We start from the raw sequence: 70365 nt of genomic DNA, 5'->3' as shown, positions 1-70365 counted from the left end.
AAATGTACTGTACTTTATTACGTTGGCAATCACAGATCATTATTCCTGTCCACTTTTACGTTTTCTTGTAAACTTAAAAAAACGTGTATTGTGTTATTTAAGTAACATTTAAAGAACATTTTGATCTTTCAACGGTAAAAGTCTTAAGGGTGAATTTATTGGATTTCTATCTCCTGGTCGGAAAACGTAAGCGACACGTAGGAGGAGTTGGATTAGATGCAGCTCCGCCCCCTGGACTTTTGCTTCTGCAGCGACGGGTACTTGGACAACCCCAAGACACCCCAGAGGTGTCACGGTGGTGAACTCGAGCTGGGCGGTAACCGTTGAGGCTCGTCTCACCTGTGTCTTCGGAGGTAAGGCCCTGAGGCTCCTGGACGCGTGCTCTCTGCCCACCGCCACACTTGGCTTCTTCATCTCGGTTGGCACAGGGGCCGGTGGTGACTCCTCCTCTTCCTCGGACTGCGAGGACTGGGTGTCTGCAGGGCCCACACCCTGTGGATGGCAGGAACAGGACGACGTGTGACTCAGGGAAGGAGCGACACTACCGGAGTTTGACTAGAATGTACGACGTGTTGTAACGGATACTCAAACACTTTGGGGCAGGACCCTAAAATATGAGGGGGGGGGGGGGGGGGGGGGTCATTTAACCTTTGTTTAGTTGTGAACTTTAACCTTTGTTTAGCCCAGCGTTGGTGTGTGTTGTGTACTCACTCCACTGCTTCTTAACAGCGGGGGTGTCCTTGTCCCCCTCCTGCGCACACAGCGTGTCGGATGCTCTTTTCGGTCTCCATCTGAAGTGCGCACACACACACACACACACACACACTTTATTCATTATAGCAGCCGGAATGAGAAACATACTGCACTCACTTTAACATGTCCAAACAATAACGCACTGGATAACCATCAGGATTCATTGCCTGTGTCATTATGTCTCTGGCCTCTAACTAACATTCTCAATATTCTCCACCAATATAAAATCTCTTTTCATACATCTTATATTGGCTGGGGTGGGAAATGGATACAGGGCGCCCTCTAGTGGACGAATCAAGGAAGTTCACCGTACAAGATCTGCAGTTTTCCCAACCCGCAGCAAAGCATTCATAACAAATCTAATGACCTTTGCAGCATCTATTTTACCACATAATTAAATACACAGTACAGTTCAGCTTAAAGGAGCCACCTCGAATAAGTTTCACTGAATGTGTTAAGGATTGTATAGTGATTTCAGTCAAAATGAAGAAACCAGATGCCATATGCTGGCACAGTGCCTGTAAATAAAGGCCATGTGTATGTAAGCCACAATGTGACCATGCAGACTGGCCGCTGACTCAGGTCCTCAATACACACCCAGCAAGCTGCAGGGATCTGAACACACACTGTAGGCCAAGATCTGGCAACCCTGGAGCGGAGAACAGGTTTTGGTGCCCACCCTGGCTCCAGTAATACCGGCTGAATAAACCGACGAGGTAATTACTAAATGTCATGACCCTTGAAGTCTTGAAGGTAGAAAGGCATAGAAAGACACTCGGACTGACAAGACACTGCTTTAAGTCTGGGTCTTTAAGTCTGGTTCTGGTTGTGACTCAGCTCCTCTGCTCGTGCAGGTGTGCGGTGGTTGAAGTTACCCCTGACCTGTCTGCACCAGTAGAACCAGGCCTGGTCTCCTCCCTCCCATTAACACAACTCCTTTCTTGCGGTCGTCTGCCGTTGTAAGTGTTGGGCCAACTGACCTGTAAAGCAGAAATCACACATCAGATTCAACGAGACCTTCTCAAACCTTTTACTGCAGTAGATCATTCGGTCTTTAAAGAAAATCCTTTACACAACTGCTGTTAGGATTCGCATTTTAGTCGCTGTGTTCAAATGTAGGCACTTTGCAGCTTATTTGATCATTCTGATAGGAAGAAAGCTCTCAATACATAACGAATGATCTAGATACACAATCCATCCAGCCATACTTTTGAAGTGAAGCCCTCCTGAACTCGGGAAAGAGGAGACATCATCTGAACTCTGGAGGAATCTGACAGATGCTTCTTCTTGGGGATCCTAAAGGGGGTTCCCATCTAAAACAACAAAAAAAAAAAACAGGATGTTAGCTGACTGGTTATGTTGTTGTTGTTCCTGACAGGCCGCACGTTTGCTGTAGTTACATATTTTAACCACGGAGGTGTAAATAAATCTCATGAACGTGAATTACATTACACATTGTTATTACACGAACACATTCACCCAGTGTACAATCCACCATTTGAGTTTGCCTGCTTTCAGTGTGGCCCTCCTAGCTAGCTACCAAAACCCCTCACAGTCAGGAGTCCTGAAGGGGAAACGTCGACAGCTAGCTTAACAATAACACACCTTATCCACACGGTTCCGTATCAAACGAGTTCGGGTTCGTGGGACTTTAGGTGAACGCGTCCATCCAGACCACGTATTAGCATCAGGGCCACATAACAGCTAACTTTTCACAACGGCGTCGCACGCGCAGGTGCACGTAGCTTAGCTTAGCCAGCTAGCTGCTTAGTTAGTTAGTGACAATACTACGTTGTGGCGCAGGTAAATGTAGTTGTAGCTGGGTTGGCTGGTTAAGACATTAACTGCGTTGACGAAAGCGACAACCGCAGTGTCCGTACAGCGCGGCGCTTTCGCTTTAATCCTCAGCGCTAAGCTAACTAGCTAGCTAGCTAGCTGAAGTGAACGTTGAATAAACAGGAGCAACGAGGGCGAGTTCGTGCGGATCAAATCCCGCCAATCTGCGCAGAATCGCCAAGTTACAAGACTTGAGCTTCTGCGCAATCCAAAAGAACTAAAATTATACCACCCCGTGTCTATAAATTGACACGCAAAAATTCATCAGTAAAACCCCTTTCATGTATCTGAAAAACAAATAGCGGACATAAAGACATGTGGCGGTATTTACAGCCAAAGATTGTCTTGATTTTATGCTTGATGTCTTATATTTTTCCTCTATGCTGCGCCTAAGCGATCAATCACCAGCGGTTGGCGCCAGAGCGAACTAGTAACTCATTGAATCATAGATATGGATCAGAGATACATAAACTAGATTTTTTTCAGCGTGAGAAATCGGATGTATGGCGTGTGAAGACAGTCAAATGCGTGTGTCTCACGCTCATTGCGTGAGAGTTGGCAACACTGTTATAAGTTTGTTGTGAGTCTGTTGTTGCTGTCCTTATTTGTTCGTCTGTATATCCACCGGAGATTAACAATTCATTCATTGAATAGCCTACCTATCTTGAGGGGCATGTGTGTACGAACCCTTCGATCCCCCCTGGCTACGGGCCTGATATTTAATTAAGGTTCAGAACATCAATTCATGGGTTTTCAACATCTGCGCTTAGATTTCCTCCTGCGTCGTTTCCCAAAGCGCTACCGTAATACCGCGTGTATGCGCGTAAGTGTGTTTTCAGTGTAGATAGCGCGACCGAGCTGTTGCGAAGTGCAGATGGTGTGACCGCAGTCTTTTTGCTAAGGGATAGTACAAAAGTACAGATTCACTATGACTAATGAAATAATGAAGGGTTTGGGGGATCAGTTAAAACGGGTGAAGTACTCTTCCAGTGCAAGTTACTGTGGCGAAAAACCCCAAGTATCATATCTGTAATTTGCTAGTTGCATGCCAATAAAGGTATACGAGTAAAAATAAATCACTCCTAACATTCTGGAAACGTATGCTTACTCACTGAAAGCATCCGGACATTGAGCCAATTTTGCTGATTTTTAATACAAAATATGCCAGTAATCCAGTAGTTTAATTAAAAATAATTAAATATCTTCAGGAGACAAGCTGTGTATGTGTAAATGACCAAGTTAATCAAAACTGTCATAGATTTGGCTAAAACAATTGAGAATCAATGGACATATTTAACAAATAAGCTCTTTACACAACGGATTATTACAATATACAAGCTGCTGAACCTACAGCACGCCTTTGAACTGCTGGACTAGAACTGGGGTTGGCTGTCGTTAGCTACAGCCCGATGCACTTGGTTGCGCGTGGTTACGCCCGGAAGTGCGTGTTTTGAACTGCGGTTGGCTGATTGGCCGGCTGATGTAGGTTGGAGGAGGAGTAACGTAGACGAGTCGAGCCGACTCTCTGCGTATTGGTTCACTGACACGTGCGACGAATTTTAAAACTCACGATGGATTTTGGGATCAAGCAAGGGTACGGAGATATATATGTATATATATTTATTTATACGTTTAATTAATACGTTTCTTAATTATTAGTAGTTTAATCATGACTAGAAGTTTATTTTAACTTGTGAATTTATGCAATTGGTTGTGGTGTAGTGAACGCATTCCCAACCGTGCAGGTTAGACATACAGTGACAATTTGGTCTGCTTAAATACTCCAGCATTAAACCTCAGACAGGGATATAGTTATGTGCAAATTTGTAGTTACATATGGCATATATATTATATAAGTGTGATGAGTAATAGCTTCATGTCAATATTCTTACACATAAAAGGGTGAACAGTGTAAAAATGCATGTTTCTGTTTTAGCACTGGCCAATCAGTAGTTACAAAAAACGTCAAACGAGCATTTACGATGATTCAGTGCTTTAGTGTGCGTACTGCCGTTGGTAAATAAACATACTGTGTGAATAATGTAATTTCTGCAGGTGCTGGTTCATCTGTGTGTTTATTCTGCTGATAGACAAAGGTCAGTGGTTAATATGCCTTAATGCACATATATTAAGTCTTAGAGGCATTGCTGATAAGTGTTTAAGAACACACAAAAAAATATGCTTTTGAATTATATGGGTGTCTGTGTTTGTGTTTCAGTGTTACCAAAGAGGATAATTCAAAGTACTATAAGTGATTCTGTCATCCTGCATTGTGCATCCAGTGAGGCTACAATGAGAAGGAGCTCACTTAATGTATTTTGGCGATACGGAGACAGTAAGACGTTGATTGACATCATTCATGGCAGAGCGTCTCTCGTGGAGCAGGAGACAGCGTTCCGTGGCAGGGTGGACAGTTTCCCAGGGGAGTACAGGAACGGCAACTTCTCCATCAGACTCAGAGACGTGAAGCTCTCTGACGCAGGAACGTACACCTGCTTCATCCCTCACGCGGGGATGGAGATGAAACTAGATCTGATGGTCAAAGGTGTGTGACATCGTTCTTCAGTAACACAGAGAGCTGCAGATATTGAGTTTGATTTCAAATGCCATCATAACTTAAAAGTTGAGGACATCGGAGGTGCTTCCTGTCTAGTGGTAGATCATTTGTGCGCACACCACACCTCCATCTCTAATGGTGTCTTTTGCTTGTGCCTTACAGATAGAATTTCACCAAACACATCTGAGCTCAAAAGCATGGGTGTTAAAAGAAGACCGGAGAACCTTTGGCTTTTCTCTGCATCACTGTTCACATTTGCACTTTTCCATTTGCACTGATTTGTGTAAAATCAGTTAATTGTACATTGTTCCACTGCAAATGTTTTGTATATTGTATATACAATGTGTGTACATACTAGAGACGGAACCGCCTCACGGTTTGTGCCTTATACATCATTTTACCACAGTTGCACAATGAACAGTGGTTTCATAAATGTAATCAAGGTAAGGCAATTTCCCAATTTATAAAATTTACAAATTTGATTGTACTTTGTACACATATGTCGAGACTGTTATGTATTTTGACGGTTAAAGACACGAGGAGCAATAAGATTTCTTTAAGCACTGGATCGAATTAATTTGCTCACACAAATCCAGTGTTTCAGACATTTAATTATGGGGTAGAACTTTTTCTCTTAGCATATGATTTCATAAAAAAACAGATCACGGCTGTAAATACAAAGCGCTTAATCAAAAACAGTTCTATTGTGGACAGGCTATTATTCCACTTATTCAGAGCGAACTTAAATAACAAGCCACACAAACATGGACACTCCTCACCTCTTCACGAACACACACCAAGCTTCATGCTGCTTTCATTATGTGCTCATCTTGGTTGTACTTTTGCACTCTCCTAACACATAAGCTTTTATTAATCAACAAAAATGTATCCAGTATTAGATTGCAATGACTCAAGTGTAACAAGTGTATGTTATGTCTTTAGGTTATTTGTGTAAGTGCTCGTGTTTGCAGAGCCTTCATGGGTTAATGTTATGGGACTTATTGTTGTATGATTGAGGAGAGGTAAAGGGGTAAATGTCTTTATGAACATTAATCCACATCCTTAGTAGAATATCAGCCTATGTGGTTTCAGGCAAGAATGGTTCTTCACACAGTCATGATATAAATAAATAAATAAATAAATACAGGTGGCTACTGAGTACTCAAAACACATCTGAGCTCAAAAACATGGGTGTTAAAAGAAGACCAGAGAACCTTTGGCATTTCTTTGCATCACTGTTCACATTTGCACTTTTCCATTTGCACTGATTTGTGTAAAACTGTATATACATGTGCACGGACGTAGTTTTGGGGGGGGACGGGGGGGACATGTCCCCCCCACTTTTTCAAAAGCCGGTTTTGGTCCCCCCCAGTTTTTACAGTTAAAACCAAATATTTAAGTAGTGACAAAGTCATGTCCCCCCCACTTTTTAACGGTAAAAAAACCAATATCCAAATAGCGACAAATCTAGCACTAGGATCATGCAGCACCCCCCCCCCCCCCCCCCCCCCCCCCGCTTAACAGTTCGCCACCCCAGGTTGTGTCCCCCCCACTTGTGAAATCAAAACTACGTCCATGTACATGTGTGTACATACTATTGATCCAGATTTAACAATGTTAATGTGTCAGACTACATCACACAATTTGAGATAAATATTTTTTATTTCATGTTGTGTGTTTGTTTGTTCCATTTTTATTTGTTATGATAAAAATAAAGTTAAAATGCTCTCACAAAAAAGCCAAGATGTGTGGCTGCCGTCAGTGGCAGTCATGCAGTTTGTTATTTTCATGATTGAAGTGACAATAAATAAGTTAAGGTAAGGTAAAATCATTTGTTTATTAAATCTGATTGTAATATGTATTGTTTAAAATGCACGTTTAAAGGTTCTACAAATGTTTCCAGGGTGTAATTAATGTTTAATTAGTTGTTTGGGATAGAGCTATATTTTGGTCGCGCGCCGCTCTCTACACGACGGCGTTGATTTAAACAGTAACGGAAATAACCGTCCGGCAGATGTTTAAGGAAGATGTGGTTTTGTTTCAAGTTAACCCTTTCAAGTTAATGCGGCCAATGAGGTATGTAATTTGTATTTTAATATGTGTATGGGAAATAAGATGTTTATCTATGAAGGATTGTTAAGTTTCAGTTAGTTATTTAGTCTCAAGGACTATTCCGAATTTACTGATGTTGTTTGTAAGCCAATCTACTGATTTGTGAATATTTATGTTTTTGAATCATATTCTTATTGTCTATTCTCTATGAGAATCCCTTACTGTATGAAAATCTATTATTGTATGTTTGTACAGTTCTCACGGCATCGTTGGTTACACCTGTGTCCGAATTAAATGCCAGTAAATCAGGAACGCCTTGTGTCCGTTATTTCAACTTGGAGGGAGTTACAGTGAGAACTCAGAGCTTGTTCGACGCAAGGTGATGAGCCTGCATCTGCTGTCGTAAGAACGGCAAGCAACTTTACCGGAGTTTCATCGAACTCTAGCGTCAAACAGATAAGACTGTGCATACACCAGCAACTAGAGCAGTAGCAAGCGGAGTCCGAGAGCATCGCTTGGTTAAGCCAACGACAAGCAAAGCAAGACGTTTAAGCAAGTTAAATGTTAAGGTTTGGAGTAGCCTCGTGATCTGCATTAAGGGGACTCTATAAGTGCTAAAGCAGTAAAGTGTTTGGTTGTTATGTACATATACTTAGCTCAAATAATCTGGATAACATAGTTTAAATGATGTTTACTTGGATTAACTTAATATAACCATTAATAACGCACTTTGTTATGTTCTAAAGAGAGGTGGTTTTTTTAAATTGTTTTTTAAAAGAGGTGGTTTTTTTTTTTATTTTTTTAAATTTAAAAAAGTTCACCTGTATTGTCAAAGGCAGTTAATCACATATGACACACATTGTTTAAACATAGCCAGTTTAAACTAAAGGTAGTTTTGGCTACAATAGCACTTCAGTTGCAAATCATATATTACACTCATTAAGGTCAGTGCATTTAACTAAAATAGTTATCAAAGCAATACCAAGAATGGCTGAGTATGAAGCTAAACAGGACCCAGACAGTAACAATGAAACTGCAGAGTTACAGCAGCAGTTTAAAGACAGTGATGACAAACTTTCAGACATTAACCCATTATGGGAGACTGAGATAGATAAGAAGACTCATGCTGCTGAAGAAGGACTAAGAAGAAGCCAGAGATCCAGAAGGCTGACAGAAAAGGGTCAAGAGCTCCAAGAGGTTAAGTCTAGAAGGCTTCAGCATCGCTTCACAGTTTCTTATACCAAATGGAAGGCTCTTGCTAAAGAAATTAAGAAATCATTCAAAAGACCTCTCTCCAACGAGATCTTACAAGATCTTATGAATGAGACTCGCTGCGCATCAACACATGTAAAACAAGCTTATGAAGACTTACGTCAGTACATTAGCCCTGATGGAGAAATCCGCCGCAGAGTAGACACTTGTGATGCTGTCTCAAGTCACATCTTGGAATATGGGTGGAATCGTTTGGAAGAGAATGAAAGGTGTGAAGATAAGGAACAAGCACACTGGATTGAGACTGAGTCAGTGTTCTCATCAGCTTCATCTAGGATGTCTTGTTTAAGCTCTAAAGGTCCCAGGTCTGAAACCAGATCAAGTATAAAGTCAAGACATTCCAGCCTGTCATCTCTAAAGAAGCAAGAAGCTGTAGCAGAGCTAGCTGCATCCATGGCTACTCTTAAGGTTTTACAAGAGATGGAGCATGAAAGAGAAGAGCTTGAGAATCTGGAAGCTGAGAACAGAGAGAGACTTGCACTACAAGAAGCGGAAAATGCTGCAAGACAAAATGCATTGGAAGAGAAGCACAGGCAAATAGAGCGCTTAGAAACAGTTAAGAAGATAAATGCTGCAAAGGCACGTCTTCAAGCCTATGAACAAGATGTGAGCTCAGATGAAGAGGTATCAGAAATGCTCCACAATTGTGAGTTTAGGCGAGAGACACCTGTACCTAAACCAAGAAAACACCTAGTGCAACGCACGGCACCATCGCAGTATGTCACACATGTGCAGTCTGCTACTATGCCACAAGTAACTACAATGTCCTTTCAGACTTTAATAGATAGGAAGAATATTCCAGTAAATGAGAAGGTCTACTATCTCCGCAAATATGTTGGTGGACCTGCAAAGAAAGCTATTGAGAGTTATTTCTTGTTAGGCACAGATGCAGCCTATCATGCAGCATGGGACATCCTGGATGAAAGATATGGAAGTTCCTTCGTGATTGCTAAGGCCTTCAGGGATAAGCTCATCTCATGGCCCAAAATTGGACCTAAAGAAAGTATAGAATTGAGAGAGTTCACAGATTTCCTTCGAGGTTGTCAATCAGCAATGTCTCAGATTACTGGTCTTGAAGTCTTGAATGACTGTAGTGAAAATCAAAGGATACTCACCAAGCTTCCTGATTGGCTAACAGCCCAATGGAACAGAAAGGTGGTTGATATCGAAGAAGCAACAGGTGCATTTCCTAGTTTCAGTCAGTTTGTTGAGTTTGTCACAAGGGAAGCTAAAATAGCTTGTAATCCGGTGACTTCTCTTCATGCTCTAAAGTCTGGTGATGATGAAAGAAGTAAGACACCAAAGGCTCGAAGTGTTGGTGCTAAGACATTGGCAAGCATCACCGAAGAAAAGCCACATTCTAAAGGGTGCATTTATTGCGAGAAGTCAAATCATGACATTCACACATGTAGAAAGTTCATGGACAAATCGATTGCAGAAAGAGTCAAGTTTGTGCAAACCAACAAATTGTGTTTCGGTTGTTTGAAACCAGGACATCATTCGAAGAACTGTGATGGAAGGAGTGCCTGTAATTTATGTAAGGGAAGGCATCCAACATGTTTACATGAAGATCGCCCCAAAGAAGGCAAAAGGAAAGAACTATCAAATGAACAAACAGAGTCTCAACCAATTAATGAAGTGACATCTAACAGAGTGGTGCAAGACATAAGCAGTACCTATACATCTACAGTTGTTCCAGTATGGTTGTCCACAACAAGGCATCCAGAGAATGAAATTCTCACGTATGCACTCATTGACAGCCAAAGTGATACCACATTCATCATACAAGAAAAGGCAGAAACTCTGGATACTCAGAAGGAAGCTGTGCAGTTAAAGCTCTCCACATTTTCATCCAGAGGCACAATCATTCCAAGTCTGAAGTTAACTGGGCTGCAGGTCAGAGGGTTTTATTCATCTATGAAAATTGCTCTCCCAGTAACGTATTCAAGAGAATTTATTCCTGCCAATTTAAGTCACATTCCTACACCCAAGACAGCAAGGGCATGGCCTCACCTAGAGCACATTGCTGAAGAGATTGCTCCATTAATTGAATGTGATGTTGGGTTGCTCATAGGTTATAACTGTTCTCAAGCCCTGCTACCCAGAGAGGTTGTGGCAGGTAAAGATAATGAGCCATTCGCACAAAGAACAGATCTTGGCTGGAGTGTAGTTGGCTGCGTCAATTCCGGCGTTGACTATGGTGATGCTATTGGAAGCAGTCATAGGATTGTGGTGAGGCAAGTGTCACCAGATGTACAGGTGAGCACTGATCTAACAAGTGAAGTTCGATACATATGTCGAACACAAGTCAAGGAGTTAGTCACCTCATTAGATGTGCTAAAGGTGCTTGAATCGGACTTCAGCGAGAGAACAGTAGAGGATATTAACCTCTCTCAGGAAGATCTGCGTTTCATAGCGATAATGGAGGATGGAATTAGGATCAATGCTGACGGCCATTGTGAAATGCCTTTGCCATTTAAGGAAGACAGGCCATGTCCGCCAGACAATAGGAGATGTGTGAATCACCGACTTGAGTGCTTAAGAAAGAGATTTGAAAGGGACAGACATTATCGTAAGGATTACACCGCCTTCATGAATGAAACGATAATTCGCAGAGATGCTGAGAAGATGCAGTTAGAAGACATTGACAAGAGCCCTGCCTGGTATATCCCTCACCATGGGGTTTATCACCCACAGAAGCCAGGTAAAATACGAGTCGTGTTCGACTGCTCAGCAAAATTTCAAGGAGTGTCATTGAATGACCATCTGCTTACAGGACCAGAGCTGACAAACACCTTGGTGGGCGTTCTCTGCAGATTTCGCAAGGAGCCAATAGCAATAATGTGTGATATTGAACGCATGTTCCATCAATTCCATGTAAGAGCAGAAGATCAAACCTATTTAAGATTCTTATGGTGGGAGAATGGTGACATTGAATCCCAACCATCAGTCTATCGAATGAGGGTGCACTTGTTCGGGGCAGCTTCATCACCTGGCTGTGCGAACTACGGCCTCAAATACATTGCTGCTCAAGGACGAGGACTCTTCAATGATGCGACAATCCACTTCATTGAAAGAAACTTTTATGTGGATGATGGCCTGACTAGTGTATCAACGGAAGATAAGGCCATACAGTTAATCAGTGAGGCAAGGCAGCTCTGCAGCACTGGCAAGCTGCACATTCACAAGTTTGTTTCTAACAGCCAAAATGTACTTGCATCAATTCCTAAAGAGGAATGCGCTGAAACAGTAAGAAGCCAAGACTTAGCCCTGGGTGAACCACAAATGGAGAGAGCACTAGGGGTTAAATGGTGTGTTGCTTCAGATCAGTTCGGGTTCAAGGTAGTAGTCAGTGAACACCCGTTCTCCAGGAGAGGAGTTTTATCAACGGTAGCCTCTATCTATGACCCACTCGGGTTCGTAGCACCTTACATTCTAGCTGGGAAACAGATACTTCAGCAAATGTGCAGAGAAAGGTTGGCATGGGATGATCCACTATCGGATGATCTTCGGTCACAATGGGAGTCCTGGCTCTTGGACTTACGGAGCTTAGCTGGGGTAAAGATTCAGCGATGTTATCTTCCATCGAACTGTGAAGAAGTACAAGGATACGAACTCCATCATTTTTCAGATGCAAGTGTCACAGGGTATGGAGCATGTACATACCTGAGAGTGATCAGTACATCAAGACAAGTACACTGTTCTTTCGTGATGGGGAAGGCCAGAGTGGCCCCCACGAAAATCACCACAGTACCAAGACTTGAGTTGTCAGCAGCGGTTATTGCTGTCCGTACAAGTGACTTTCTAAGAAAGGAATTGGAACTAGATGCCCAGGAATTCTTTTGGACAGACTCAAAGGTAGTCCTGGGATATGTCAACAATGATGCCAGACGTTTTCATGTGTTTGTGGCAAACCGCATTCAACGCATCAAGGAAAGTAGCAAGTCTAGTCAATGGAAATACGTGACATCGGAAGAAAATCCTGCCGACCACGCGTCAAGGGGTCTCAAGGTGAAGGAGCTTATTGCTTCCAACTGGTTTACTGGTCCAGACTTTCTCTGGCATGATGAGCCTCTCAGCGGAGATATCAATGTGGAAGACACTGTAGTTGAAGACTCAGAAGTTCGCAAGGCCTTTGCATTCAAGACCTTGACAACAGAAGGCTCACTTCTCAACCGCTTCCAAAGGTTTTCCAGTTGGTCAAAGTTAGTTAAAGCAATTGGCAGACTCAGACGACGGATCAAGGAGGTTAAGGGTTTTGCATCAAGAACCAATGAAGCTACTTGCCTCGAAGAGAGAAAGGATGCAGAACTGGCTATCATACGTATTGTTCAAAGGGCAGCTTTCTCTGAGGAAATTCAAGGTCTTCAATGTAAGAAGGAGATAGCAATCAAAGATAAGGCCAGCAGGCTACACAGATTAAATCCTTTCTTAGATGAGCAAGGCATCCTCAGAGTTGGAGGTCGACTGGAGCATGCTTTTTTGCATCCGCACATAAAGCATCCAACAATCTTGCCAAAGATCAGCCACATTTCGCAGCTACTGATCAAACATTATCATCAGCAAGTACAACATCAAGGGCGTGGCATGACAATGAATGAGCTACGATCAAACGGCATCTGGATCCTCGGAAGCAGTCAGGCTGTGTCTTCTTACATCTACAGATGTGTGAAATGCAGAAAGTACAGAAGGTATACAGAAGAACAAAAAATGGCAGACTTACCCAGAGAACGCATGGAACCAACTCCTCCTTTCACATATTGTGGGATGGACTGTTTTGGTCCATTCTACATCAAGGAGGGGAGGAGAGAGCTGAAGCGCTATGGTCTGCTATTTACATGCTTGTGTTCTCGTGCTGTGCACATTGAACTGCTTGAAGATATGACAACCGATGCCTTTATTAATGCCCTTCGTGCTTTCATTGCCCTTCGTGGAAACGTTCGACAACTTCGGTCAGATCAGGGCACTAACTTTATAGGTGCGAGACGTGAATTTCTGGAAGCTGTCAAGGAAATGGATCAAGAAAGTTTAAAGCAACTAGGCTGCGAATTTGTTATGAACACTCCATCTGCCAGCCATATGGGTGGAGCCTGGGAAAGGCAAATCAGAACGATAAGGAGTGTACTGACATCCATTTTGGATCGGTCTTCCCGGAGACTTGATGGTTCATCCTTACGAACCTACCTTTATGAAGTCATGGCGATCATAAACAGCAGACCTTTAACTGCACACTTGCTCAATGATCCAGCTGGGCCACAGCCACTTACACCGAATCACATTTTGACGATGAAATCTTCAGTAATCTTGCCACCTCCTGGAGAGTTTGTAAGAGAAGACCTTTATCTTCGCAAAAGATGGCGTAAAGTACAACATTTAGCCAATGAATTCTGGTGTAGGTGGAAGAAGGAATACTTGTTAAATCTGCAACAAAGACAAAAATGGCATAAGACACGCAGAAATGCGCAGATCAACGACATAGTGATTATAAAAGACGACACTGCACCAAGGAATCAATGGAAACTGGCCAAGGTCACCAAGGTGTTCCCTGGTGAAGATGGTTGTGTGAGAAAGATTCAATTGTTGATCAGTGACTCTGCATTAGATGACCAAGGAAAGCGCCTCACCAAGCCAACATATCTAGAGAGGCCTATACACAAAACAGTTACCCTACTTGAAGCAGAGTAATGTAGACTTGCTGTCTCTCTGCCTTACTAGCAAAGGTTTGTTACTCTTGTATGAATCCTATACTTCAGGTTTAGTTAGAAATCACCAGTGATTTGGTGGGAGTGTGGCTGCCGTCAGTGGCAGTCATGCAGTTTGTTATTTTCATGATTGAAGTGACAATAAATAAGTTAAGGTAAGGTAAAATCATTTGTTTATTAAATCTGATTGTAATATGTATTGTTTAAAATGCACGTTTAAAGGTTCTACAAATGTTTCCAGGGTGTAATTAATGTTTAATTAGTTGTTTGGGATAGAGCTATATTTTGGTCGCGCGCCGCTCTCTACACGACGGCGTTGATTTAAACAGTAACGGAAATAACCGTCCGGCAGATGTTTAAGGAAGATGTGGTTTTGTTTCAAGTTAACCCTTTCAAGTTAATGCGGCCAATGAGGTATGTAATTTGTATTTTAATATGTGTATGGGAAATAAGATGTTTATCTATGAAGGATTGTTAAGTTTCAGTTAGTTATTTAGTCTCAAGGACTATTCCGAATTTACTGATGTTGTTTGTAAGCCAATCTACTGATTTGTGAATATTTATGTTTTTGAATCATATTCTTATTGTCTATTCTCTATGAGAATCCCTTACTGTATGAAAATCTATTATTGTATGTTTGTACAGTTCTCACGGCATCGTTGGTTACACCTGTGTCCGAATTAAATGCCAGTAAATCAGGAACGCCTTGTGTCCGTTATTTCAACTTGGAGGGAGTTACAAGATGTCCAAGCCAAGCCTCTTCACCTGCCACATTATTAAAGCACGTTTGATGTGAACACGTATCAAGCCAAATAGAGAATAAACCAACCAAACCTTTCTTACTGCAGCATTTACACGGGGCGGGGGGGGGGGGGCAGTCGCCATGGCCTGTCCTCACACATTCTGTCACCCCATTAGTGTTTTATTTATACTCTGTTTACATTTGTATTTTGCTGTAAGTAAAACAATGTCTGAAGGAAAGAAAAAGAAAAAAAGCTGTGGTTGGTGCAAACGATAATTTCTTCATCTGAGTTGTGTGGCTGGTTTGTTTCTGTGTTTGCTTCTCACGTTCAGCAGTGATGCTTCCTCTCTGGGGTCGAGGGACAACTTCACTGTGGTTTATGAAGGGCTAATGATCATCAGCAGGGCTCTCAAGTTTTGGATTCATGTCAGAGTGTGAGAGTTGTTGACTGGGGGGGTTTGTATATCGCGATCGTTTCACCACTTTAACCCTGTGCTGTAACACACATGTGCAAACACACACACACACACACACACAAGGCAGACACACCCACACGTACGTACACTCACACACAAACACACACGTGTACATATACACCACACACGAGAATTCTGCTACTTGCTCACTAACCGAGTGTAAATTCAGCATAAGGACTCGTCTGCTACCCTTTGAATTAATCTAATGAGCACTTCTGAGTCATGTTTTTAAAACTGTACCGCTTAGCGTGCTATAGTCCCGTCCTGATTGGCTGAATAAAGTGGAGGGCTGTGGAATCTGATTGGCTGACTAGTGGAAAATGAAATTTCTGCTCGTAATGTCTTTTCGAAATGCATTTTGACACAGATTGAGCGCTGTTGGTGTCTTAATGATATTGCAAACAGGAGAGACGCTATTTCCCCATTTAACATTTGAATTTGAAAAATCTTTTTAGGGTGGTGATGAGGTTTAAAGCTACATTTCAACCGCATTATCACGGAATGCAAATGCATATTAAGTGAATAACATTTTAATTATAATTAAAATAATAATATAATAATTTTTTTTTGCAACATTTGCATGATCACATGAAACTTAAAATCTGGAAATACATTTTCATTTAAATAAAGGCGCAAATAAAGCATGAAATGTATGTGAAAATGAAATATGAAAAGACGTCACCTTTTACTTCTATAAAATGTGACCTGCATAGTCAATATTCTATAATATATTAATTGTGAAAACAACCGGGGCAAGCTCTAATGTTCTTTTCTTGCGGCTTTCATTTTTATTCCTGATTTTATTAATATGTATCCTCCAGGTCTTTCTAATTCTAGTCTAGTTAGTTAATTCTGTCCCTCCCTGTTGCCTCATGGTCCCAGAAAAATATTTAGTGGTGGTTTCAACCTTTGTGGCCACCAGATGGCACACTTCATATAAATTCAAAATAATTTCAACTAAGGTGAAATGAAACGGGAAGTTAGATTACCTCACTTACATGGGGCTCATAACAGGATTAACCTGTGAAACGTTAAAAGAGCGAAAGAATGGTCTCTCTCCATTATGGCTGTAGTTTTTAAAGTATTGTTTAGTCTCCACTAAACATAAGAAAACTGAACGGATTACTCATTATAGCGTATAGTTTATGTTGGTTGTAAATTATAGTCAAATATGTAGTGTTTAAGAATAAACACAATAAAAAGTTAGACATTACTTTAAAAAAGTATAATATAAGACTACGAAGGGTACATTCAGCATACAACACAACATATGATACATTGTAAATGTACAATATATAACCAAATACAAGGCGTAGTGTAGTACTACGGACCGGAGACACAAAGAAACACAATTAAAAAAACAATAGGTTTCCCACACTACGTGTGTGAACCCTAAAAACGGAGACCGTTAAAAACGGACAGGCAAAAGTACAAACAGAACATCAAACAGACATTCAGATAAAACTGGAAGTCGAAACAGGTTCGGCGACAGAGAGGCGGAGAAGACATCTCCGCAGTGTAGTCGTGACTAAGAAGGTGAATTAGAGGAAGTAGGTGTAAGTGCAGTTTTGATTGCTGACGCTCGTCTAAAGTATGTGTGCCTTTTATGAACCCAACACTCCTCCCTACAGCACCGACAGGACAACCTGACCGCCAAAACACTCCTCCAGAACACCTGCGGAACCGCCAAAATCCTCCAGAACACCTGCGGAACCGCCTCAAGGTTTGTGCCTTATACTTAATTTTACAATTGCACAATGAACAGTGGTTTCATAAATGTAATCAAGGTAAGGCAATTTCCCAATTTATTGGTGATGTATTTGATTGTACTTTGTACACATATGTCGAGACTGTTAAGTATTTTGACGGTTAAAGACATGAGGAGCAATAAGATTTCTTTAAGCACTGGAAAATTGTATGTGTCAGAAAATGATTTGGCACTGGATCGAATTAATTTGCTCACACAAATCTGTCCAGTGTTTCAGACATTTAATTATGGGGTATAATTTTTTTTCTTAGCATGTGATTTCCTAAAAAAAATGACAACTGTAAATACAAAGCGCTTCATCAAAAACAGCTCTAATGTGGACAGGCTATTATTCCACTTATTCAGAGCGAACTTAAATAACAAGCCACACAAACATGGACACTCCTCACCTCTTCACGAACACACACCAAGCTTCATGCTGCTTTCATTATGTGCTCATCTTGGTTGTACTTTTGCACTCTCCTAACACATAAGCTTTTATTAATCAACAAAAATGTATCCAGTATTAGATTGCAATGACTCAAGTGTAACAAGTGTATGTTATGTCTTTAGGTTATTTGTGTAAGTGCTCGTGTTTGCAGAGCCTTCATGGGTTAATGTTATGGGACTTGTTGTATGATTGAGGAGAGGTAAAGGGGTAAATGTCTTTATGAACATTAATCCACATCCAAGCAGAATGGTTCTTCAAACAGTGGTTTCCTTCGTGATATTCAGTTTTATAAATAAATAAATAAAAACACATACTCGAATACTCAAAACAAACCACAAATGCAAATTCTTAAAGAATGTTAAGTCTGTCGTTACTCTGGTTAAAGCCACTGGACTGCCCACTTTCTATCCATCCAATCAAATCTTAAACAACTACAGCACAGGTCAACATGAGTTTATAGCATACGCAGTCTATAAAAATCTGATGAATAGGTGTAGTTTATGCTGTGTCTGAATACAGAGGCTCTGTAAAAAGCCACAAGCAAGCTTCTGCAAATTACTGAATGACTAAACCACTTCACGTGCTGCAAACCACTCATGGGTTCAGGGGCGCAGAACAAAGAATCCAAGCAGAGATGTGAAGATAAGCAATGCGCTGTAAGAACTTCCTCTCATACCGCCATTTCCCGAACCAGCACTCTCTACAGACGACTTGCGTTCTGGTAAACACAAAAAACACACAAAACATGCATGTTAAACATTCCCTACCAATTATTAGTCCAGAAGCAGAAAGCTTCATGTTGTTACTTACAGGGTGTGTTCTGCCCACAGAAATGTACAGACACAGGTAACATCAAACATTGTGCATCTCATACTCATGTTCAAACTAACATGCATTATATCCAGTCCCCCCCCTTCCAAACGTATTGGAACAGCAAGGCTAATTCCTTAGTTTTTGTTGTTCACTGAAGACATTTGGGTTTAAGATTAAAAGATTGGTACGAGCTTTCATCTCCTGGTATTTACATCTAGATTTGTTGAACAATTTAGGAAATATTACTGTTTGTATTAGACCACATCACATAAGATGAGCAAAAAGTATTGGAACATAATCTTTAAGTAGATAACATTTCATATTTGGTGGCATAACCCTTGCTTTGATATATATCTGCGACCCTTTGATATAACCCAACTGCTGCTTCTTCATTCGTGATGCTATTCTAGACTTTTGCAGCAACTTCCTTCCTGTTTGTTTCGGGGGGGTTTTGCCCTTCAATCTCCACTTCAGGAGGTGAAATGAATCATCTATTGGGTTAAGGTCAGGTGAATGACGTGGCCAGCCTAAAACCTTCCACTTTTCTCCTCCCTAATGAATTCCTTTGTTTGTTGGCAGTGTGCTTTGAGTCTTTGTCTTGGGCGATATGGCCAAAAATCTCATATCTCGATATGCCTAAAAGAAATAACGATATACGATACAATATGAAAACCATAACCAAAATATAATGTTGAAGGATTAGTGTTTATTTGTGCCACCTTAAAAAACACACTGCATTATCCAACTGTAATTCTCTGCAGAGATGTTGTAACGATGTACATCTTGTAAAGCAAGCTCCAAATATATATATATTTAAAAAAAAAAACTTATGTATAAACATATTTTTCATAACTAACAGAAAATAAATAATTTATAACAAATAAAAGTTAACTACAGTGTTCAATTTAAGACGATCTGTGTACATTGTCTCTTTCTCTCTCCTTTAGTGCAAGTTTTGGGACAGGTACACAAGCATGTCAACAGTGTGTGGTTTCAGAGATGCCCTATGACATGTCAAAAAATATTACCACTGGTGCTAAACACCCTTTCAAATGGGGAACTTGTGGCCGAAACACAGATATTTTTTTTTTTTTTTACCAAAAGGCTGAGCTTTGGAAGCTTCATGACACTTCCACCATTCCAGTGGGTCTTCTTCACCATCTAAATTAGCAAGCTGGGAGTAGGTGGACAGTTCCATATTAATGGACTCCCTCTGTGATTCAGTAGACCAGGATGATGTTGAGGATGTGGAGGCTATACTGCTTTTACAGACACTGCCAAGTGTGGTCTTTCTTCTTCTTAACTACTGCTGGTTCTGATGGTCCCTCTGTTTCTTTGAGGCGTTAGAACTGCTGCCAGTGATGAACAAGGTGGTCCCGTTGTTTCCTCAGGCAGTGCTGTGTCAGGTGAGCTGCCCTGGCCAATCAGAAGAGACTCCACCTCTGAAAGCACTCTGCCCTTGACATTTTCAATGTTGTCAGAGCCCATGTATGTACTCTTGAACCTGGGGTCCACGAAGGATGCCATGTCCAATAGCTTGTTTGTGTCAGGATCATCAAACTTTTCACTGAGGTAATCCAGAATAGAGGACTTGATGGATTTTCTAAGTGCAGTATCCTCTTCCAGAGGTGCCAGACTGCTGGTGTTGAATAAATGCAGCACTGGTTTGATGTAGGAGACTGTAACATAACTCCTCACCTGATAAAGCATCTGTAAACTCCTGGAGAAGACCTTGACCTCCTGGAGAAGACTTAAGACCTTGTCTATGGACTCTAGGACCTCTACATCTTGCCAGGTGGGAACAGGATTCCGTGTTTTCCTGTTCCGAAGATGAGACTTTAGCAATAGCTCCTGCTCCAGCACTCTCTGGATCATCTTCTGCCTTGACCCCCACCTGGTAGGAGACTCTGTGATCAGTTGGTGAGCAGGTGGAATAAGATGTTGTTGAGCTGTGTCCTAGTCTCTTCTCCTTTTCCAGCTAAATGAAAAACTGCTGACAACCTTCTTGCACAGTCGATGCGCGAGTCTTTCATACTGCTTTCTGTTTAGAGAAAAATGGGTAGAAAAGAAAAGGTGTCAATTTGTGCTCATACATAAATGCAGTCATTTATATCAAGGGAAAATAAAACACACACAATTTCATTAAATTCTAGTCATTAAATTCTAGTGCTAGTGAAATTCTAGTGAACATCTTTTCAATTTCAGACATAAGAATGAAATAGTAACAACAATAATACCAATAACAACAACAATAATAAAATAAGCTACAGGCAAACTTTTTTCACAATGTAATTCCCTTTTCCCCCATAATATGCTTAGTTCCATAATGTGTTTTAATTATAGTTGCTTTAATTGTAAATGTGCCATATTTTGTCAATTGTGATTTTTACACCGCAATCGAAATTTGTCCTCTGCTTTTAACCCATCTGTGCAGTTAGAACACACACACACTAGTGATTACTAGGGGGCTGTGGATCACATGTGCCCGGAGCGGTGGGCAGCCCTAGCCCGGCACCCGGGGAGCAGTTGGGGTTACGTGCCTTGCTCAAGGGCACCTCAGTCATGGCTTCAGGTCTGGGAATCGAACCCACAACCCTCCGGTCACAAGACCAGTTCCCTACCACCAGGCCATGACTGATTATAGTTAAAATCAAATGCCTGATATTTCACCAGTTTAAATAAACTTTGCCTCAATTGGTATCTCATTAGTTGAACCACAAGTCATTTTTTCAGAGCAGGTTGTCAAGTTTCCTTTAGTCATGGAGATGTTCTCCAGTATTGTAGAATGTTGCTGCTAAGTCTCATTAAAACTGTAAAGATTAACGTAACTTACCTATCGCTAAGTGCAAGCGATGACCAAAACACTGCTGCCTCGTCCATTTGTTTAAACTGATCGCTTTAACAATGTTGTTCGCGTTGTCCGTTGTGATACAGATTTGCCTTTGCTCACGTAGAGCACCTTGTAGTCCTTGTGCGATGACTTCAGCTGTGTGGTCATTTGGAAAGTAGCAGGTTTGAAGGCAGTAACTTTTTAGCTTCCAGTCTTCAACGAAATGTATTGTAAAACTTAGGTATGGTTCACATGTTCTACTCAACCACAAATCTGTGGTTGAGGAGAAGTACCTAGCTTCTGATAACTTTTGTGAAATCTCATTTCGAACGTCATTGTAGAATTTAGGCAGTGCCTGCTTCGTAAAGTATTTACGACCAGGAAATTCGTTCTTGGGGTCAATTGTTTTAAGTAACCCTTCTGAATCCTTCTTTCTCCGTTGTGCTTAATGGCACCATGTCTCAAGCCAAATAGATTGACACAGCAGATGTTATGTCTTGCCACCGTTTGCTTGTCTTCTCGTATGGTATAACTTTTGAAAAAGAAGCTGCTAGTGTTATTTGTATTCCTCCGACAGACGAGTGGGTTTTACTCGTCTTAATTTGCTCCCCTTCGCGGTATTTTACTGACTCAGCAGACTGCTGTGGATGGTGTAGTTTGAGGTGATGAAATAAATTATTTGTGCTGCTACCTTTACTTGCAACGTTTTTACCGCACAATTTGCACAAAACTTTACTCTGTTCAACATCATCCCTGCGAAAGCAAAACCACTTCCATTCAACCGTGCGCGCTCTTTTTTGGAATGAAAGCTTCGTGACTGGTTTCATTTTTGTCCATTGTTGACCTACTCAGTTATCAAAGAGGTAGAAATCAGTGAAAACGATAAACGTGCTGAGAACTGCTACAGCAGCATAAACGGCAGGGCAACGTGGTGTGTGTTTGTATGCGTGAGCTTGGGGACGCGCGTGAGAAAAAGATAGTTGAACAGGATGTGTGCCGTTTTAATTGTGCTCAGGTAGAAACCTGCGTGTCCTCGCCATACTCGATATAACGAATATATTCATTTTCAAAATCGTGTAAAAAATACTATCGAATATATCGATATTTGCGATACATCCACTAGCTTTAGTTGACAGTTCATACACACCTTCAACGGTCAGATCTAGTTTTTGTTCCTCGGCCACCAGAGGGATGAAGCAGGTGTACGTTCCTGCGTCAGAGAGCTTCACATCTCTGAGTCTGATGGAGAAGTTGCCCTTCGTGTACTCCCCAGGGAAATTGTCCACCCTGCCACGGAACATCTCATCCTGTTCCGCGACATGGACCGTGTTGCCTTTTAGGTCAAGCACAGTCCTGCTGTCGCCGTATCGCCAAAAGATTTCTGCAGAACCACTTCGTAGTTTTTCATCATTGTGTGAACATGGCAATATCACAGTTCCGTGTACAACAGCAACAACTGGGATATTTTTCAGGGACGCTAAAAGAAAGCACAGACACGAAATTAAAAGTGTCCATGCACATACCCACTTCCCCCTTTAAAATAAATATATATATTGTGTGTGTGGTGAGCACTCACCTCTATGTATCAACCACAAGAACATAAAGTAGAAACAGTTTCTGCCAAAAAAGTAAGGAAATACCAATTAAATTAAAAACAAGCAGAATAAAATCAACATACCATTGTCTTTAAAAACACATTTTTGCATGAAAAGTGAGCTTATAAAGACACTTATGTAGTATAAACATTTCCTCGCATAGGTACATATAATTTGTAGCTCACTGAAGCAGTCCTTCGTGTGGGGTAATGATCAACCTGCGTGTTATTCGTGGCGCAACCTCGGTCAACGTTAGCTGAGACACTCCCAGTTGGCCAACACCGTTCCTAAAACAACTTCAGGGACATTTACTGCTGAACATTCGCGTTCACACTGAACTTTGGACGGTACAAAACGTGACCCGCTCCAACAGCAACAGCCTGTCTCGCACTTAGTTGTTGCGTTCCGGTTGGAGACGGTATCTTAGCACCGAGGGTTGTATGGCCTGCTCCAGTGGGTTAGCGAGGGTTAGCGAGGAACCTCTGCCCGTGAGGTTTACACGGTTATACTAATTATAGTTCTATAGGGTTAGTGTACTGAGGAACCCCGTAAAAACACAATTGTAAAGGTAAAATATTCAGATCTAAACGCCCGTGTAGGATGTAGCTACACGTCCAACTAGCGGTTAGTCGTCTAGCTACGCACGCAATGCGGATAGCTAGCTAGCTAATGAACTTGGGGTTTTGTCTCATCTTGGTGTGTTTTGTCTGATACATACCTATTCCCCATGTTTTATGAACGTGAAATATTCGACTGTAATAAAAATCTCACTAGTAAAGTCGATATAAATGAGCTCGAGTAGTAGTTACAATATATACAAATACTAGAGTAGCAGGCCCCGCGGCGCGTCACAAGGTGTATCTCAATTCAGGGGCTGCAGCCCACGAAGTGCGCATTTGTAGGCCGGTTACGTCACTGCGCCGCGACGAGGCTGTCCCAATCCGTGGGCTCCTTCTTATGCGGCCGACGAATGTAGCCTTCAAAACCCCGAAAACGAAGGATGCATCTGAGTATCCTTCGCGTCCCACCATATCCCAGGGGCCGAAGATTTCGTTTTTAAATGTCGGTGTTTTTTTAATATGGACATTTATACTGCAATGAGGTGCTAAATAACATGCCAGTTATTAATGATATTGCAGGTAAACCTGTGCTTTGAGTATTTACTAAAGAATAACGTTTATAAAAATACATTGAATTTTGTTATGAAGTTATACTTCCCGCCAAACAGGGCTCTCAAGTTTTGGATTCATGTCAGAGTGTGAGAGTTGTTGAGCGGGGGGGGGGGGGGTATGTAACGGGGCAGAGCGTGGTCACGCAAACATACGTCTTGCGAAGACTAGACTGTTTCATTTAACAGCCGTGAGATGCAGCCTACCCGGCCTTCGAAGTGTGTGGCCACCGTGGGCTGCGGTCGACGCGGTCTACGTAGGCTGCAGCCCCTGAATTGAGATACACCTACAGACTGACATAAAGAGTGTGGCGTCATTTCGTGCCGTAACTAGGGCGCAAACAGGACGGGAATCAAACGTCACGTGATTAAATATGCGACTCGCGAGCGGAAAAGACGAACGGTCCCAGTCTTTCAGCGTTCCCAAAGAAACACCCCTCAACAACAGGAGAAGGAACATTTACCTGACCAATTTTAATGTTGCTTTGTGTTTCAGGTTTGAATAGTGCTGGAATTTAGGCTAAAGTACTTAAAAATGCTTGAAATTGTAACTACGTTTCACATCAAATATCTGTCTGATTGAACAGTTCTCTTGTATTACGTTAACAAATACGAGCCTCTTGTAATTCCAGGACGAAACATGAGAGAACGTGAAGACGTTAAGATTGGGTGTTTTGAAAATAAACAACTTTGTTAACTTGGTAACAAAGTTAGCTACCGGAACAAATCCTAATCAAACTAGCATATATTTTAAGTGTACATTAATACGCCAACAAGCTTATGTAATGCACTTATTATTCTTCTATTACCAAACACAGGATCTCTTTTAATGTGAGAAAAAAGCAAATTATTTCGAATCATTTCGATTATATGTGTATTTGTATAAATATATAACTTTATTATGCTGAAGGTGCTGACAAATATTGAAAATGGACATTGTAAGTCACGTACAAGTGCTTGAATTCCACCTTGTAAAGGTGTATGAACCCTGCAAACATGACTTTCTTCATTGCGGTGAAGCGCAGCACGCATGAAGTCACAAAAATCGAGAGGAGCACGACCTCGTGAAGCAACAGCGTGGGGCCAACGTGCATGGGCATATGACGTCACACAATCTGCTCCAGTTGAATCATGGGATAGGACAGTGTGCTGCAATCGCATACTTTAAAAAAATTTTTGGAAAATCTTGAAAATTTTTGGAACTAAGAGAAAGGGTTATAGTATGCAATGAGTTCACTCAAATATTGTGGAGTAAGACCATTTAGCGCCTTATAGGTCAATAGAAGAATTAAAAAATCTATTTAACCGGAAGCCAGTGCAACGCTGAGAGAGTAGGACTAATATGATCAAATTTTATAGCCCTAGTTATGACTCTAGCTGCAGCATTCTGTATGAGTTTCTTTAGGGACTGTTCAGAGCATCCGGTTAAAATACAGTTACAGTAGTCTAATCTTGATGAGACAAAAGCATGGACGAGCTTCTCTGCATCTGCTAAAGAAAGTAATATTACGTAAATGGAAAAGGGCAGACTTAGTGACATTGGATATGTGTGTGTCAAATGAAATATCCGAAACAATAGTGACACCTAAGCTTTTTTGCGGTGGCCATCTAGGGTAAGAGGAATCTATCCAGTTCTGTTTTCTTGTGTTTCGAGAGATGTGCAGTAAGAGCTAAGGGTTCTGTCACAGCTCATTTCCTTTGGCCACAACTTTCACATGTGCTTGTTTCAGTTCTTTCCCATGCACCGATATCCCTGGTTCCTGCATCATGCTTGTTGGTCAGTTATTTCTGCTTCTGTTTCAGGAAACAAATGTAACATACTGAGTTTAGCATTTAACATCTACGTTTTAACATGCTGTCTAAAGTATGAGCCATGGATTCATGACTGCAGTTACAATGCATCCCAAAAGTGTTCATAGCCCTGGCAAATATTGATTTAAAGTTATTTTTATTCAATCAGCAATTTTTTTGACCAAATATGACACAGCCATCTCCCAGAAGATAATAAGACAAAGTACAAGAGGCATTGTTGTGGAAAAAAATATTTCTCAGCTTTTATTTACATTTGAACAAAAAATAGCATGTTCAAAATTATTCATAACCTACACAATAATCAATAACTGTCAAACTGTCACAGTCTATGGCAAAATCCAAAGTTCAATACCATTTGAAATAGTCCAAGCTGTTCTAAAGCATCCTAACCACCCTGATTCATTGGGACCAGCTGTTGTAATCAACTCAAAAGGTGACAGCAGCACTGTTGGCAGGTTACATCCCATGATCCTCTCTGCTGTCCTGATGATGCGCTGCAGTTTGGCTCGTTCTTGTGAGGTGGAGGAACCAAACCAGATGGTGACTGAAGGTGTGATGATGGACTCCATGATGGCTCTGTAGAAGTGGATCATCAGAGTGTTCCTCTCCCACTTCAGGTTCCTGGATATGGTGGTACCCAGGAACTTGAGTAACTCCACAGTGGAATCACTTGAACTTCATCTTTTTATCTTCTGGGAGATGGCTTTCATTTCCAGTCAAAAAAATTGCCGTTTGAATAAAAATAACATTACAGCCCCAGACCCCTTTGGGTGTGTGTATACATGGTCTGCGTCTATATATGTACCTCCCATGGGTGTGGTTGTGTGTGGAGGTGTTCACCCGTCTCGTTAGTCTAATATGTTACTTGCGGTGCTCATTATGTGTTGAGTATATATTCTGTGTGGTAGTCTTCTCCCGTGATTGTCTTTGTGAGTCCCTTACATGTTCTATGTTAGTCGTATGTCATTAAGCTACATTATTAGTTCAAATAAACCGCGTTTATATGATCACTCATCTCTGCATCCTGCATTACCTTGCATGTGACAATAAGCGTTAGTCAAAAATTGCCAGGGGGTATGAATAATTTTGGGCAGTAGTGTATCAGCTCAAAACCTATAAGTATTTCATAATGTCTATTTTAAAGCAACAACTAAATACATTTTTACATACAGTACAGACTCCAAATTTGTGCTAATGGTTTATGTTCAAATTTGATCTCCATTACAGCCAAAAGAGCAACAGGTAGGGGCCCATCGCTCACAGAGGCGAAGGAAACAGCCCTCCGTCAAAACCGTGGACAGCCTGTTGCTACAGGAATCTCTGGAAGAAGTTCATGTGACCCAACCACCCTCCAACCCAACCCCAGGACACAATGGAAAAAAAAGGTTTGTTTTTTAAAAATCAGTCACACATGTACAATCATTTTTTTTCCAGTGTTGGCTCAATGATGCCCAACCGTCAATCTGATACTTGCATTCTCCTGCTGCGAAACAGCTGTACAGTGTTCTTGGGGAAAAATGTGATTCAATGAAGAATATCACAATTTGTTGTCTCAAGGTCCTACAGTTTTCTTACTTATTTCTGTCCATAGGGACATAATGGATGTTTATGAACTGACCAGTCCTGAAACTGACTCCAGCATTTGCAACAGAGGAGCCAGTGGACCGGAGACACGTGACGATTCTTCTTGACTGAGAATGTTCTGAGGACTGTAGTCCACGTGAACGCAACTCCACCTGGAAATTGATACTGGACATTGCAGACAGGTCACAGGGGTGAGGATGGGGGAGATGGTTCCTGCTGAGCTGGACGGCACAGGAATCCCACAATCAGGCCCGTAGCCAGCATTGTGATGGGGGGGATCTTTTTCCCCCAAAAGTGGACTTCATTTGGCTCTCTACTCCAATGCCCCCTAAATACACGAGCACACTTCAAACCTTTTATTTACACATATTTTATTCATTATAAGCACGGTTGCCAACTTATCAAAATCACTAGGACTGAGATTTGATTAGGGGCGGGGGGAAGGGGGTGGTGTGTGTGTCAAACGTTGACGGGGGGGGGGGGGGGGGGCGGATTATGTCTTATATGTTTCCTCTATGCTGCGCCTAAAGCGATCGATCGCCAGTGGTTGGCGCCAGAGTGAACTAGTAACTCATTGAATCATAGATGTAGATCGGAGATAAATAAACTAGATTTTTTTTCAGCGTGAGAAATCGGATGTATGGCGTGTGAGCGTGTGGAAACGATCAAATGTGTGTGTCTTACGCTCATTGCGTGAGAGTTGGCAACACTGTTATAAGTTTGTTGTGAGTCTGCTGTTGCTGTCCTTATTTGTTCGTCTGTATATCCACCGGAGATTAACAATTCATTCATTGAATAGCCCACCTATCTTGAGGGGCATGTGTGTACGGAGGGAGGGTGCGGGGGCGAGGGGGGGGGGGTCGAACGAACCCTTCGATCCCCCCTGGCTACGGGCCTGACAATGCAGCTGGCCTGTTTTACATTGTTATTACATAAGCAGATAACATGACCATCCTGGGAGGCACAAGTCATCTTACAGAGAAACAGTCCACCAAGTAATATTCTATGGACAGGACAGTGACCTTATACTCAACGTGGACAAAACCAAAGAACTGATTTTGGAGGAGAGCGCCCTACCCTAGCAGCTTAGCCAATCAGACAGCACGTTTCTGGGATTCCAACTATCTGACAATCTGAGCTGGGATAAAACACTGAAACAACAGCACATAAGCAACGTGTGCATTTTGACAGATAGTTCAGCATCGGCCCCTCACCAGTGGCATCCGGGGTGGTCCGGTGACACCAGGCGAGAGGAAGTTGCTTCAATGAGTCATCAAGACTGCAGAGAGGCTCACAGTCTGCTCTTTCCTCTCTATGGACGCACTGTACACACGGTTCTGTGGAGAAAGGGCACAGTGCTTTCTGAAGGACAGAAGGCCCTCACAGCTCATGATCTGTGTGCGTGCAGAGTATCAAAATCCAGGATCTGGCATCATAGACAGCGTCAGCAGAAATGCAGTTTTGCAATAACATACTGATCATACTGATTGCGCAGGACATTAAAGCTGGGATATGCAAACAAATCACGCTTCTAGAACAGTTAACTTTACAGCTTCATATATGCACACTACACTTTTACACATCCAGGAATATTTGAAATCTCACTATTTGCATATGTGACATAACTTAAACCTATTGTTGACTGCACATCTTGCACATGTCTTTCTAATAATGAATGAATGCATGAATGTTTGATTTATATAGCACCTTTCAGAATACCCAAGGCGCTTTACAATTTAACACAGGTACAAGTCACAGACAACCAATCACACACACACCGGTGAGAAGCGGCAGCCAATTGCGCACAGCGTACTCTCTACCGGAAGCCACAGCCCCCTGGGGGACTGAATGGGGTGCAGGAAGGGGAGAGAGGACAGACCCTAGTGACAGAGCACCATCCACCACTGGGCACACAAGCACACACACATTCATGCACACACTCAGACAACAACTTGTTTTTTTTTTTTTTAATGAACAGAGAGAGACACAGACACACACTCAGGGACAGACACAGACTCAGGGAGAATTTGTCTGGGACTGCCAATTTACCTTACCTCCATGTTTTTGGACTGTGGGAGGAAACCGGAGAACCCGGAGGAAACCCACGCAGACACGGGGAGAACATGGAAACTCCACTCAGATAGGGACTTGAACCCAAGACCCCAGTGCTGAGAGGCAAACGTGCAAACCACCAAGCCATATTGTGACACCGTGTAATAAAATTCAGAATGAAACCCTTCGGCTCACCTTGTACATAGTTTTATCTTTGATTTTTATTTTAATATCTTTTATTTTGTTTCTTTTTTTTACTCAAAACATATGCACAGTGCTTGAGTCAGGAACTGCTGGTTTTTGAGTGGGTAACATTTTATACTGTCCAAAGTTCAGTTGTTAATAGTTGTCCCATTACATGCCGATTGCTTGAAGGATCAGCCTAAATGTTCATAATCAGGAGAGGCTAAGCTAATGTTGGCAGTTGCCAGAGGCTGCATATGTGTTTGCAATAATATGCTGGTTGATAATTGTCTGCATGCTTCCTCCAGTTTACAAAGAGCCTGTAGAACCGGTTTCTGCCCTTTCTCAGACAGTAGGAAAACAAGACCAAACCCTAAACAAAACATAACTTTCCACATTCCATAATTTATATTCACTGAAGAGTTTCTAGCATAGTCATTATTTAGGTATTTTGGCATTTACATTATTTTGGCTACACATTCACACAACTAAGGAAAGATAAACACAGTGCCTTAGAAAAACTTTGGGAAGCCACTGCATCTTAATGTGCTTTGCTAGGGATTATAGATTATAGATTTGTAGATTATAGATGGAACTAGAGGGATAAACGCCATTCTTCCAAAACATGTTCCCTCATTTGGTGTTTATGGTGGAGAGTTCTGTACACGTCAGCTGCTGAGTTGCACTTGACTACAACAGCTAATTTGCAACCTATTTTCATGTCTGTCGAACCACTGCATGACCTGTCATGCCTTGTAGATATGGGCATGATCATCCATGAAGATTCCAACCCAGCAGAGTAGAAATGCGTCATCGCGGTAGTGTCGTATGGATTTGTAAGAGAGATAAGTTCCCCTCTGGTGTTCTGGGCCTTTTACAGTTGTTGGGTCCCCTCACTGTATGCTTTTACCCAGAGCAACTTATGGAGTGCTTTGGCATCTGCTCACAGAATGCATCCTAGATAGTAGCATAGACAGGTCAGAATTCAAGATCCACGTAAACCAGAATACTTATTGTATCACACGCTCTGTTCTTTTTTTACCATTGACCAGCAATATTGAAAAAAACATCTCAGCTCAGTAGAAATTATTTTAATATTGCCATCTGGTGGCCATAAAGGTTGAAACCACTGCTCGTGTGTGTGTGTGTGTGTGTGTGTGTGTGTGTGTGTGTGTGTGTGTGTGTTTTGTTATTTCTTACTAAATGTCCTGCAGGGGGCAGTAGAGGGTAACAGAAGAAGAACTATGCTCAGTGCACTCCTTCAAGCTCTGCCTTAGTAATTTACTATTAATCAGTCCACATAAAATAATTCATGAGAACATAATCAGAATACTCGTGTCTAGTTGGTTATAACACTTACTTCTAATCTCAGCACAATGATTTATGTATAAACAAATTCAAAGCTTGGATCTTCTGAGAGCATTTAAAAAGATGTGTATTATTCCAGCAAGGGTCCCATTATAGCAGTAATTAAGAAAGTTGCTATCTTGATAATACAATCTCTTTCAAAAAGCACCTTACATGACCAAAAAATCAAGAACAATAGATGTTACAACATGAAGCAGGCAGGTTACGAAGATTAGAGCTACAATGATGAACGCTGGTAAGCACCTCATGTTTAATGGTTGCAGGGGATTTCTTATGACCTCTGAGAACCACAGCTCTTCCCCTGCACCCTAACAGGACGATACTTCCTGCTACTTAAAACTTCAAGGATGTGCAAAATATAAAGAAAAAAACTTTATAAAAACTCTTTATTACCATCACGTAATGGATACACGTACACAAAAAACCCCAACAAACTGTCCCATGGTGCATTGCACCAGCCACAAAACCTGTTATAACCTCATTAAAAATACTATGATGTGGTCCGAATCCCGTCTGCTCAGTATACACGTCACAGTCGACAGCCCCACAATGCACCGGGCACAGGGCGCCCCCAGAGTTGTGTCTGGAGTGAGAAAGATGAAAACAGTGTCTGTCGGAAATGTGCAACTGACATGCAAACTAACCACACTCGTGACTAAACACGCACACCTTCTACTGCGTGTGGGCCAGAACAAAGATCGGGGTGTGTGTGTGTGTGTGTGTGTGTGTGTGTGTGTGTGTGTGTGTGTGTGTGTGTGTGTGTCCTGCAACATAGGAATTACATTAAGTCAAGTAAACTTGAGTATTACAGTGGACATTAAATATAAATAAAAACCCAATGAGCAAATTAACAATACCAAAAAAAAAACAAACATAAAAACATCACCAAATATAATTATGTACGCAGTGATAGGTTAATATTGCTCTTCTGAGTGATTAAGATTCTACTAAAAATGTAAGTACAGAACTAACTTCAGGCAGGCCTAAACTTACCAAACACATTAAACAACAGGCAATTGTGACGGACAAGGAGTGTGAAAATAAAAAGGTAGCGATCACGCCAGTCACAGGGAAAAAAGAGGATTTAATGGATAATGTGCACCAACAGAAAACCCGTGACACAATCCAAATGAAGGATACAATAGCGGTCAACTGGTACAAAGACAAGACGTATAGACAAACAAACGACCCTCAGGTGTCGGGATCCTAATAGGCCCCGCCCACTTGAGAGATGAACACAACACAACAATAGGACAACATAAACTACTGCTGCTGCAGATGGAGGCGACCAGCTCCCCATATTGTGACAGCAATAAAACCCATGATTTATTCATAGGCAGTTTACACATATGATAAGCAGATACAATGATACATGTTTTTCAGACTGAGAAAAAAATGCATGTACCGGTATTTTACTAAGAGAATGATTTTGAAACTGTCCCAGAAAGAGTTGTACAAAGAAAGACGCTTCAGATATTAAGTGAGTGTAAATATCACAGATCACAGATGTTGTTTGTATCTCTTCAAAAACATGGTCACATTTAATCTGTGTAATTTTGGATTAAGAACATCTTAACTACGGAATTTTTATGAACGTCATGACTCTTCCTCATATTGATTATTGTCAAATATGTTAGACACAGACATGTAAGACTGAACTTATGCCACCAGAGAGATTATACAAAATAAGTCAAAGTGCTATCATCATTGTAATATTTCTGGCTCACTGTAAATAAAATGTTTTTTTTATTTTTTAAGTGTTGCACTAAGGTAGGCCTAACTGTGTTGCAGATGAAGCAGGATATTCTTATGTTAAATAACCTTACCACTGGTGTACAGTGTGCTAAAATGTTTGAAGCCTTTGCAAATTGTAGGAGATTAATCAGTTTGAATACAGTGATACATTCCAAATTTTGTATATTGATACTTTGTATGAAATATATATATACACACACTTTATTCTATGTAGCTGCTGTGGGAATCGTTCCTTTGTTTTGTGGATGTACTCGAGAATGTCAAAATTAACACAATAAAATATTAATTCAATGCAATTTTTTAAAATAGTACCATTAACACAAATTCTTTTTGGCCCTGTGTGTCATTCGTAGTTCATGTTGAGATGTGTACAGTATTTCTCACTAAGAGTAGACGTACTGTAAAGTCCTACAGGCTTTACATATTTTTCAGACTACCGCTAAATAAAATGTTAATTTTGTAGGTTCAGTATTACTGCCTAGTAGCTATGTGAGAGAATAAAATCCCCTTACGGTAGAATATTGTCCCTGCAGTGTTAAACATGAGTACATTTAGCATCAAATGTGTTGACCATTTCAACTGTAACTTTTTACTTTAAAATCCTTATTTTCTATAACAATTACACAGCTACAAAAGTGAATAATCATGATCAACCACATGGAATACTGAGATTCCCGTGATTATTTTTTAATCACTTGACAGCCCTGATCATAATGCATTAGAAATAACAGAAAAGGTTAATGAAATAAAACAAAATGTATAAATAAAACAAATGAAGTATATGTGTACTTGGCCCAAGCTGTATTAGGACAAACTTTGCATTGTAGATCAGTTTTACAGCACGATATGTTGCCGTTATACAGACGGCAGCCGTGTGTGTGTGTGTGTGTGTGTGTGTGTGTGTGTATAAAGTGTGTGTGTGACAGATAAGTGTGTGTGACAGATAAGTGTGTTTGGGTCTGCATGTCGGTGTATGTATGCAAGTTTTGTATATAACAGGCGCATTTATGTGTGTGTGTGTGTGTGTGTGTGTGTGTGTGTGTGTGTGAGTGTGAGAGAGAGAGAGAGAGAAAAAGAGAGAAAGAGAGAGAGAGAAAGTGTGTGCGCGCACATGGTGTGTGTAAAGTACAGTAAGTGTGTATGTGCACATACACATGTGTTTGTGTGTGTTCGCACATGTGTCTTACAGCACAGGGTTAAAGTGGTGAAACTCCACTACAGTGAAGATGCTGTATTTGCTGGTCTGCACTTCTTTCTGTAGCACCACTGGAAACTGATTCTGAAAAACAGAACAAAAAGTCTGATATCAGTGAACACATGTACATTACAAACATAACCACATCAGAACAAAACGTCTGATACCAGTGAACACATGTACATTACAAACACAACCACATCAGAACAAAAAGTCTGATACCAGTGAACACATGTACATTACAAACACAACCACATCAGAACAAAAAGTCTGATACCAGTGAACACATGTACATTACAAACACAACCACATCAGAACAAAACGTCTGATACCAGTGAACACATGTACATTACAAACACAACCACATCAGAACAAAAAGTCTGATACCAGTGAACACATGTACATTACAAACACAACCACATCAGAACAAAACGTCTGATACCAGTGAACACATGTACATTACAAACACAACCACATCAGAACAAAACATCTGATACCAGTGAACACATGTACATTACAAACACAACCACATCAGAACAAAAATTCTGATACCAGTAAACATATGTACATTACAAACACAAACAAATCAGAACAAAAAGTCTGATACCAGTGAACACATGTACATTACAAACACAACCACATCAGAACAAAAAGTCTGATACCAGTGAACACATGTACATTACAAACACAACCACATCAGAACAAAAAGTCTGATACCAGTGAACATATGTACATTACAAACACAGACATTACTTAATTATTATGTAACTTAACACAGTGTGACTACCTGTACATCATCGAGCACTTGATGCTTCTGGAGTTTTGAGCCTGGAGACTGTTTGCAGTGACTTACTATCACACCTGAAATGGCAAACTTACATTCTCAATATGAGCTCAACAACAAATGTATGATTTATATGAAACAAAATTACAAAAAACTATTTCAATTATCCAAGTAATATGTTATGGTCATATAAACATACAGTATTTTACATTTGTCCAATAGAATTTATAAAAGGAATTTTTATTTAACTATTTACCTCATTCAAAAAAGAAACTACTGTTTGAGATCAGAAAGATTATAGTTGAAACTATATTCCCAGTGAATTGTGGAGCTGGTTCATGTGTGATTCTTTAAAATAAGACTCAGTGTTAGACCTGCACAAACCCACCAAACACAGAACAGGTGAATAGAACTGTGATGTAGATTCAGATGCAGGATTGTACTTGTACTTGTTTGTTAGGCATACCTTTAATTAGGATGTAGTAAATATAACCCACCTGTGATCGGTGGGCCTGGACTGTATTATATATGTAGTAAATATAACCCACCTGTGATCGGTGGGCCTGGACTGTATTATATATGTAGTAAATATAACCCACCTGTGATCGGTGGGCCTGGACTGTATTATATATGTGGTAAATATAACCCACATGTGATCGGTGGGCCTGGACTGTATTATATATGTAGTAAATATAACCCACCTGTGACGGCGATGACCAGGACACAGTTCAGCAGCCCTGATGCGATGAGGAGGAATCTCCAGAGACACATCTCTTCATCTCTGTCCCTTGTCTGATTATGAAGCTGCTTAATCTCACTTATCTGATTTTCTGATGATTCAGCAGACATTTGTCCAATATATTAGTAAACATATATTTTTTAAGTTTATACATATTTACAAAAATATATTTTCTCAGCACTCATCAGATGTTAAACACAATGCAGCATTTTCAGAAAAACAACACTAGAATTTGATATTTGCTGTGTATACATAAAGATTTTTTTTTTATCTCATAATCCACTTTTTAAATAAAAAATCTCTAAAAAAGTGTTTTATGCTTTAGGGTTGTGTCCATATGTTTCAGATATGTGCTGATATTCTGAGAAGTTTAAATACACTTACCGCTGGTGTTCAGTCTGCTGTGAAGATTGATGCCATTGCTGACTGCAGATGGAGTAATTTTGATACAGTAATAAAATCCTAATTCATTCAGAGTGACATTTTGAATAAATAAAGTACTATTTAGCTGCAGTGAGAATCGTTTATCTGATATTGTGTTGCCATACATTGCAGCTGTGGATGTACTTGAGTAAGAGCGTAATATAAACACAGGAGGGTGTGATGGCTTCATCAGTAACCAGTATACATCCTTCACAGAAATCTTACAGTGCAGAGTCACATTTTGTCCCAAATCCACCAGCTTGTTAGTCAAACTCTCTGTAGCTCCAAACCACAGGAGGACACCTAGCAGGAGAAAACAACAGAACACACACAACAGGGGTTAGAAATACAGACGACAATTCTCTTAAAAGATGAATTCTAAAACTGTACATTTTAAAAGAAATGAGGACACAAGAACCCAATAATCAAAGTTTATCTTTTGGGAAAAACCTCACAGAAAAGAAGCCCTGTAATCTTCATGCTGGTTCTTGAATGACCTTCATGAACCAGAATGAAGTTCCTGTCCCTCGACCCAAGAGGAAACACCACTGTTGAACGTGAGAAGCAAACATAAACCAGCAACACACCCAGATGAAAAAATGACGGTTTGCATTGACCACGGGTCTTTTTTCTTTTCTTTTCCATTCTTCTTTATAAATTTTTATTTTTTAAATAGCTTGGTCAAGTGAAACTTCAAATAAGATCCGCAAAAAGCGAGCATTGCATAGCAACACTTGGCAATAAATATATATCATAATAAAAGACTCACGGACTTAAAACAGAAAACAGACTAAAAAGCAAATAAAAAAAGCGTATGCAGCGAGCACAAATCCATGTATGAAGAAACAGTAAGAAAGAATTATGCAATCTAAAACGTCAGACCATTGTGGCTAGGAAATACAGTTTTGCATTGAAACTTTATTTTCTATGCATTGTATAAGTTTTATAAAGCATTTTGAAGTAAAATATACAGCGAAGAAAATAAGTATTTGAACTCCTTGCGACTTTGCAAGTTCTCCCACTTAGAAATCATAGAGGGTTCTGACATTTTTATCTTAGGTACATGTCCGCTGTGAAAGGCATAATCTAAAAAAAATCCGTAAATCACAATGTATGATTTTTTATAATTTATTTACACAATCCACTTGTCCACATAAAAACCAAAAAACAAATAAATAAACAACAACAAAAACACAATGACACGTGATTCCAGAAATCTCATGAAATGAAAAATGTTTTAACAACACCAGTTGCCCAAAAATCACCATGAAACTTCTTAATTTTTGTTTCCTAAACACTATCAGCAATGCCTCTGAGACTTCACCTCTGCTTTCTATCAGCAGAATAAACCCATAGAACCAGCAACTGCAGAAAGATCTGCAGTATTTTTTTTATATTTTTGGTTTCTTTACCAAAGGCAGTATGCAAACTAAAGCATCATAAATGATTGTTATTTTGACATAACGCACCCATCTGCTACTGTAATGTTAAAGGTCATGTAAAGTTTGCCCGGCCAACTCTAAGAAAAGCGAGGAGGGAAAGTGCGCTTGAATTTTAACTTCTCAAGCGTCCTCAAGTGGTAAAAAACAAACAAAAAAGCCAACAGTAAATTGCCTTGATTGTAGTTTTGTAAAATTTGCCAATCAGGTTTTATCTGAATTGAAATGTGTCTGCTTTGTTGTCTGAACCATTAAAGCATTTTTTATGATCTGATTTCACGTCAACTTCTCAGGTCCCATAAGATGTTTTTTCACACTTTTCTGTAGAAAGCGTAAACGTTAAGCAAAGATGGGACTGTGTCATTCGTTATAGAGACGATTAAAAGTAATCTTCAGCTCAAAATACTAACACATGCTGAGTAGAATAGTAACCTGACCCTCATACAGCATACGTCTGTTGTCCAAAGCAATCAGAATGGTAAATTCATTAAAATGTCATGCCTTGTATAGCATGAAATCTGCGAAAGTAGTTTTAATGCGTATTTACTGTGGTAAAACTTGTATGTGCTGCTATGACAGTGTCTGCAGGCATGCAGTAACGTCTACTCGTCCACATTAGTTATTTCTGCTGTGGTAGTTTCGGTCCTCCTGCAGACGTGAACGCGCTGGTTTCTGTGGTCTGACTGCGCAGTGCAAACACATACCGTTGTATCTATCGTCCATAATACAGGTCTGACGGTTTTATTTTAAATTTTTACAGTTTTATTTTATTTGTCATATAAGAAAAATACGTTTAGTCAAAACCATAACGTCAGGGCTATAAAATATCACTTAACAATATCACATGAAAATGTAATGTCTAGGGTTATAGTGCTTAAAACAGTGATGTGTTCGATTGGGGGGAGGAGGAACTTTAAAAATGTACTTCGTTACAAATGAATGGTTAGGCCTACTTATTTAAAAAACCGTATATTTAATATAATGTAAATAATGACTAACTGAAGTACTTCTATAAGTACTAATACATTAATGTTTGTTACGGATCGTAATTCAGGGTTTTCACTGGAGCACATTACCTGGGTATACATGACACATATCGGAGTTAGTGACTATCTGCTTGAACTCAACGACTTATTGTCAACGAAACACAAAGGAAAACTGCTTTAATCCAGGTATATTTTCCTTAATATAACCTATATAATGTCATATGAAACATGAAATGATATCTATGAAACTGAATATTTTTGAGGGGGTGGGGGTCGACTAAACGTTTTAGAAGACGTTTTATATGAAGTTTGCGGTACGTCCTGCAACATTTAATCAACAGAACATTTTAATCAGTTTTTGGAGGGCGCTGAATTTATCGCACCTCTTACACCCACATACCAAACTGTTCATGACCTTTTCTTATCACACTTTCAAGCCCTCCGCATCATGCTTTGCTTTTCTTTCCATATTTCTAAAGTTGCCCTCTGGTGGTACAAAGGTACTAATGCAATTCGACCTTTAGGTCTTTGAGAGAAATTATTTTGCAAATACAAAATAATTTTTTGAAAGGCTACTTTTTAATTTTACTTTTTATTGAACGTGTTTATGTTAATAGGCAATCCTTGAAACATTGTTATTAATATTATTGTTATTATTAAATTGTCATAGCATATTCAATTAATCCAAAAGATGAATCATTTTCTAATTCACATGTGATGAGCCCTGGTTAAACTTTTAAATGTAAAATCTCACATTACCTCCTCAGAAATCAAATAGACCTCATATCCACAATGTTCAAGAGCTTTTCTGCACAGCCAAAGTGCTCTAACCTGTTGGTGGGATTAATCTCAGCTCTTACACCCACATGCATGATCAACCATGACCTTTTATAAGTTACATACAGCCACATTGTCATTTGTGATTTACACCCCCTCCTCCACATATACCCATCTGTGCAGTTAGAACACACACACACTTGTGATCACTAGGGGGCTGTGGTGCACACACACACACACACACACACACACACACTAGTGCTCACTTAGGGGGCTGTGGTGCACACGTGCCCAGAGCGGTGGGCAGCCCTAGCCCAGTGCCCAGGGAGCAGTTGGGGTTAGGTGTCTTGCTCAAGGGCACTTCAGTAATGGACTAGGACTTGGGAATCAAACCCACGACCATCCAAGTCACAAGACCAGTTCCATAACCACCAGACTATGACTGCCATGACCAGACAGGACTCTTCATATATGGAAAACTCTCTTTATCATTTCTGCCGTCTTTGAGCCTCAGACTGTTTTATTATAAAACTCATTCAAATACAGGAGTCCCTCTCTTCTCTTAAAGTTCTCTTAAAGGCTTGACTGCAAACTTGTTTGTTTGTTTGCATTTTTGAGCAAATGTACCAATAAATAAATACTTAAACCTAAAAAGTTTAAAGTTTTCTTATGTGTTTTCTATTCTGAAATCTGTGATTGTGTGAATGCTCTTTTCTGCATAAATGGAACAACATGTGAATTGTCTCAGTAGGCAAAGACCAAACTGTGGTCAGATCAAGCTCAGCCCCCACTTCCTTTCATGTCTGAGTCGAGGTTCTTCTGTTTGTTTCTTCACTTCAGAATTGGTGCTTCCTCACGCCGTCTGCAAACAAAACTCTTACAGCCTGTGAAGGACATTTAAGATCCCGGATGAAGACTTCACAGCTTCACTTCTGTAAGTTAATTTAATGCAGTTAATTGTTTGATGTATGACTTCATGATTCATAGTATAAATTTATATTTTTCCCCATTATTTAGATTTTAAGAATATGCAGTTTACAGACCTAGTGAGATTATCCTGAGCCCCTGGTGTGTGTTTCTGTTGTTTTCTCCTGCTAGGTGTCCTTCTGCTGTTTGGAGCTACAGAGAGTTTGACTAACAAGCTGGTGGATTTGGGACAAAATGTGACTCTGCGCTGTGAGATTTCTGTGAAGGATGTAAACTGGTTCCTGATGAAGCCATCACACCCTCCTGTGTTTATATTACGCTCTTACTCGAGTATATCCACAGCTGCAATGTATGGCAACACAACATCAGATAACCGATTCTCACTGCAGCTAAATAGTACTTTATTTATTCAAAATGTCACTCTGAATGAATTAGGATTTTATTATTGTATCAAAACTACTCCATCTGCAGTCAGCAATGGCATCAATCTTTACAGCAGACTGAACACCAGCGGTAAGTGTATTTAAACTTCTCAGAATATCAGCACATATCTGAAACATATGGACACAACCCTAAAGCATAAAACACTTTTTTAGAGATTTTAAAATGATTTTTAAATGAGATTAAAAAATATCTTTATATATATATACACACCAAATATCAACTTCTAGTGTTGTTTTTCTGAAAATGCTGCATTGTGTTTAACACTTGATAAGTGCTGAGAAAATATATTTTAGTAAATATGTATATTTTTAAAAAACATGTTTACTAATATATTGAACAAATGTCTACTGAATCATCTTCAGATAATCAGATAAGTAAGATTAAGCAGCTTCATAATCAGACAAGCGACAGAGATGAAGAGATGTGTCTCTGGAGATTCCTCCTCATCGCATCAGGGCTGCTGAACTGTGTCCTGGTCATCGCCGTCACAGGTGGGTTATATTTACTACATATATAATACAGTCCAGGCCCACCAATCACATGTGGGTTATATTTACTACATATATAATACAGTCCAGGCCCACCGATCACAGGTGGGTTATATTTACCACATATATAATACAGTCCAGGCCCACCGATCACAGGTGGGTTATATTTACTACATATATAATACAGTCCAGGCCCACCGATCACAGGTGGGTTATATTTACTACATATATAATACAGTCCAGGCCCACCGATCACAGGTGGGTTATATTTACTACATATATAATACAGTCCAGGCCCACCGATCACAGGTGGGTTATATTTACCACATATATAATACAGTCCAGGCCCACCGATCACAGGTGGGTTATATTTACCACATATATAATACAGTCCAGGCCTACCGATCACATGTGGGTTATATTTACCACATATATAATACAGTCCAGGCCCACCGATCACAGGCTACAACCGTTTATATATAGTCTAGTCAAAGTTTCACTATGTAGTTAAATTCTTAAAGGATTTTGTGATGTACAGGAACCAGATGCAAGCTGAATGTAAAAATAGCAAAGCTTTATGCTACTTAACGTATCGTACTGCGAAAGGTCTAGTTTTCTAAAGCGAGCTAGTGATGTGGCAGTGGGCGAGGCACTACACTGAAGTGCAGGCATGTTTTAAATGGTGAGGAGCAATGAGAAACAGCAGACTGGAGAAACTGGGAGGAGTGTGGAGATGATGGTCTGTGATGGTGTACGGCCGAGATATCTTTTCGACCTACTACAAACAATACTTAATACTTCCCATAGTGGTTTAAGTGGTTCTAATTTATCATGAGATCGCGTTTACTTTTAAGTAAAAATAGCTAATGATCTCCATTGAGTTCATTCACAACATTAAATTATATTTCAGGAGTGACGGTTTGCTACTGTGAAAAGGAGCACCGACGCCGTCTAAGACCTCCAGATTCTAGTCACCAGCAGCCACCAGAGTCCGGAGACGTCCAGGTAGTCACGCTGCCTACATGAATAGTTCGCCTGCTTAATATGAATGCAAATGGGCTAGTGAGTTATCATTATTAGTTAATGCACGTTGGATGACCTGTTTTCCCAGTACGCGGTGATGGATGTACCCACCTTGGACAGAGCAGCGCCTCGCAGGGTCCTCACCAGCACCTACGCGCTGCTGCAGCTGCCGGCCCGTAGTGAGAGCTCGCAGGGGGGAGAGGGCCAGCGACGGGGCGGCGGCTGACCGGACACAACCGTGCTTAGACTATCAGCATTCACCTCGCTGCACCGTCTCTTGGGGCTGTTTGTGAACGACATGCTGTCGGTACTCTCATGACCGTGAAGTTAAGAGTTCCTGTAGCAGCTACCAATAACCGGAAGGTCCAGGGTTCGAGTCCCATAGGTGCCAACACTGGCCTTCTGGTGAAGGTGAACTTCTGACCAGAGGTGTGAATGGCGCTTTCATAAGCAGCTTTTTGCACTTTCGGTGAGATGTACGTGTTAACCACGAGGACTAAATTAAATCAGAGGAAGTGTCGTGGGGGTCTGAGCTACTTTAGTCTACGTTTAGGCCCTGCAGGATTTCCTTTTTTATGCTTTTGTGAGAGACGCAACTACAAATATATATTGATGTGGCTGTATACTTTAAGAATGCATTGATGTAGCATGTTAAGTTTGGAAACCAGAAGCGTACGTTTGGTGACGGTTATTTCCAATGAAATATTGTGCAATAGCGTTTTTGACATTTTCTTCAACCGTGTTCGTGTAACCATGCTGTCTTGTTGGCGGAAAAAGTCTATTGGAGCACTTAGTGGAATAAAAAGTGACCAAGGGCCTTGTTTGTAACACTTTCTGTACATCTAGCCTATATCTTTATATAGATAGATAGATAGATAGATATCTTTAATACTCATAACCAGGGCTCTCAAGTTTTGGATTCATGTCAGAGTGTGAGAGTTGTTGACGGGGGGGGTGGCGAACGTTTATTGTTGTTGAGCGGGGGGGGGGGGGGGGGGGGTGTTTGTATTTCGCGATCGAACAGTGGAGGGTGACATAAATATGGATCGGAGGTAAATAAACTAGATTTTTTTTCTCGCCGTGTGAAATCGGAAGTGTGGCGTGTGAAGACGGTCAAATGCGTGTGTCACACGCTCAATGCGTGAGACTTGAGAGCCCTGCTCATAACGGTAGTGCTGTCTCAATAACGTAATTTCCTTTTCGAAGGGTTTAATGTGTACATGTTAAGCATTAGAGTGTAGAAAACACCACGGTTGTTCACATCCGACAGTCCCAACATTTTCTTTTAATTTAGCATATACATTATATGTTCACGGAGATAATCACATCTGTATAGGAAACACATACAAATGCACATTGGTGTGTGATGTTCAAATATTCTGCATGTCCAGTGCATTAGGATTAAAAGATAGGTTCACTGTTTAAGCCCAGACGACGTGTTCCCAAACCCTCAGTACTTCAGTACTAAGATACTCGCCCAAACCTCCACTGGGCTTAAACACGGCAAGCATTTCAGCCTTCTAACACCAGCAAGTGTTTCGTTAACAGGAAACGCAATTCTAAGTGGTGGTCTGGGTTGAAAAAGAGCAAACATACACTTTAGAAACACAACTATTATATCGACAATAACCCACCCAAACCGACACAATAAATAAAGCGGTGTTGAACGAGCACACATCCAAATAACAACGGCACTACACACTCATCCTGTATAGCGACGGATTATATCTACACATTTTCACCCAACTAGAAATGCAAAGTTTTTTTACATCCTGTATTGGTTATTGGTGAAAACCCTCACACAAAGGTAATGAGAACGTATACGTTTTACACTAACCACCCGTTATAACCTTTCATTGACAAAGTAAGCGTTTTTGGGTGAAATACTTGTTCAGACTTGACTCAGCTGGTTTCTAAACTAATGTACAAATCAGGCATCAATAAATAATCCTCGTTCAGCACATAAATCACAATGTGACAATCAGTCTTTGTACAATTCACTTCAAACACTTAAGGTTTAAATGGAATCTGTGTAGATGCGACACACACAGGGATGCAGGTGAGAGTAATGGGGGTTAATCCATTCGGATCTTCTGATTGGTCATTCTGTAGATGATGCTGTCATACCCAGGGTCCATGTTCCACAGGTTGTAGGCGATAACGATGATGGCCAACGCCATGACGATCATCAGCCACAGCACGATGTTGAAGATCACGGCATAGTCAAAGTTGTACTTGTAGGCTAGATTGTAGGGGCTTCCGGGGTTAGTCTGTAACCATCGAAAACATTCACAAGCTGAATAAATCGCATGAGCAGGGTGTGCACACATGGTTTGTGGCGGTGGTTCAGTACATTAACATCTGGGACAGGAAATGGAACTGTGTTTTACAACGTCTTACTTAAGCGTCCTCACACTCTGACCTACAATGTCCCATCAACCCCGCATAGGTCGGTGTGTCCATGAAACTTGCTCAAGAAAGCTTTAAGCGTGCTCAGATAACCGGTTTTGTTATTTTCTTAAGGTCATTTTTCTCTGACGAGGGGGCGCTGAAAATGTTCTTCATGGTTTTATGCTTAACCCGTCACGTATCTGGTGTACAGTATCGACAGGGCAACACGGTTGTTTGATTATTGAGTTTATAGATTTTTTTGTTCATGTTTTCTGTAATAATCTGCTTGTTTTAGCTCATTTTAGAACTTTAACGTCCTCCATGCACCTTTAAGGTCAGCTGGTTCTCCACGTGCGTTTCTGGTCTGTACCTACACCGCCGGTCTGCTCCATCAGCTGATCGCACGGCTGTGTGCGCACCGGTTCTGTTGAGCCGTACGCACAGCCACCTCAACGAACCGTGCCGGACAGAAGATAAAAAAGAAGCCTCGACAGCCTCAAGGGCTTTGAGCACCGATGAACGCACGATCGAGAAGCAGCAGTAGCTCTTTGTCTACAGGAAGTGCATGCAGGCGTCTGCAGAGGGCAGCTGAATTTTGGGCCCGGACACACCACCACAAAACGCTCCCACTGTACATGAGGTGGGGGTTTGAGACCTTTGGTGGTTAGAATGTCGTGACATACGACCAGCCACAATAAAAGAACCTGTGGCGAGAAGCGGGTCGCGGCTGCAGTCAGGACGAGACCCCTGGCTCTGATTGGCTGGGACGGGTCGCGCTCTCGAATGCACAGTGAAATGAAAAGTCAGGTGCATGTTGGGTAAAACTTCTGGGCTCCTGTTTGGTTTGCTAAAGAACCAGAAGTGCAAACCGACTGTTGGTAGGAAGTGCTTATGAATTGCGACATTTGCGGTGAGATCTGCCATTATGCAGGGGGTAAAAAATAGCATTAGAGCTTCTACAAAACCACGTAACCCGATGGCACACGGTCGAGAGCGAGTTCGTATGTGAGACCATGTGGCTGTGGGCTGTGGGCATGAGGGAATGCTCACCATCTGCTGGGTCTCCAAGATGGAGCGTGACTTCCTGGTGAGCACGACCTCGAACGTCTTCACCGTCACCACCTCCACCACTGCGTTGTTTCCATAGACCCCGGAGACGTCATCGGCGAACTAGAACGCGGAAGGAAGAACATCGACGCTAATCGCTAATTTCACACGAGCCTAGTCCACCGCCTTAAGAGAGCTGATCTGGGGTCAGCTCCACTCGTCTCTCAAACCGAACCCTTCAGACCGTGAATGGCGGGATGGCCCGTGCGTCAGGCCGGATCCGGAGAGCTCTGGCCCGGGCGGTGCTCACCTTCTGCAGGGCGGCGGCCAGGATCTTGGCGGCGTCCTGGAACTGGGGGGAGTCGGTGCCGTAACGGTGGCCGATCTCCTCCAACCCGGACAGCTCCAGGGAGAACAGGTCCGGGGCTTGGTCCCGGGCCAAATGCTTGTGTCTCAGCAGCTGGGAGGGACAGGGAAAGAGTTTATTTCTCTTATTTAAAACAACATCCTCTTGCACTCTCTTATATACTGTGGCCATTAGCCAGTAACATGGTGCTTCGGTATCACAGGAAACATCACGCATCATGGTATTGAAGTGTTGCAGCACAGTGGTAAGTTTTGCGAACACAGAACTTACCAGGGCACAGATGTCATGCAACACCTGAATCTCAGACAAGAAGAGCAGATCTGCCTAGAACAGAGAAAACACACACACACACACACACAGGTCATATACATAGATGAGAACATGCGCGTTCCCACACGTTCGTAAATACAGGTCGCATGCAACACGCTCAAAGACCATGAATGTTTGAACCACGAAGGATCCCAACTGCACGAGGTCTGTAGACTGCGGCTACGCACTTGTTTTTACACCCAGACACACACACACACACACCACCTTAAGAGAACTGATCTGGGGTCAGCTCCACTCAGTTCTACTACACCACAAGATCGTAATCTAAACCAAGTAATAAAAACTGTATGCATGTCCCCCGGTTCATTTGATCACCCACATTCTAAACTGAAACCTGTCGTTACCTCAGTGCTCTCCGAGCTGGTGGATAAGTGCTACACAGCTCGTGTCCGTTTCATACAGCGTTTATATTGCTCTTCAAACTGACGGTGGCCTGAGGCTAGGTGGACATCATCCCTCATGTTGGGCTGGTGCAATCATCTCAAATCTCTTGCAAAGTCACCCTAAAGCGTCTAGCAAACGCGTTACAACAGCAAAGCCAGAATCTCGTACTGAGAATCAAGCGTGTTTCGAGCAACAAGTTGGGTTTTCCCCTGGATAGTTCGGGGCCAGTGTGTTTGTGCTGCGGTCGAGGACATCTTCAATGTTACACTGGTTACCAAATAAAAAAGATCACCGTTTCATGACCAGGGAATTACACTCAGCAACAAAAAAAATTTTTTTGGCTTCACAAAATAAACAGGTGATCCTTATTATGCACGTGTCTTTAGATTTTTCTATCGTAAGGTTTGTGTGTAAATTTTGTGTTTCAGTTATACATCACATACAATGTGTACATGTTTTGTCTGTATTTGGCCTCAGGAACATCCCAAATCAGTGTCCAGCAGTAGTCTGAACACACAGGGGATCCACTTTCCCCATCGCACTACACGTAATGACCTGCGAGTACACTCGGGCAAAACAAACAACAAAACCCGTAAAGACATTCCGCAAACACGTTTGGATTCAGTCAGCAAAAATATGTAGTACACAGGCTATTTTTGTATTTTTACAGGAAGCAAAATAACCAATACCAGAGCTCAGAGTTGATGTTAGCGGAGCGGTTCAGAGACCTCACTGTTCAGGAATCGCAACCTCACCGCCATTACGATTTGGGAGTTATATACCCTAATAAGCACTTATAAACCCTTACAGCATGAGCATATGTCGGAGTGTGGGACTGTCATGCACAGATCAGATAGCAAGCTAGCTACTGAAACATCAGACTAGCCTACCACAAACATCTTCTGTTATGAAGAAAAGGATCATAATAAACAAACAATATAAAGGAAGACAGAAAGTTTGTATTCAGTGGTGGACAGTAACTAAGTAAATTTAATTTGTTACTGTACTTAAGTAACATTTCCATGTATCTGTACTTTACTCAAGTACTTTTATTTGGTAAGAATGTACTTTTACTTCATTACGTCAAAGCAAAACTTTTTACTTTTCACTTCGTTACATTTACAGAAACATCTCGTTCCTTTTTCATTTTTAAATCAACGCTTAATAAAATACCGAAAGGTCAAAGTGTACCGTCTCACAGACTATAACCAATCAGCACTCAGTAAGAGATTAAGATTTGTACGCTAAATGGCTGAGGATCTGACATGGCTGCAACAGATGTCTTCTTCCAACACCCCTGGCCTTATTTAGCCCAATTGTTTGAATTCCTCAAAAAGAAAAATTATTCGTATTCCTCCTCTTCATTACAAAGAACACATCGCTGTCATCATTTATGAACTCGCATCAAACTTGAAAAACACATCGAAGTAAGTTCGCCATTAGATTAGTACTACCAACAGGGTGGTTTAAATACCCCAGTTAAATATATCACTTTTAAATACACTACATTTAACAGATGCTTTTATCCAAAGCAGTGTGCTAGTACCCAAATTGCAATCTGTGGAGATGCTAAGCACCAGTTTAACACAGGAGACTCCCACATCAAACGTTAAAGCCGGGGAAACATACACGCGAATTTGGCCAAGCGAAGTGAACTTCGCAATTCATTCCTATGAGGGAGGCGAAGGCAAACAAACATGAGCGAAGCGAAGCAAAATTATTAAAATTATTATAATCAGGGTTGGGGGGCGGGGCGGCGGCATGTTGTCGGGGGGTGGGGCAGAGTCCTGCACGGTCTGTTTTTTGAGACCCGTACCCACCCATACCCGCAGAGTAGAGCACCCGTACCCACCCGCAAACACGTGGCTATTTCAAAGTTAAATCCGTACCCGCCCGGACCCGTTAATATTCTACACGTTACCCACCCGTGCCCATGAAAAATCACACAAATCGAAAGTATTCCTATAGAGCACTTTATTTTTCAATGCGCCTCTGAAAAAACGTCAGTACAACACAAAATAAAATCTAAGGTTGCTGTGCTAAGGTTGCTAAAAGTAGCAACTGGTAAAGAAAGAAAAAAAATGTATGTAATGTTTGTAATGTAATGTAATGAAAAAATGTCTCAATGTTTAAAACTCGATTAAAGACTTATCTGTTTAGTTTGGCCTTTGATTAAACTGTTACATATTTACTACATCTCGTATCTTTTCTCCGAGGTTCACCTGGAGTGTAACATTGCAGTCGGAGCCTAAAATACCAGCATCGCTGCTCCGACACGGAATGAAAGCCTGGCGTTCATCAACAGACATTTACAGTGACAATATCAAAACCCAGAACTTTCATTTTTACCTTTACTTAGTCTGATTGTGTGATTTGTGTGTGACTTGTGTATTTGTCTGTATTTTGTGTAATTTGTGTGTTAACGGGCCGCCCAATGGAGGATGGGTTCACTTTTGAGTCTTGGTTCTCCTGAGGTTTCTTCCTATTCCCCACCATCATAGGGAGTTTTTCCTCGCCACTGTCGCCTTTGGCTTGCTCATTAGGGTTCTGGACCCATAGTATTGTTAACCGTTTAAATCCTGTAAAGCGCTTTGTGACAACATGTGTTGTGAAAAGCGCTATACAAATAAACTTTGATTTGATTATGTAGCCAACCGGTGCCATATCACAATGCAAAACGAGAGGGAACAAATGCCAGTATAACAACTAAATAAAATTGCATAGGTTCACAGTGGTAGTAGTTGCCTATCAGCTGTGGCGGGAGCAGCACGCTAAGTTCACTCTCGTCATTTTCCTTGTTCTAGCACGGCCACCCATTTAGCTTTGTAACCACCAAGCAAGCTACAATAAATGCCCGGTACTGCGTTATAACCAGCCTCTGCTCATGTTTCCACTGGAAAAGAACCGAAGTTTGGGTATTACCCCAGAACGGGTGAAGAGTAAAGTTCAGCCCGCTCTGGCCAACGGAGCTACGGTACAGGTAAGCTCCCCCTGATCTTCGCCACCACCATTGGGAGGCGGTAATCAGGCAAAAGGTAACACTATGTTCATTACGTAGCAAATAAAAGCCTACTAAAAATGACCACTTATTCACGAGCTACCCGTGCTACCCACCCGTATTTTAACTTACCCGCCCGCATACCCACCCGTAAAATTTCGGTACGTGTAAAACCCACCCATTTCAGCATCTATTTGCCCGTACCCGCGGATACCCCCGGGTACCCGACCCGGTGCAGGACTCTAGGGTGGGGGGGGTAAGTATTATATCGCGATCGATCGTTGGTGGTTGGCGCCAGAGCGAACTAGTAACTCATTGAATCATAGATGTAGATCGGAGATAAATAAACTAGATTTTTTTTTTCACTGTGAGAAATCGGATGTATGTCATGTGAGCGTGTGAAGACGGTCTCTGGTAAAGACAGTCAATGCGTGTGTCTCACGCTCATTGCGTGAGAGTTGGCAACCCTGATTATTATTATATAAATTATTATTAATTATTTGGCCAAGTTTAATATTATGAGTTCAGTTGGTAGGGCTGCACACAGTTCTAGTTGTAGGTGCTAGAGCTTCTAGCTTCCCTGTCCCGCCATGTGGTGGACAACGTAGAACCTCAGAAAAAGTCCCCCAAGCTAGGACTGAAGTGACCGGTTCAAAATTATTGTTCTGTTTGGTGGTGAATTATGTTTTCATATTAAACGGTTTGTCTACTTGTCTACCTTTTTAGTGTGAATTATTAATATGGATAAAGTTTGGAAATGAATGTCGTGAGAATAATATAGGCTTGTTTTGTGTATTTTGTGTTTGCTAGGCAAATGTAAGGCACTGTTTCCTGTTCACCTGTTGATCGAGTAGGCCTAGGGGTTTTGATGTGACGCTAAGAAAAAAAAAGGTTTTTACTTTTAATACTTAAGTATTTTTGAAGGCAGATACTTTTGTACTTCTACTCAAGTAAAAAATTGAGGTGAATACTTTTACTTGAGTAATATTCAATGCAAGGTAACTGTACTTTTACTCAAGTACATAATTGCTGTACTTCGTCCACCACTGGTTGTATTGTACTCTTTCGCATTCATGGAGAAAACACTTGAAAACAATAAATGGATTAAAAAAAAAAAACTCGGGACAGGAAGCAATCTGCTAAATATGTGGACACTTTTACTAGAGGTGTCAATTCCAGGTTCAGAGATTAAAAGTCCTCACCAGGATTTTGCTCAGGTTTCCTGGATTGTGTTGATTCCACTAATTTTACCTGGATTGCTAATTAGAAAATCTAGCAAGCTTGAGCAAAATCCTGGTGAGGACGTTTAATCTCTGACACCACTAACTTTTACACCTAAATCTTAGGGTATGGTGACCTAGCACGTTAGAGAGTGGTTACATAAAGTCCGGACCCATGAATGTAGAACCAGTCCAGGATTTTGTAACGAGCTATAGATCTTGGAATCTGCTACGCAAGTACTTCAATCCTTGTGAAGTCTAGATGTGCCCTGAGACAACCACACAGAAGAGCTACAGTGGCAACAGCTTGGGCTAACGGACGAAAGGGAACAAACTCTGCTGGGGCTGCATCTTCAGAGCCAAAATGGCGGCGCGGCGGCGACTCTGCTCGAGTTGGCTATAAACAGAAGCTGTTTCTGCAGCTATGAGGCGCGGGCTGACGTAGCAGTGAGCCCAGGGTGGAGGTGAACTAGCCAAGTTACTACACCACCAGAGCTAATAGGGGCTAGTCTCCCCCTGCTGGTCAAACTCTGCTTCGGATATTGCAGGTTGAACAGAAAAACTAAAGTTAAGTCTTTTTGTGGTTCTCTGAATTGGGTGCGTGTTTCAGCTCAGTGCGTGCAGTGTAATGTATGCAGCAGTTGCGTGTTACTTTGGTGTACATCGTGTGTGTGTGTGTGTGTGCGTGTGTTACCTCGTTGTTGCGGCTCAGGGAGTGCAGGGGCAGTGTGTGCAGCACTGATCCGTCCTGTGACAGACGTGACCGGATCTGCTGCAGTGTGACGGGCAGGTCCTCAAACACAGTGTTCGCCATGCCCATCATGTACAGCCTCTACACACACACATGGAACACTCAATGGCTGCTTGTGTGGACTTATAATTATTTTCTAGCTTTTGATGTTCAGATGGGGGCCTGATTTTGAAAAAGTCACTGAAACCCAACATCTCCAAAACGTTCACCTGATAGATTATTTTAATTTATTTTTTAAATACACAACACGGAACTAAACTGCACGCCCTTGATGGGCAGAATGAGCAACTGCCTCCAATACTCCATGTTTAACGGCGTTCCTAAAACGCGGACAACGCTGCATTTCGCTAAAAAAAACAGCAAAGCGATTTCTCGAGAAGGAAATGTCCAGTTAGCGTTGTGTGGAGGTCCTTCGTAACTTCCCCCACAAGCACCAGACTGTGACCTTCGCCTCAGTCACAGAGGGTGACGTCTTTCAGTCTTACTTAGAACTTGGAGCCGTTCTGAGGAAGCTAACTTCATCGTTGCTGTTGCAATATGTGCCAAAGTTGATTTTTCTTTTTCTTTTTTCGTTATTGGTCTCGTGTTTGTCATAAGATCGACAGGTCAGGCTGCAAATCAGCTGCTGAATCACGAGTAATAGTCAAAAGAAGATGTGAAAAGATTTATGCTCGTGTGGCGGAGTTTAAATAAGGCTCTTTTCAAACGGAACAAACGGGGGCCCACACAGCCTCTTCAGAAAAGCCAGACACACGTCACAAAATACATCGGCAGTGCCTTAACGTAGTTAAAGCTACTACTCCACAGACTTCTCACACCACCCACATCACAATCGGTGGCGCTTGTCCGTGTGCTGTATAGTTCTGTGTAGTTATAGGTTTGTGTAGTGCATGTGCACATTTGTGCGTACTGCGTGCGTGTGTGTGTGTGTACCTCCTGGCTGGGAGCAAGCTGCAGAACCACTGGGGTGCTCTCGGCGAACAGGGTGTGTATGGTGTTGGCCACGCTGTCCAGGGTGAAGGGAACAGGCTGGGAGGGAGGGGCCAGACCAGGGCAACAAGGGAAGAAAGAGAAAGAGAGGGAGGAAGAGAGGGAGGTGGGTGGAAAGGAAACAAAATCAGACCGGAAATCACACGGCGAATCTGACAGCAGTGAAATATGGGAAGTTAACTCGCCCACCGAGACGATGGAAAAACCCAAGCTGTGCAAGCTTCATGGAAAAACCACAGCGACAATCCCCGCCCACCCCTCATCCCCCAAACTGCATATGTCAAACTCGGCCCAGCAGCACGGCCAGTGCCCGACCTGGGAACTTCAGATCTACTGAAAGAACGAGCATTGCCCTCACGTTTATTTTGCTCCTCTGATAACCAGCAGCTCATTGTACGAGTCTGCCATGAAACCTCCTCAAATGCTAAAAAGTTGGAACGCTTCTGTGCCAGTGGTGAGACGGTAAGACAGGGCTAACCGTACACAACTAGATACAAAGCACAGCGGCTTCGGCTTATTTCATTCAATCCCCCAAGCACCGTTCCCCCCCCGGCTTCAAACAGATCTATGAATCAGCAGGCGGCAATAAGGGAACTCAGCAGGGAGCTGGACACACTAGTTAGAAGTGTGTGAACAGACTGTCCCAGACTGCCCTGCTCACATTTTCCAGGGGGTAAGAGGAGATGTTCGAGGGCAGGTCCAAACTTCCAACACCGCGCACCACGATCACCACGTTGGCCCGAGGACGCTGGAACAGGGAGCCTGCTGCAAGGCCTGGCCAGTCAAGATCCTACACACACACACACACACACACACACACACACACACATATACACATATACACACACACACACACATACACACACACACACACATACACACACACACACATACACACACACACACACACATATACACACATATACACACACACATATACACACACACATATACACACACACATATACACACACACACACACATTAAGATGGCATAAGGGTTAAAGTTAACTCTTCACTGGAGCAGATCTGTTCAGATCTGACATTTGAAGGAGTGTTTTATCCACGTAGGTCTTACCTCCGGGACGGAGAAGCCCATGGTGAGGGACACCAGGTCTGGAACTTTCTCCCCAGACAGGGGCCACTGGCCCTCCCTGAAGTGCACATACTGGGGGCTGCGTAACACAGTCAGGCGGTCTCCTACCACCCCTGCAGGGCGCGCGCGCGCGCACACACACACACACACACACACACACACACACACACACACAATCATCATCTCGTGATATGAACGCATATCTGGTAAACAGGTGTTGATTCATTACCATATTTAGTGTCTCACGAGACCACGTCACGTGCGCATAACAGTCGCAAACGAGCGGTCACGTGACTCAGGTCTCAACACGGACGAGTAAGAGGTTCAGATTAAATGTCAACGCCGGAAACTGGACTAAACTGGATTATTTAGATAATTTATTCACATTTCTGTGCGTTATCTACAATATCGCACAAACACCATCAACAGATCCAGCAGGTCACCGTCGTCCTTAGCGACCGAGGTTAGCCCAGCTAGCTAGCATCTCACCAACATCGCTGATAACGTTACACAATTAACACGCTGAAATTTCAAACAACCGACTAATAAAGCGTTTTAATATTTACCCGCCAGTACGTGTGCAAAAAGAGCAAACGTAACGAGAAGAGACGAACGCTTCATCCTTGACGGTTTATCGAAGCGCTTCCTCGCACCGCAGATCACCTGACGACGTTCGCGCAGGACGTGATGACGTAATGACGTCACGCGGCGGGACCGGGTTCTTCTTCGTGGGTTTAGTTGTACGCCGCGCGTCAGAGACTGGAGGAGTATCGCCACCTACTGTTCGTGTTGTGGCTAAACGGTGGACCTGGCGCGCTCAGAAACTACGAAAAAAAAGCTAATGTAGACTAACGTTGGCCACTAATGTGGGATTTTGTGCGCACAAAGGGAATTCCATCTGTCGGTTTAGTTTGAAGGTTTGTCGATAGAAGAGTCCAGACATCGTTTAAAAGAAACCTTCGACAACAAGGGTACTTTCGGTATATTGTTCATCTTCAAGACAATACTATGAGAAACGTATTGGCACTTAAAAGCTCGATTTTCAGCTACGTGTCCTTGAAAGCGTTCAAGGATCTACTTTGTTTAATTCATCAATTACTGACATTTTTAACGCGCCTTGCAATATAACATTTGGCCACGTGGCGGAGCTCTTGTCACGCGACAGTGGAGCCACGTGCCGAGGAACCGCGCGAGCCACTTCGCGATCGTAGCTGACCGCGCAGCGCAACACGGCAGCGGGACACGACCCCTCCAACCCCCCACCCCGCCGCTTTTTACAGCAGATAAAATGTGAGCTTCGACTTATTTGGGTTTTTAAAATATTTTCAGCAACTGCAAATACGATCAGCAACGGATGTACGTGACCGCTTTACCGTTTCCACATCTGCTCTCTATACAGATGTAGAGCCCCGTTCTAACAGCCGGTGGCTGGCCCAGGGGTCCTGCGGTCCAAATTAATCTTTATTGGCCTGTTATTGGACCTGTCAGCTGTCCGTGCCGGCAAAATGCAAAAAAAATGCAACAAGTTAATAATAATGTGTTTCTGACCTCTGTTTTACAGCTGCGAAATTGTTTGGGGCTCGGACTTTTTGGGGTTTAACGCGAACCTCGCTGGCGCGTGCGCGTGCGCGTGGGTGAGCTGGTTCATAAAGTGAAGTTTAAAGTTGCACCAGCGCGTGACCGTGCTGCAGACCGTCTGGATTTCACATAGAGACCGCTGAGGTCGTATGTGGTTTCACACACCAGCTCTGTAGTAGACCACACCTTTGTTATTGGCTAGCCGTTTTGGGGGATAAAAAAAAACAACTTTTAACTGAAATGCTCACTAATACTTGGTTGGCACGAGCCAGAGTATTCTGGGTCTCTGTAAACACCGAGGCGTCCTGTACTACAGACAGGATTAGCCTAAATGCAGCATGACAGCGTAGGACACATGCGTTTGGACTTAAACTGAAACTCAGATGTGTTTCATTAGTCGCGTGAAATGCACTTGTCTCAACACATTCTGACCTCTCCAGAAGTGTTCCTGACACGATTGCGTTTGGCTTGCACTGCCTGACATCACAAAACGTGGCCAAGTGGGATTTCTTTAATACTAACACCTTTATGGATGAGTAAATGTGGTCAAAGGAGAACAGAGTTCAGGGTGCGCGTGTGTGGCTAAATATAACTGCCCTAGATGATTGCAGCATTGGGTTTTCTTCGCAAAGTTCCTTGTTGCTGTAATATTTCTCCAGTTAGGCTTATGCCAGCTCTTTTCCACCCATCCCCCACAATTCATTGCAAAATGTCGAAGCCACAGCTTCCCTCCAAGTGTCAGTCACGTTATGTAAGAAATCTGCCAGTGCAGGTAAGGGGAGACTAGCTAGGGCACTTGTGGACTTGGGAGTTTGCATTACGGCCCGAACTATCCGCGAGCGGAACCGAACGGAACCGTCTCTGAGCCCTTTTTGTATTTGTGTGTGTGTGTGTGTGTGTGTGTGTGTGTGTGTGTGTGTGTGTGTGTGTGTGTGTGTGTGTGGTGGGGATTAGGTGTTGTTGCCTAAATGATGTTCGATTGTATTTTAAATCCATTATTGTACCGTGATGTCCTAAGGTTTAGCAAAAACAATCAGGCCTACTGTGAGTTTCATCCTTTATGATTGTCTGTTATTTTGCAAAAGGTCATTTTTTAGGGTTTCCCACCCATCCGGTTTTTACGCGGACAGTCTGGAGTATCCGGTTTTGACTTTTTTTGCGACATCGTCCGGGGGGCGAACAAGCAATACAGACTTCCTCCCCCCCTCCCTCTAACAACTGTAGGGTAAAAAGTCTGCAAAGTCAAAGTCAAATACAAAGTACAGACAAAAGACACATTAACTGTGAGTGTCCAGTTTTGGCTTGTTGGAAAAGTGGCAACCCCTAGTCATTACTGTTGCAGACATTCACAAATACACTGCCTTTACTTGCGGTGTCCAATTTTCCTAATGTCGTTGCGAGGAAGGGGAGGTCTCCATTTAATATGGCACATTTCTAATAGCTTATAGATTAAATTAGCCACTGACCTTACTCGTAAACCTGCCTGCTGCGTGAAACACGGACGTCCTCGTATGAAACGCACGTTTCTATTTTAAAAAACATGCCTAAATTCGCCGATTTCGGTCCAAATTAAATACAAATCCAGAGAAAGCTGCAATGACACATTAAACATGCTAATTGCACAAAGCATTCAGATAGTGGTGATCTTTTATTCCTTTGGATATTGAAAGGCAGAGGGAGCGTGAGCTTAGCGGAACCAGACAGAGTTGTGAATTACACTGACTACTGGTCCAAAACCCCGGAGACTACTCTGAAATTTCCTTTTTACTAATGGACTCGAGAAGTGTGAATTGCCAAGGTCGTGTTATATGTAGAAAGAGCAGGTCGTTTTGGTGGGAAGGATAGCTCCAAACTTCTTCAACGTGTAGCTCTTGCCTGTAGTTCAATTCCAGGGGGAAGCGATCGAGGGAGGCTCCATAGAAGTTCATAATGGGCGGCTTGTGGGAGAAGATCCGTTATTTTCTAAAGGCAATTAGAAAGTTGTCATTTGTAGCCTTTTTAAAATTCCATCACGCCGGCGAGATGTTGGATCCGCGCACGAACCGGTGGCATTCTCCCCCCCGACGTTCACATTCCAGTGGGTAATTTAATAGCAGACAGACAATTAGACGGACCTAGCAGAACACCGGTCGCGAAAATGGAGAGAGGGATTGGAAGAGGGAGGGAGAGAGAAGGAGAGAAGGTGGGGGAGAGAGAGGGGGGAGGGTGTCCCGCATGGCCATTTTCTTTATACGGCTACGGTGTGAGAAGGGAAGCTTTCTTTTAGCCTTCAAAGTTAATTATGGATAACCTATTTCCCCCCAACCTTATGACCAATCCGGCGGTAATTGAACAATTTTGGGCTGTGCCCAGTCCTGGGCTTTTAAGCCTGCCGCCGCTGGCTGACCCTTCTGTCCCTGCCCGGCCGGGCGGCATTTCGGGATGATGGATCGCGCAGTTTGGCGACGCGCGCGCATTAGCGCCCGGCGGGCTGCGCTCGCGCTGATGGACGACGTTCAACAGTCTTTTCTTTCCTTTCGTCTCTTTTCTCCGCGGGAAACGCACACCACACCGCCCCCGGCGCGCGGCACAATGGAGAGTGGGAGGCGGTGGGGGTCGGGTAGGGGTGTCGGGGGGAGGGAGGGGTGGTTGGGGGTGTCTTAGAGATCAGATTAAGCCCCAAATCACCACACACGCTCGGCGTATTTATTTGCATTTTACTGAATGGGACGCATCTGCATCAACACAGCCACGATCCGCCGCAGCGCTGCGCGAGCTCAAAGGGAACTGTGCTAAAAATAATTTAGCCTACAACGCGCTCATTCGACTGGACCTGCAAGGTTGAACGAAAGACTTGATAATGGACCCATAACTACAGCTTTGACGGCACAAACTGGGCCTCTGCTACTAGTTTAGTATATATAAGACTTATGAAGTTGGGAAATGATCAAGTTTCCTTAGATAACTTTTTCTCTCTGTTAATGTGCAAGTTTCCCAAATTAAAAGATAAGCCAACGAATCGGTGTGTATTGTTATATTGTTCAATATATTTACGTATGACGTATATTTAGGTATATTTTTAAATATTTTTTAGTTTTAACTAGAACTATATAGGCTACAATTTATCAGCAGTAATTTAAATGAGTAGTTATCTTATCGAAGAGTACAGAATAATAAATGCGTTGCAGCCTCTGTGGGCAACCTCTTGTTTTTGCACGTATCGCGCCGTGTTTTGCGTCACGCGAGTCTTTCCTCGTGAGAAACGTCAGCCGTTTCTCGGTGTTTACCGGATCTCAGAGGGTTACACCCGCAGTGTGCGGCGGTACGAGCTGGAGGTCGCCTCCCGGGGGGACGCGCGTGGGGGAGGGCTGCCCGTCAGAAGCGGTGACCAATACACCCCCCCCCCCTCCCGCCGGAGCTCGAGCGATCCTGTTTGCACTCCGAGCTCGCGCGATCACACCGCTGCCTCCGCTGCACGTGAAACAAAACCCGCCAAGCACGCGCTGAAACGAGACGAACCGACACGTTTATCTTTTTTTTGTCACCTTCTCACATCTAACCAAAGTTATTAAAACATTTTTTAAAAATCAGACAATTCAGTTTTTAATTTTTTGTTTTTTCTAAGCCTAATTGGAAAATAAATAATTGATAATTAATTTCATGGAAATATATCGTTTCGGCGCACAGCCCGTGATACCCCAATAAATCTTCTTTCCAAAGTCACCGACGTTTTCTTTAAAATATACACGCAGTCGCCGGGGTATATAGTTTGTGGTTTTCAGAAGCCTAGACTGCCGATTAATTTTGTTTACGGAGCCGTTTGCTGCGCTGAGCCAGATAGCTACCTCATTTGCGCTGCCTCTCCCTCCTCCTCGCTCGCTCGCACGCACGCACGCTCTCTCCCTCTCTCTCGTTGCATTTTGCACGGGCGTGGAGCGGAGTGCAGCCTACTGGGTTTATGGTAATTGCGGTTCCCTGACTGGCCTTCTGGGTGCGTGTGCGAGTGGAAACGGCGGCGCTTCTCAGCTTTCATTCTCCGCGACGCGCTCGGAGAGACGGCAGCCGTGCAGTCGGACTCGCTGGGACCTCGCGTGCGGGAGGACGGAACAAAAGACACCCGTTTGGACCGCCCGTTCGCAGGACGCGAGACGGATCTTGGAGATGAGCGCGGCGACTCGAACCATTTTGTTGACGTATTTTCCCTTTTAACGCGTAAACGGAGCGCGCGGGTTCGCGGCGTGCTCGTCGTCCGCCTGGCCCAACATGGCGCTGCGAGGCATTAGCACACCGAATTAGTTCGTCCAGCCGGACTCCGGGGGATCCTCGCCACCTGTGCGCCTACTCCATTTACGCCGAACTCGTCCTCTCTCCGGACAAAAGGGACAAGGTTACGATCGGCTGTCCGGAACCACAAGATGTGCGTGTTCCACTCGTGTTCCGCCAGTGGATATTCGCAAAGTCTTTGGATACTCTGAAGTTCCGTGGACTTCCCCCGAGGAAAACGAGGACCTGCGTTTTCCGTCCGAGTCGGAACAGTAGTTCTGGGTTTAAAAATCCGCCACAAAGCCACGTTTAATTGCGTTTTATCTCGGATATTTGCGTGTGTGAGACAGCAGCAGCGGTGTGTCCTTTGTGAGTTAAAATAAGAGGAAAACGCCGCCTGCGCTACACGACCGTTGGATTTACCGCACCGTTTCATTCTGGTAAGAACACGTGAAGTTTTTAATTCTAACGTTTTAGTCTTTAATCCGGCGGCGTTTGTTCCGCTACGTCGTCCGCCCGCGAATACGTGCTGTTCTGTATGCAGTATTCGGGACGCTGTAACCGGTCCGGGTCCGTCCGTCTGCGCTCTGGGGCTTTAAACAATACAATCTCCTTATGGTCATCTCTCAAGAGCCGTGGACGTAACGTGTGTCCAAAAAGTTCGTGTTTAAAACACTTATATGTGTATTTTGAAGGATAACTCGCACGTAGAAAATGTGTTGACGTCGGAACTTCGTTTTTGGACCGTCCTGGGGAGATACGGTTGATTGTTGTTCGGATTCTGATTAAACACCGATATTTCCACCACTAGGATAATAATGAATGATATATCCCGTGTTGGGGGACTTTGGTGACGACCTTTGCGGGCCCCCTGCAGACCCGCGCACAGCGCAAACACATCGTAGTTTAGTGGCACCTTTTGGGTTTGGGGGAAATTCAGGTGTTGTGTTTTCATAACGCGAGTAACACTATATGGTGAGAGTGGTCACCGTGTGCACTTTTCCCCAACGCACACAAGACTATTGATTGGGAGCCTCGCCCTTTTACGACGGTAACCTACCTTGTGAATACGACTTTGCAGTTAACCGCTTTTGGAGGTCACCTCCATTTCATTTTCCGGGCGTTTTGCCTAGAAGTGGAAATACTCTGTACTTTCTTAAAGAAAGTAAGCGGCATTCTCGACATAGTAGAAAGGTTTTGCACGGTGGTTTATTCTGGAAGCGGGTACGGGGGTTTCTGTTGGGCTTGGGCACGTGCGGAGACGCGAATGTCTCGGCGTCCTTCCGTGTGACCGTCTCGCGCCGCGGACCGCGCTAAGCTTCCTCTTTTGTTAATGGAAAGCGAAATGAATATGGTTTAACGAGCGTCCCCTCCTCCGCTCCCAGTTCTAAAGTTGTTCACAGCTTGGCTCGGCCCGGAGCCGTGGGGGTGGGGGGGACTTGGCCACTAAAGCGACAGCCTCCGTCAGTCCGCCGTGCATAATCTGTTTGTCTCGTGAAGCGAGTTTGCGGACAAACCGACGTCTTTGTCCCAGAAGCGGCGGTCATGTGTCCAGTTGCGCTACTTTTCAGTCAGCTCGAAATGTCGTCTTCGCAAATAATAGAAACAAAATGTACATAAGAATGACTGAAAAAAACACAAAAGAATGTGTTGGTTTGGATCTTTGAGCCACTTTTTTTTTATGTAGACGGCACCGACGTCATTAAATCCTCTAATAACAGGCGGTGGTGACTCCAGAATTCTCCGCCTGGGGCCAGAGACTCGGGGAAGCGCCGTGCAGCTGCACTACGTGCAGGGGAAACGTGCACTGTGTCCTGCTTTTCACTACTACACCACTCGCTCGCCTAAGTGGCCCCTAACGGCAGATGCACGATGATCTTAAAACAGTTGGCTGTCCGTGTGTGAAAGAGCACGGTTTCGTTATGATTCGGCGCGTCCCGTTCTGCGCGATTAAGGCCGCGCGGACGAGATTAAGCGTGTCAAAGCACGCGCCCCGATGCAGTCCGCGCGAGCCGATCTAACCCCGTCTCGTCTCACGTAACGGCGCTCGTAACGAGAGAAAACTAAAGTCAATTCCTCGTCATATCGTGTATTATTTCTGTCGTCGGCGTTAAAGGTAATGACAAAAAGTTGAACTTATCATCATTTCCACTCTTCCTGTGTAAAGTTAGTTGACAGTTAGTTCTTGCCAGCTGGGTCGTGAACCCCCCCCCCCCCCCAAAAAAAACACACACACTCTCTCTCTCTCTCACACACACACAGAATGGGCTACAGGCAGTGACATTTGTAGATTCTCATGCCTTTTAAACGTATCGGCAGGCTGCGCCGCAGATTAAGAGTGGGTGGGTGGCCTTTTGCGATTTATTGTCGGAGAAGTGCAATTTCACGTAATCTAAGCTCGTCTGCTAAGAAACTAGGTAGATCTTCGCTGCCATCGAGCGTTTATTTGGTCTACGCCCCCACCGAGCTCGAGGAGACCCTGCTATCCGGATCTGTTTATTTATAGCGCAGCCCGTTTGAGCTCGCGCCTGCATGGTTTCCCCGCGACGCAGTCGGGCTCGCGCGCCGAGAAGTCTGTGTGCTAAAGACAGCCTAGCCTACATTTCCATGTCGCAGTTGAGCTCCAGCGCAAAAAAAAAAACAGCCACGTATTTGAATGTTACGCTAATGGTTTCCCCCCCGCAGGTCAACGTCACGCACGCTATGAAATCTTAACCTGCGAAGTGACGTTGCTGTGATATTGAACTTGTTTTCGAAGCTCGCTGTTGTTTGGAAAGAGTGTTATTTACAATAAATTGATCTCAAACGGAAAACAGGCTTCGTTTGTACACGCAAGGTGGATTTTCGAACCACACATTCTAAACTGAGCTTGTGCTAGATTCTGTTTTGATCCATATGTAAAACTAATTGTAATTATCATGTTCAAGAGAGTAAACTATAAGTCCTTTGATAAAAATGGATACGCCGTGATTCAAAATGCTCCATGCAGTTATAATACACCACGCACCTTTGTTGGTCAAGAAATAACGCAGTTCTAAATATAAAGGCATCTGAACACAAGTAGCCTAATTGAAGTGTATTCACCTAATTAACCTAATTAAGTGTTGGTGCGACATCATTAGAATGGGCCACCACTTTTCGGAAGAATCTTTATATGGTTGGCGTTAGTGTGGGACCTATTGTACTTCTATCGGCTTCGCATTTTTGTCCTTTTGTTTGGATTTAGAGGCTACAGATGTCATTGCGTTGGCCTTCGTATTAAAAGTAGGTCACCGTTTCGTTTAAATCTTGTCGCTGGAGTCCGCCTTTTGTCTCAGCTGCCCACTTTATTTTTATTCCGCCACCTCGCTCGCCTGCACAATAGAAGAGGCGCGGCGGCGAAGCCGGAGTCGCGCGGCTCGGGTTTCGGAGTTGGCTCGCGCGCGAGACGTCACGGTTTGATTGAAGTTCCTCTCGGTCCGAGCGTCCCGCGGGACGGCAGCGCTGAAACGGGAGAGCTCTTCTCCTCGCTTCACCGAGCTTTTGTACCGCGGCAGGAGCCCCCAACGCGCACGGATGGCTGCGCTGTGGAGCGACGCCTACCCGTTGTTTTCTCTCTCTCTCTCTCTCTCTCTCTCTCTCTCTCTCTCTCTCTCTCTCTCTCTCTCTCTCTCTCCCTCCTAAGTGTACGAAACAGCAGATATAATGGGAATCACGCACGTCTACAGGTACAACTCAGGGAAAACTAACAAATGTAGACTATTGCTTCCTTTACGTTATCCACAGATTACCCTAAATCAGGCCGTAGTCATAAATAGCCTGAAAAATAAAACTTGCGTGGTTGTCCTGCGCGTTCAAGGTCGCGCGGGTCCAAGTGGCAAGGAGGGGAAGCGCGCGCCTCAGATCTCTGACACGCCCTGACGTGTTATTCGTGTTATTGCCTTCGCAGTAGGCTATCTTGATGAAAGGGCTGACGCCGTTATGGTTGGTGACAAATCAGATCGCTATCGTTTCCCTGTCGGAAGGTTGCAGGTGGAAAACCGGACTCGCGTCATATTAGGGAATCTGCTCCGTTGTAACAAGTATGGACTTATCGAACATTTCATTAAACAGCCGCAAAACCACAAGCGCCTTTTGTAAAATCGAATTTTCCCCTCTTGTAATAAAGTAGACGTGCAGAACGTGCGCGAGGACCAGTGTGAACAAAACATCTTGTTTTAATATATATATATATATATATATATATATATATATATATATATATATATATATATATATATACACACACACACAACACACATACTACGTACAGTAGGCCTAACGGGAGAGGTCTTTTCGTTTCACCGACCCCTCTATATCTATAAATATATATAGAGAGATGTATGTTGCGTATGTATGCTTGTGTGAGTTTGGAGTACTAACAACTTAACGATTTCTTTGTGTAACCAAAAACTTTGGACGATGAAATAACTGAAATACTAAGTTCAGCGTCCCGGAGGAACCGATACGGAGTCTCCGCGAGCCCAGCGCACATTCCGCGCAGCCTCCACAGCCATTCTTCCGAGACGCTCGCGCGCTGCGAAATGGTGGGTTGCGCGCGAGCTCTCGAGACGAGCGGAGGGGTCTCGCGGACTCTCTCGGCACGAGTGAATCACGACGTGAGCGGGGGGGGGGGTTGATACCGTCAACTTTCCGCCTCAACAAAGCAATTTGAGCCCGTCTGCAGGCTCCCTCCCCCCACGTCCTTTGTGCGCGTTTCCTGATGTCATGTTTTATAGTGTGATAATGAAAAATCCAATTATAAGCGTAACTCTCATATTAAGCAGGTGATCCACGTATTAAAACACAAATAAACCTAACGAGTTTTCTACGTTTCACGTGCAACAAAATAAGTGATGCAGGAGTTGAAAATGTTTATTCCCTTTGGTGTTTTTGTGTGATTACAGCCCCGCTGGTTTGCTCAGCGAGGTCAAGCGCGTTGAGAGTGACCCTGTGTGGTGTCCGGCGTGTGTGGAGTTTGAGCTTGAACGTGTGCTGTTCTTGGCATGCAACAAAGGCTCCGGGCCCCTGTCACCGAGGGGAAGCGTTTATCCAGGCCGCTTTGTCCTTGGTGGCAATAACCTCTTTCCCCGAGACTGTTGTGAGCGCTGACCGAGTAGTTGTTCATTGATGGAGGCGTGTTATTAACAGATTATAGACGACAACCTCCACCTGCTTATTCGCTGTCATGGAGCCTGTGTAGGCTGCGTGGTTCACGTTTGTTTAAAAAAAAATGCTTTTTGTATGACATTTAACTACAATTTCATATTTCAGAGACGATATTTCAGTGTTCTTCTTTATCCGTCTTTGGTTTCCAGTCCCCCCGCCGACGTTATAAAACGTTTTACTGGCCCTTTAAGAGCCGTCGAGCTCCGGCGCTGCGGCCCACAGATTTGGCAGCGCGCCACAGCAGGACGGGCTGGCGGGGTCCGGAGGGACCGAGTGAGCCCAGTCGGAGAGCTCGACGGCGGTGTTCCTCTCGCTCGCCGTCTCTCCGAATACCGCCGAGTCCTTGCGGCAAATCCCACACCTGAAAAGCGAAACATTTTTACACGCTCTTGTCTTCGGCGTGGCGAGGATTTTACCGCCCTTTACCGCCTCCCTCTCGACTGAGGCGGCCGCTCTCGCGCCCTCGGCGTCTCCCCTCTCGCGCCCTCGGCGTCTCCCCGTGACAGTCTCACACACACACACACACACACACACACACACACGATATTGAAAACACAAGGCTATATTCCCTTTAGTCGTTTTACCATTAACCCTGCCCGTACGTAATGCTCATGGTTATGCGTTATTACTACGCGTTTTTAATTTTTTTGTTGTTGTTTTTTTTGTCCCAAGTTATGCAGCCGTTTTTTTTTCAAACTTGTCCACGAAATGGTCAAAATTAGGCCACATCTATTTTGCGTGCTCTTTGTGGGAAAATAGATTGCTTAAGCATAATTACAACCGAAATAATCGGAACGACTTGTTTATGTGGTGAAAGGTATTTCTTCCATATTTTAAATAGCGTAATACAATGAGGTTTTTTAAAGGAAATAATTTGTATCACCTTGGCTTGTACGTTCATAAAACGTTGTATAATGCGCTCGGCCTTTTCTGCGCAGTTTCAGACACACACGTCCTGTGTGCGTGCAGGCGGCCGCCATAAACCAATTTGGTTAGTGCCCTAAGCACAGTTTAATGACGGGGGGGTGAAGCACGTCCCTGGTAGATCCCTGACCAAGTTTAACCTTTGTATGCTTGATCGTGCTTCTCCTGACAAGGAAAACGGCGGAGGCGTAAAAAAATTGCAGCGTAGTGTAAGACTGAACCGCGCTTGTGGAAATTCAGCCGGTTAATAGATACGTCTTTGTAGTCGTTATTGGAGACTTAAATTGTACGCTGGCCTACCTGTTTTTTTTCGCGACGAACAAAGCGCCTGGCGTGTTTGGTTTGTGATTGATGCCTTTGAGAGGCGTTTTCTCCACGATGGGGGGTGAGTGACCTCCCGCTGGAGCGGCCCCGACACGCATGTGCGCGCCCCCGCTGGCGCGCTGAATGAGCGCGCCGCTGAGGGTCTGGGAGACGAGAGACGGGGGGGGGGGGGGGGGGGGGGGGCAACGTGAGTGAAAGGACCGCGCTGAGTCTAGCACAGCAGGGCAGGATTAGTCCTTAAGGGACGGGGGGAACCAGAAAAGGCTAAACAGGAAAGTGGGAATTTACAATGCGTATAGGAGGCCTGATAAGGGAATATTTGGGACAGAAAATGTGTTGATGCGGATTAAGATGTTTATTGTTATTGAGATGTGCCTTTAATGCGTGGCATAGATTAGTTAGCTGTCCTACAATGTAAAGTGTATATTTGAATAAACCTTGATATAGTGAAACGCTTGCTACATTAAAAAAAAACCCTTTATTAGGTATGCCATCTATTCTTGTAATTTATTATTTTCTATTGTGATCATGCGCCGTGGGCTGTAATTGCAGGCTACGAAAACCCCCTTGTTTAGACATTCGGGTCCTGTTGCTACACGGGTTGCCATGGAAGTGACGAAAACACTCCAGCAGTGAGAGATTTTGTGCGTGCGTGAGGCCTGCTTGATTGATGAGATGGGGCAGACTGCCTACCTCCTTCGGCGGCAGCGGCTGAGACCACGTCTCCAGATAAGGCCCGGGTCTGCCTTATTGAAATCTGGGGGTCTGTAGAGCCATCAATAACAGAGGCGTGGCCCGCCGGCCCAACAAAGCTCTGCTTTTATGTCATCGCCAAGCTGTGGGTCTGGGCGGCGGCATCGAGGGGTGATTGCATCTTCCTCTGCAGCGCTATGATGAAATCCCCTCCCCCTCCACGGACGGTGGGCTCTCTCTCTCTCTCTCTCTCTCTCTCTCTCCCTTTCTCTCTCTCGCTCTCGCGCTCTCTCTCTCGTGGGGTGGGGAGTTGGGGGTTATGAGGCATTCTTTATCAAGCGTTCGCTTCTTGATAACGAAGTCACGTGGCACAAATCCTGCTCCACAACCTGGATACCGGCCATGCGAACGCAGACGCGTTTCAGAGAGGCAGACAGACTGAGGCCTGACCGGAGAGTCTGTTTGCTTTTCTTTTCATCTTTTTTTTCCCCCCTGTTTCTGCAAGGCTTTGTACTAATATTGCGCTCACGCGATCTTGCCTAATTGGTGCAGAAGACTTTTTTTTTTCTTCTCCTTACCCCGAACTACATATAAACTTTTTAATTGTGACAAGATAAACATGTATGAGCACCTTAAGTGTATAATAGCATTTGAAACACAAAAACACATTGTGCACCACATAATCATCGAATGCATCTGATCAAGTGATCAAGTTTGAGATCGACCTAAATGTTGTTTTCCACCCATAGGACGTTATCCAAAAGGGATGGTGATGAACAGAAGATCCAATAAGAACTAATCAAATATACGTCATCATTCAAAGCATGGTAAGACATTAACCTTAAATCTGTTTATCAAATGCATTCATGGTGATCTCTCACTTTTTCCTCTCTTCCCCTCACCCTCCCTCCCCACTTTGCTGCTTTTTTTCTGATTTGACAAAATGTTTACCTGCTTGCCCGTCCTGATGGGCACTAGTCCTCCAGATCGCAGTTCTGTTTCCTGCTAGTTGTTTTCTCTATTGTTTATGTGTGTGTATGCCAGTAGGATCGGTGTAATTTAGATCCTCGACGTCTTCTTGGCATAGATACGCACCTCGGTCTCTCTTGGGTGCGATGGGAAGACGGATCTGAGCTGTCTGCCGGGTGTCTCCTAAAGCATACATCAAAGCCACGTCTCCCCCTGTGGAAACCTTGGCGAGGCTGACATTTAAGACCGATCTTGCTGTCTCCTTTTTGTGACCTTGACTGACATGATGCGCCGTGACTTTTGTGCCGTTTCTGTAATCTTTTCCTCTCCGATGCAGGTGGCGAAAGGAAATTCATAAGTCTCACGTTTTAAATCTGGCTCGATACATCGCAGATAATCTAAATGCCCCCTAACATTAATTGAAAGAGTTTGTCATTCACAAACTTTGATAATATAGGTATATGGACGTAAGCAAAGTTCTGTTTATGGTTTCGTTACCATAATGCGTTTCTTTCTTTCCTACATAAACTTTTGCTTGGTGGATATTTGGACAGAATTAACTGGAGTATGATTAATGGTTGTATGGGTGAACTGGTTCAGTTTTGTCCTCCTTCTGTCTGCCTTCCAGGTGGATGCAAGTGCGGCGTGCAGAATGAACCCTCTGGCAGCACTTGGCATTGATCGTAGCAGCCTGATGCGGGAGAACCTCCATGTTCACGGGAGCATGGTTTATCCACCGGGAATCCGCACCTTGCAGACAGAGAAGAGCTACGTTGGAGACCGCATCCCAGAATTACTCTATAAACCCGATGTGTCGTTGGACAGCAGAAAGGCCACCAATGGTTATGTAGGACTTTATAAAAGCCCCCCACCAGGGATTCAGAAGCCACTGGTCGTGCCAGGGGCTGGTACAGACACACTGGGGTTGGATAGGCACGTTGCCCCTGTGGATAAGTCCTCAGAGCTGGGCTTAAACGGCGGCAGCAGCAGTTACCTGCGACTCCCATGGGTGAGCCCTTACCACGATGCTGGAATGTACCCCTTCCTAGATTCCAGCAAGTATGCTGCGCTGAATATGTACAAAGCATCATTCATGTCGCAGCCGTCGCCGTACCTGCCCCAACACCTGGCCTACCAGTCACTTTGTGCCGGGGCAGGAGGGAGTGCAGCAGGTGCCGAGCGCTTGTTCTACATGCCCCCTTACCCACCCACCCCCATTTCATCTCCGCTTCCCCCTCCTCTGAGGATCCCCACTGCCACGGTCGCTCCTACGGCACTCTCGCCACTAGTGCATCATCAGGACAAAACCTTACAGAGCATCGGCCCGAGGATTCACCACGAGCCTTCAGCGTTTGGGCAGCAACCCTTGCATCAGCACACCCAATCCCACCACCAGCCACAGAACGAGAGGCAGCACTCGAGTAGTGGAAGTATTAGCAACTGTGGCAGCAGCAAGTCCCATCGAACCCCTTCCAGCAAGAGCTCGACCAGCAACAACAGCAGTAGTACTAATAGTAGTAGCAGCTGCAGCAGTGGTAGTAACACCAGTGTAACCTGCAGTTCCAGTGTGAGTATCCCAGTAGACTCAAGCCCTTCTCTGTTGATGCAGACACCCCGTTCCGCTTCTCGCCCCTCCCAGCCCCCGGGTGCTCCCCCGCCACTTGTGGACAGCACTTTAGACTTCCAAAAGTCTGTATTTCGGAGTCCTTCATCCTCATTGTCCTCCTCATCTTCTCCGGCAGTCTCTCACCCCTTCTACATGTCGCAGGAGCATCGATCCCCAATAAGGCCAGCCAGTCAAAAGCCCAAATCTAAAGAAGGGAGCTCAGAGCAGCACAGAGGTGGAGGAAATGAGAGGAAAGGCTGTAGCTCACCTGTGAAAACTTCCTCTGAGAAACCCACACAGCAGGGGCCCACTACCAAAGACCCAGCAGACAAGCCTTTAGACCTGTCGTCCAAAATCATGGATTTTGATGGCCCTCCTAATGGATTCCCCCCTTCAAAACTGGAAGCTTTGGCAAAGCTGGGCTACTCCCCCAGCTCTCGTTATGGACTTCCACCAAACAGAGAGCTTCTGAAAGAGACCCTTTCTCCATCATCCTCCGCTGTCAGCACTTCTTGTAAAACTCCAGAGAGGCCTGAGATTATTAGCACTTTACCCTCTTCCTGGGTGGTGCCAAGCACAGCCCAGACGCTCAGCTCTGAATCCAACCACAGCAAAGGTTCTACGGTTATCAAAAACAAGAATCTGGAGCATGTCATCTCACAGCCAAGGAGTTCTTCCTGTCCACGGATTGGTGAACCCAACAATGGTGCTGTCCCCAACCCTGCTCCTGTGGTCGTGACTTCGGCTTGTCGACCATCATCGGCCTCCCCTTCCCCGAAGGTTAACGGCGATTGGCCCAAGTCTGCACCGACCCCGCCCGAGAAACCACCACCTACTAATCGGGGAGGTGGTCAGTCGTCAGCCTCAAAGCTTGCAAAGACTCCCAAAAAACCCGAAACACCTGAAATTGGCTTCAAACCCCAGCAGCCACACATAGAAAATGGACATCCTCCCAGTCACCTCTACATGGCCCAAGGTGAAAGCTACATGCCCAGCAGCTTGGCGTATGCCAACAGATACCTCCCTTACTCTGTTCCAGAGAGCATGTCCCTCCCACACTTGCCACTGTCCAGTAAGGGGCCGGTATACCCTCACCCAGTCCTGCTGAGCAACAGTGGCCTATATTCTACTCGTTTGCCTCATAAGCCTGCCCTTCCTTATGGAATACCACCCAGTCATGGAGACTATCTAACCTACCATGACTCGCAGGAGATGGTTCATCCCCTGATGTCTCCCCGCTTGCCTCTCGACCCAAAAGTCAATGAGCGTCTTGAACTGAGGTCCAGACCTCAGGAG

General features: G+C 43.3%; 6 protein-coding genes and 2 long non-coding RNA genes across 11 annotated transcripts in view; 4 read left to right on the top strand and 4 right to left on the bottom strand.

The window, feature by feature from the left end:
* Positions 1-691: 691 nt before the first annotated feature.
* On the bottom strand, positions 692-2748 carry LOC143504330 (uncharacterized). The gene is made up of 4 exons (XR_013127538.1): positions 2359-2748; positions 1962-2066; positions 1636-1733; positions 692-791 (listed from the first exon to the last, which is right to left on the bottom strand). It is a non-coding gene; the product is annotated as an uncharacterized LOC143504330 (long non-coding RNA).
* A 1203-nt stretch (positions 2749-3951) lies between these two features.
* On the top strand, positions 3952-6628 carry LOC143504329 (CD276 antigen homolog). Its single transcript, XM_076995877.1, has 4 exons — positions 3952-4183; positions 4645-4685; positions 4808-5134; positions 5309-6628. The coding sequence occupies exons 1-4, from the start codon at positions 4161-4163 to the stop codon at positions 5422-5424; spliced, it is 507 nt and encodes a 168-aa protein (XP_076851992.1). The 5' UTR covers positions 3952-4160; the 3' UTR covers positions 5425-6628.
* A 10202-nt stretch (positions 6629-16830) lies between these two features.
* Positions 16831-27816, top strand: LOC143504325 (uncharacterized). Its single transcript, XR_013127536.1, has 3 exons — positions 16831-17113; positions 27034-27191; positions 27398-27816. It is a non-coding gene; the product is annotated as an uncharacterized LOC143504325 (long non-coding RNA).
* LOC143504324 (V-set domain-containing T-cell activation inhibitor 1-like) lies at positions 17363-23859 on the bottom strand. Of its 4 annotated transcripts, none has more exons than XM_076995870.1 (5): positions 23545-23859; positions 22808-22848; positions 22379-22708; positions 21235-21387; positions 19508-20442 (listed from the first exon to the last, which is right to left on the bottom strand). In XM_076995870.1, exons 1-5 carry the CDS (start codon positions 23553-23555, stop codon positions 20315-20317), a joined length of 663 nt encoding a protein of 220 aa, XP_076851985.1. In that variant the 5' UTR covers positions 23556-23859; the 3' UTR covers positions 19508-20314. The 4 variants fall into 4 exon arrangements, with proteins under 4 accessions (XP_076851988.1, XP_076851985.1, XP_076851986.1 ...); XM_076995871.1 differs by lacking the exon at positions 23545-23859 and adding an exon at positions 23012-23538; XM_076995873.1 differs by lacking the exons at positions 19508-20442; positions 21235-21387 and adding an exon at positions 17363-18306 and having other exon boundaries at positions 23545-23847.
* A 2289-nt stretch (positions 27817-30105) lies between the features above and the next one.
* LOC143504332 (uncharacterized) lies at positions 30106-36459 on the bottom strand. The gene is made up of 7 exons (XM_076995879.1): positions 36345-36459; positions 35851-36192; positions 35429-35557; positions 34731-34804; positions 33936-34027; positions 31410-31576; positions 30106-30113 (listed from the first exon to the last, which is right to left on the bottom strand). The coding sequence occupies exons 1-7, from the start codon at positions 36367-36369 to the stop codon at positions 30106-30108; spliced, it is 837 nt and encodes a 278-aa protein (XP_076851994.1). The 5' UTR covers positions 36370-36459.
* A 3445-nt stretch (positions 36460-39904) lies between these two features.
* Positions 39905-42790, top strand: LOC143504327 (uncharacterized). Its single transcript, XM_076995875.1, has 5 exons — positions 39905-40025; positions 40190-40531; positions 40825-40953; positions 41861-41955; positions 42062-42790. Exons 1-5 carry the CDS (start codon positions 40001-40003, stop codon positions 42197-42199), a joined length of 729 nt encoding a protein of 242 aa, XP_076851990.1. The 5' UTR covers positions 39905-40000; the 3' UTR covers positions 42200-42790.
* Positions 42791-43238: 448 nt separating this feature from the next.
* Positions 43239-54267, bottom strand: atp6ap2 (ATPase H+ transporting accessory protein 2). The gene is made up of 9 exons (XM_076995874.1): positions 54113-54267; positions 53529-53659; positions 53113-53241; positions 52395-52490; positions 51405-51542; positions 46049-46102; positions 45722-45871; positions 45415-45534; positions 43239-44243 (listed from the first exon to the last, which is right to left on the bottom strand). The coding sequence occupies exons 1-9, from the start codon at positions 54165-54167 to the stop codon at positions 44049-44051; spliced, it is 1068 nt and encodes a 355-aa protein (XP_076851989.1). The 5' UTR covers positions 54168-54267; the 3' UTR covers positions 43239-44048.
* A 4739-nt stretch (positions 54268-59006) lies between these two features.
* bcor (BCL6 corepressor) overlaps positions 59007-70365 on the top strand; it is a 25299-nt gene continuing 13940 nt past the window's right edge. The window contains 3 exon segments of the mRNA XM_076995878.1: positions 59007-59806; positions 67244-67321; positions 68092-70365. The exon segment at positions 68092-70365 is cut by the window's right edge and continues 783 nt beyond it. Coding sequence (XP_076851993.1) covers positions 67319-67321; positions 68092-70365 — 2277 coding nt within the window. The 5' untranslated portion in view covers positions 59007-59806; positions 67244-67318.

Source organism: Brachyhypopomus gauderio, unplaced genomic scaffold (assembly GCF_052324685.1).
Source record: "Brachyhypopomus gauderio isolate BG-103 unplaced genomic scaffold, BGAUD_0.2 sc260, whole genome shotgun sequence".
NCBI classification, from domain to species: Eukaryota; Metazoa; Chordata; class Actinopteri; order Gymnotiformes; family Hypopomidae; genus Brachyhypopomus; species Brachyhypopomus gauderio.
This window is presented reverse-complemented; position numbering and strand designations above follow the sequence as displayed.

What these genes read in the sequence shown, in the direction of transcription:
- LOC143504329 (XM_076995877.1), top strand. Translation starts at nt 4,161, where the DNA reads ATGGATTTTGGGATCAAGCAAGG. An exon ending in GATTTTGGGATCAAGCAAGG is followed by an intron (nt 4,184 to 4,644) that starts GTACGGAGATAT and finishes TAATTTCTGCAG; the next exon opens with GTGCTGGTTCATCTGTGTGT. An exon ending in ACTAGATCTGATGGTCAAAG is followed by an intron (nt 5,135 to 5,308) that starts GTGTGTGACATC and finishes TGTGCCTTACAG; the next exon opens with ATAGAATTTCACCAAACACA.
- LOC143504324 (XM_076995870.1), bottom strand. An exon ending in CTTGTGGTTGATACATAGAG is followed by an intron (nt 22,709 to 22,807) that starts GTGAGTGCTCAC and finishes GCTTTCTTTTAG; the next exon opens with CGTCCCTGAAAAATATCCCA. An exon ending in ACTAGATCTGACCGTTGAAG is followed by an intron (nt 21,388 to 22,378) that starts GTGTGTATGAAC and finishes ATGACCACACAG; the next exon opens with CTGAAGTCATCGCACAAGGA.
- LOC143504332 (XM_076995879.1), bottom strand. Translation starts at nt 36,369, where the DNA reads ATGAAGATTACAGGGCTTCTTTTCT. An exon ending in CAGCAGACTGAACACCAGCG is followed by an intron (nt 35,558 to 35,850) that starts GTAAGTGTATTT and finishes CTGAATCATCAG; the next exon opens with AAAATCAGATAAGTGAGATT. An exon ending in AAGTGCTCGATGATGTACAG is followed by an intron (nt 34,028 to 34,730) that starts GTAGTCACACTG and finishes TCTGTTTTTCAG; the next exon opens with AATCAGTTTCCAGTGGTGCT.
- LOC143504327 (XM_076995875.1), top strand. Translation starts at nt 40,001, where the DNA reads ATGAAGACTTCACAGCTTCACTTCT. An exon ending in GACTTCACAGCTTCACTTCT is followed by an intron (nt 40,026 to 40,189) that starts GTAAGTTAATTT and finishes TTCTCCTGCTAG; the next exon opens with GTGTCCTTCTGCTGTTTGGA. An exon ending in CAGAGTCCGGAGACGTCCAG is followed by an intron (nt 41,956 to 42,061) that starts GTAGTCACGCTG and finishes CTGTTTTCCCAG; the next exon opens with TACGCGGTGATGGATGTACC.
- atp6ap2 (XM_076995874.1), bottom strand. Translation starts at nt 54,167, where the DNA reads ATGAAGCGTTCGTCTCTTCTCGTTACGTTTGCTCTTTTTGCACACGTA. An exon ending in TGGGCTTCTCCGTCCCGGAG is followed by an intron (nt 53,242 to 53,528) that starts GTAAGACCTACG and finishes GTGTGTGTGTAG; the next exon opens with GATCTTGACTGGCCAGGCCT. An exon ending in TGGCCGCCGCCCTGCAGAAG is followed by an intron (nt 45,535 to 45,721) that starts GTGAGCACCGCC and finishes TCCGCGTTCTAG; the next exon opens with TTCGCCGATGACGTCTCCGG.